Consider the following 69934-nt stretch of genomic DNA (forward strand, 5'->3'; position numbering starts at 1 on the left):
GTTCAGTCAGTGTCTCAACTCTTCAAACAACAGCTATGGACAAGTATGTCAAAGTATAGAATTTTAAAATAAAATAACAAAATAAATAATTAGTAAGTGTACTGTCATGTACTAAAAACTGAAAACTACTAAACAAAATAACAACTATCATACTATACACCAGGGGTTCTCAAACAGGGGTCCCTGGTGTAATTGCAAGGGGTCCATGAAATAAAAAAGTGTGATGAACATATTCAGTACCACAAGGTTTCCAGTAACTTTGCATATAATATAGAGGGGGTGGGGGTCCCTGAGGACCGCTTAAAACCTTGCCTGCCTTGCCTCAAAATATAAAGGGGTTCCAGTACCCAAAAAAGGTTGAGAACCACTGCTATACACACATACTGAACGAATGAACAAAAGAACCAAACATATGTTTGCAGGTTTCAATGGATCCAACAAATTGCTGGCAGATATTTTCCCTCTTGAGACTGTCCAGCCTGTCCTTATGTACATTACAGACAACTACGCTATTCAGTCTCTCTTGGCCCATGCTAGCCCGTAGCCAAGTGTTTAACCTGCAGAGTGCACTGAAACTCCTCTCAACCTCACATGAAGACACTGGCACCACAAAAAAAATTCTGATCAGCACCTCAACTTGGTCAACCAACCTCCGCACCTCCACTGGAAGCCTCCTGAGGACTCTGCTGCCTCTCCACTGCTGCTACAGGGGTATTTGTTATGAAAGAGAGGCAACTGCACTGAAAGAGAATCTATGTTCAGCTCAGGGTAGTGACCTAGAGACTCATCCTTGATGAGAAGCGCTCTTTCCAACTTTTGCAGGACGTTTTTATTTTTTATTTTTTTAATTTCACCTTTATTTAACCAGGTAGGCTAGTTGAGAACAAGTTCTCATTTGCAACTGCGACCTGGCCAAGATAAAGCGTAGCAATTCGACACATACAACAACACAGAGTTACACATGGAATAAACAAAACATACAGTCAATAATACAGTAGAACAAAAGAAAACAAAAAGTCTACATGCAGTGAGTGCAAATGAGGTAAGTTAAGGCAATAAATAAGTAATTACAATATAGCAATTAAACACTAGAATGGTAGATGTGCAGAAGATGAATGTGCAAGTAGAGATACTGGGGTGCAAAGGAGCAAGATAAATAAATAAATACAGTATGGGGATGAGGTAGGTAGATAGATGGGCTGTTCACAGATGGGCTATGTACAGGTGCAGTGATCTGTGAGCTGCTCTGACAGCTGGTGCTTAAAGCTAGTGAGGGAGAAATTAGTCTCCAGCTTCATAGATTTTTGCAGTTCGTTCCAGTCATTGGCAGCAGAGGACTGTAAGGAAAGGCGGCCAAAGGAGAAATTGACTTTGGGGGTGACCAGTGAGATATACCTGCTGGAGCGCATGCTACGAGTGGGTGCTGCTATGGTGACCAGTGAGCTGAGATAAGGCGGGGCTTTACCTAGCAGAGACTTGTAGATAACCTGTAGCCAGTGGGTTTGGCGATGAGTATGAAGCGAGGGCCAACCAACGAGAGCGTACAGGTCGCAATGGTGGGTAGTGTATGGGGCTTTGGTGACAAAACGGATGGCACTGTGATAGACTGCATCCAGTTTGTTGATTAGAGTGTTGGAGGCTATTTTATAGATGACATCACTGAAGTTGAGGATCGGTAGGATGGTCAGTTTTACGAGGGTGTGTTTGGCAGCATGAGTGAAGGATGCTTTGTTGCGATATAGGAAGCCGATTCAAGATTTAATTTTGGATTGGAGATGCTTAATGTGAGTCTGGAAGGAGAGTTTACAGTCTAACCAGACACCCAGGTATTTGTAGTTGTCCACGTATTCTAAGTCAGAGCCGTCCAGAGTAGTGATGCTGGACGGGCGTGCAGGTGCGGGCAGTGATCGATTGAATAGCATGCATTTCGTTTTACCTGCGTTTAAGAGCAGTTGGGGGCCACGGAAGGAGAGTTGCATGGCATTGAAGCTCGTCTGGACATTAGTTAACACAGTGTCCAAAGAGGGGCCAGAAGTATACAGAATGGTGTCGTCTGCGTAGAGGTGGATCAGAGAATCACCAGCAGCAAGAGCAACATCATTGATGTACACAGAGAAGAGAGTCGGCCCGAGAATTGAACCCTGTGGCACACCCAAAGAGATTGCCAGAGGTCCGGACAACAGGCCCTCCGATTTGACACACTGAACTCTATCAGAGAAGTAGTTGGTAAACCAGGCGAGGCAATCATTTGAGAAACCAAGGCTGTCGAGTCTGCCAATAAGAATGTGGTGATTGACAGAGTCGAAAGCCTTGGCCAGGTCGATGAATACGGCTGCACAGTAATGTCTCTTATCAATGGCAGTTATGATGTCGTTTAGGACCTTGAGCGTGGCTGAGGTGCACCCATGACCAGCTCTGAAACCAGATTGCATAGCGGAGAAGGTACGGTGGGATTCAAAATGGTCGGTAATCTATTTGTTAACTTGGCTTTCGAAGACCTTAGAAAGACAGGGTAGGACAGATATAGGTCTGTAGCAGTTTGGGTCTAGAGTGTCACCCCCTTTGAAGAGGGGGATGACCGCGGCAGCTTTCCAATCTTTGGGAATCTCAGACGATACGAAAGAGAGGTTGAACAGGCTAGTAATAGGGTTTGCAACAATTTCGGCAGATCATTTTAGAAAGAGAGGGTCTAGATTGGCTAGCCCGGCTGATTTGTATGGGTCCAGATTTTGCAGCTCTTTCAGAACATCAGCTATCTGGATGAAGGAGAAATGGTGGGGGCTTCGACGGGTTGCTGTGGAGGGTGCCGGGCAGTTGACCGGTGTAGGGGTAGCCAGGTGGAAAGCATGGCCAACTGTAGAAAAATGCTTATTGAAATTCTCAATTATAGTGAATTTATCGGTGGTAACAGTGTTTCCTAGCCTCAGAGCAGTGGGCAGCTGGGAGGAGGTGCTCTTATTCTCCATGGACTTTAGTGTCCTAGAACGTTTTTGAGTTAGTACTACAGTATGCAAATTTCTGTTTGAAAACTGCCTGTGTATATTTGTTCCTAACTTCCCTGAAAAGTTGCATATCACGGGAGCTATTCGATGCTAATGCATAACACCACAGGATGTTTTTGTGCTGGTCAAGGGCAGACGGGTCTGGAGTGAACCAAGGACTATCTATTCCTAGTTAAAAAATTGGAGTGGGGCATGCTTATTTAAGATGGTGAGGAAGGCACCTTTAAAGAATAGCCAGGCATCATCTACTGACAGGATGAGGTCAATGTCATTCCAGGATACCCCGGCCAGGTCGATTAGAAAGGCCTGCTCGCAGAAGTGTCTTAGAGAGCGTTTGACAGTGATGAGGGGTGGTCGTTTGGTCGCAGACCCATTACGGATGCAGGCAATGAGGCAGTGACCGCTGAGATCTTGATTGAAAACAGCAGAAGTGTATTTGGAGGGCGAGTTAGTAAGGATGACATCTATGAGGGTGCCCGTGTTTACGGATTTGGGGTTGTACCTGGTAGGTTCATTGATCATTTGTGTGAGATTGAGGGCATCAAGCTTAGATTGTAGGATAGCCGGGGTGTTAAGCATGTCCCAGTTTAGGTCACCTAGTAGCACGAGCTCAGAAGATAGATGGGGGCAATCAATTCCCATATGGTATTGAGGGCACAGCTGGGGGCAGAGGGAGGTCTATAGCAAGCGGCAACAGTGAGAGACTTGTTTCTGGAAAGGTGAATTTTTAGAAGTAGAAGCTCGAATTGTTTGGGTACAGACTTGGATAGCAATACAGAACTCTGCAGGCTATCTTTGCAGTAGATTGCAACACCGCCCCCTTTGGCAGTTCTATCTTGGCGGAAAATTTTATAGTTAGCAATGGAGATTTCAGGGTTTTTGGTGGTTTTCCTAAGCCAGGATTCAGACACGGCTAAGACATCCGGGTTGGCAGAGTGTGCTAAAGCAGTGAGTAAAACAAACTTAGGGAGTAGGCTTCTAATGTTAACATGCATGAAACAGTTTAGACTGTCCTGGTCCAAACGGTCACCAAACTGAACCTCCACACCATCCAACACTTTAAAATATTCTGCCCTATAGTGATCCACTGCTTTGCCAGCAAATCGTCTTGAGTGTGTCACAATGGATTCAATGGAGTCAATCAATGTTGTTGCTTTCTCATACAGTGCACGGTAGTTTCGTCATTTCTCTTGCCCCTAAGAGATGACCGCTCACACTCGACTGCAGCCTGCATACAAGAGACAGTCTGAGTTTTCTTCTGCAGTGAAATGTTTAGGCATTCAAGATCTCCAAGAACAGCAGAGGCAAGTGTGAAGCCCAACACAGTCTTGCCTTTGCTGAAGTGCTCAAATAAGCCACTGGCAGTTGAAGCTGTCTTGGATGCAGTTTTTGCCATTTCCTCTAGGCTGCTTAGTACCTGCTCATACTGCCCTAGCACAGCTCTAATAGCAGTATTCCGCACAGTCCACCTTGTTAGACATAGGGGTTTCAGGGTGGTCAGATGTGTATCTTTGGACATGGCAATTGATTCAAACACACTCTTAAACTTTCCTGACTGGCCATAGAGGACACCTAACTGATGGACCCAAGAAAGGGAATCCCGGATCAGTGGGGAGGCTGAGCAGCTAGCCTGTGTGCTCCACAATGCACATAGAGGGCTAATGGCTGCTGCCTCCTCACAATTGCCTGTGCATTTTCTTGCCATGTTTGAGGCACTATCGTAACTCTGCCCACGTAAGCCAGACATGGGAAAATTGAGCCTCAACAACACATCAGTTGCCACTTTCACAATGCCCTCGACTGTTATCTTTGACACCCTGTATAGCCCAATAAACTCCATGTGATGGACAAGGTAATGGTCAACATAACGCAGGCAGACACTCTCCTGTTCAGCACCAGAGAAATCTTGAGTACCATCAACAATTACTGAAAATTGTACAATCGGAAGAGACTAATCTCAGCTGCAATGTCTGGAATGACTATTGGCCATGATGTTCAGAATTTCATTATGTGCTTTGGGGCCTGTGTACATTGTGGTATGCTCTGTTAACCACTTCAGTAAAATGGGATCATCCTCTTCTGCCCTAAGTTTCAAAAGCTGGTAGAAATTCCAACTGTCATCCGTGTGGCCTCTAAAGGCTTGTCCCTGTCTTGCTACATGCTGCACTGAACTAACAATTTTCATCAAGCAATACCTTGCTTCCTCCTGCTGTTTACCCCACGTGCTGGATAACTGGACACTGATTGGATTTAGCTGGTGTGCGGTTACAGTTACAAAGTGGCAGTGGGTTTGGCAGTTTTGATGTGCTGTCAATTTTACAATGGCTTTTCTCCAGTTCCTAAATCCTGCACTAATGAAGGCAGCATCCTCTCTTTGGCCAAAAGATGGCTGGCTTGAAAACCCTTGGCTACAGTGAAAACACAACACTCCTTTTATTAATGGGTTATAATGTAGCCAGGGGAAATCGCGAAACTACTTCCCTTGAAACGTCCACACACTGTTGGTAAGAGTTTGCGGTTCTATAAATTGTGGGTGTGGCTGATATGGTTTTGTGCCATCCCTGGGGTAACTGGACAATGCTGTGCCACTGTCCCCTATACTGGTGCAGCTGGCAACAAGGTTGACACCTGGTCCTGCCGTGGCTGTGACACTGTCATCTGAAGTCTCTCTCCCTGGCTTGTTCACTTTCACCACCCTCACTGACTCACAGTCTGTCTCCTAGAAAATAAATAAGGTGTTTGCCATACTCCTAACTACCGGTACCCAAAACTACACAATTAATCACAACAGCAATACAATTGCCTTAAACAAATCTTGGTTCAGTCACCAGTTTAAGTTGAGAGTGGGGGTATCCATGGCATTTTCCAATTATGTCCCTATTTTACAAGTCTAAAAAAAGAGAGAACCTTTCATATTGTTGCAAACAAAGACTTAACAAACTTACCTGAGACTCCCTGTCTCTGCCAGTCTGTCCCTGTCTATCTGTCCCCAGCTTTGCTGTCTGTGTGCCATCTGTTGCCTGATCTACCAAATGACATCGTTATGAAACATTTCCATTAGCATTTCACTTCTTCTTATTAACATTTTATCAACTAGTCTTTGAGATATTAGGCTACTAGGGTTCTTACTTTGCGTTTTGGTGTTAAAAAAATGCTCTGATGTCCGTCTTTTTTCTTCCATTTTTCTACCTGGCTGGCTACACACACACACATTCATACAGTGTGCAGGTTATTTACAGTAGGAGATGGGCTTCTATTATCTATTATCTTCTATCATTCTATAATGGGCTTCGATCTGCAAGCTAGTCAGCTAGCAAATGTGAAACGGATTGCAGTGACAAGGGTTGACAGCTGTATGAGTTTATATCCTGCCTGTTTGGCCCTGTCTGGGGGTATCATCGGATGGGGCCACAGTGTCTTCTGATCCCTCCTGTCTCAGCCTCCAGTATTTATGCTGCAGTAGTTTATGTGCCGGGGGGCTAGGGCCAGTCTGTTACATCTGGAGTATTCTCTTGTCTTATCCGGTGTCCTGTGTGAATTTAAATATGCTCTCTCTAATTCTCTCTTTCTTTCTTTCTCTCGGAGGACCTGAGCCCTAGGACCATGCCTCGGGACTACCTGGCATGATGACTCCTTGCTGTCCCCAGTCCACCTGGCCATGCTGCTGCTCCAGTTTCAACTGTTCTGCCTGCGGCTACGGAACCCTGACCTGTTCACCGGACGTGCTTGTTGCACCCTCGACAACTACAATGATTATTATTATTTTACCATGCTGGTCATTTATGAACATTTTAACATCTTGACCATGTTCTGTTATAATATCCACCCGGCACAGCCAGAAGAGGACTGGCCACCCCTCATAGCCTGGTTCCTCTCTAGGTTTCTTCCTAGGTTTTTGGCCTTTCTAGGGAGTTTTTCCTAGGGAGTTTTTCCTAGCCACCGTCCTTCTTTCACATGCATTGCTTTCTGTTTGGGGTTTTAGGCTGGGTTTCTGTACAGCACTTTGAGATTTCAGCTGATATACGAAGGGCTATATAAATAAATTTGATTTGGATTTATGAGTTCACCATTTACACAACGTAAACTGCAACCTTTTGTAATTTTAATATAGTTTGTTTTCATTTTATATTGGCTGGCTTCCCACAATAGCTGAATTTGCAGAGCTAGCGAGCACCAATTCCGTTTCTGTGGTGTTTTTTATAATCTTTGTTATCGTCAGTTTCCTTCAAGATCGGCACACAGGTGCTTCAAAGTCCCCTAGCAACAATTTAGCTTTTGCAACGAGACCATTAAAGATATTTAAGACAATGGTAGACGAGAGTGTAGTTCTGTTCAGTTTGGAGTTCCGTTTATCATAGGGACCTAAAAGCAATACAGCTGCATGCTGATCTTGGAATAAACCGACGATAGAAAATATTCCATCTTTGACGACGTCACATAAATGAAATAGGTACTAACGTTAGCTAGCTTGCTAACTAATGTTTGCTCGCTAGCTCTGCACATTCAGCTATTGTGTGTGTAAACCCTTCCAACATAAAACGCAATCGCTATAGTGCGATTGACTGGATTAACCTCACGTTAGCTACGTGCATTAAATCATCGCTATAGTGCGATTGACTGGATTAACCTCACGTTAGCTACGTGCATTAAGTGCATTTCAGACGGTAGACACGAACACTCTGCCAGATAAGGAACATTACATCGCTAGCTTCTCTCATTGACTCGAATTCAAACTATGGAACGCCGTTTGGGTCTTAAAGCACGTGGTCAAAACGCAATCTTTTTAATGCTACGTGTGTAAAGTAAACATGTGCAGGCGCTAAATTAACGAGTGCACGCGTTAAATTATCGTCTTCACGCGCTAAATTAACGCCCACACGTGTCAAATAAGCGCGTCCAAATGTGCTTACAGCTGCTAAATATACACCTACACACGTTAACTTAACGCGTTCCTTTAATATGCTAATTTTACTAGCTCCTCCTTTCAACCAGATTTCACAGTTTGAAGGAAATTCCTTTTCCACTGTAAGCAGAGTTTGAACCTTTACAAGGTAACGGTTTTGTCTTTGAAATTTGTTGTTACTGAATCGTAAAGTTGATCAGCTAGTTTACAGTGGAAGGATCTGTTTCTCATCACTGGCAATAAAATTCAGCTAACATTAATATAGCACCAGGATCAGCAGTGCTTAGCATAAGCTAAATCAGATATTTTGCTAGCTAATATAGCAAACGTCGGTAGCCACGAACCCCAGCCATATTATATCATATAGTTAGCCTCAAACTTTGCCCAGTCATACTGCTAGCCGCAGTGAATGGCACCGCCTTGTGTTTTATTAAAAGCCCTGCTGAAAAAACATGTAAACTACAACAGCCACGGGACACATTGGACTGTGTTAATACTATCAAGGTAAATGAACTTAAATACTAGCAAGATTGTTGCGTGCATGCAGGGCCAGGCATACATAGATTAGACAACGGAGATGCTCAAAATCCTGGTAGTTCTCGGTTTTTGGACTATTGTCTTTATTTTGCTTTATCATTGACTTAAGGAAGACAAGCTACCTAAATGTGACTTATCGGCAGGGCATGTTTTTGAGTTACGTGTTTAGCCCAAAGCCTTGCATTTAAGCAAAACAACTTAAGGTAGGCAACTTCTTCAGCCTGACTGGCTTTCATTTAAATGCTAGCGTTAGCCGCGCTAGCTCGCGATTAGCATGAAGACACAGAAAAGCTCACGCAAAGCAAACTTGGCTAGTGACAACCTTGTAAAACCTTTGCTAACATCTAACATTACATGTCAGCTTTCGAACAGAGTAGACTTAATGTGCACGTTCACTTTTCGAATATATTCCATCGAAGCTTAGAGTAAAATAACTTCAGGCATATACCTAGTACTGCTTCAAAGGTATAGGGTTCCCATTCCTTCTGCATTATTTTCACAATTGTCTCTTGCAGAAGAGAACCATGAAGAGGAGCTTGAAGTGGGCAAGGGGGAGGCTGATAAAGCAGCAGAAAAGACCTGATTCATCAAGTATCAATTCATTTAGGTGATTCTCACCTGGTTGGCATGCATGCACAACACGACAAGGTATGCAACATTAAGCCCAATCAAATATCCAATGTTATTAAAACATGTATTCCAATTTACAGTCAAGCAACGTTTGTCAGTTGTGTTAATGTTATGAACTACAAACAATCTATGGTTCTTGGGAGTCAATGAATCAATTGAAAGTGACTATAATTAGACATTTTAAAACTGTGCCAGTAAAGATGAAAGTAATCTGCTCTAAGGTTCTGTTTACATTTTATCCAGACACTTCAATCTGACACTCTTAATGTTTGACATCAGGCAAAATGTCTTCAGCCACCATAGGACGGAGAACCGCTGGTTGGCATTTGACTGCAGTGTTTGTGGGTGTACCAGGAAAGGACGTTAGAAGTTAGGTCCTCATGATATTGAAGCTTCTTACGTCTCCACTGCAGCCCAGTCGATATCGATTGGAAAAAAATCAAATAATAATAATTGTGCTACACTCTGTACACCTCCAGTTTGCCTATTGTCCCAAAAAATGTCAATTATACATTTTTAAATGCGTCAGAGTGCATTTTCTTTTATAGCTCTGCTTTCAACACCATCCTTACCCACAAACTGGTTAGCAGGCTCTGGGTGTAAATCCTGTAATAACCAATTAGATTTTTTACATTATAAGAATGTGTATCCCTAGAATGGACCCGACACTACCATGGTACACATGAGTACATGAAGGAGCTGTGGGACCTGACAATGGGGATAGGACAAGTCTCAGCATAAACAAAGTAGATGGTGATACTTGACCATTCTCCCATCATCAACTGTACATGGAAATGATCAGCAGCTTCAAGTTCCCGGGCACCCTGATATCCTTTTCTTCCCTCAGTTACTTCACTCAAAGTCCCACTTGTGCTTCTCCACTACCCTCAAACTTGCTGCATCACGACCTGTGTACCAACTACAGTGTCTTATTGCCATAACATGTAAATGAAATGTCCATATTTACTGTAAGATTTATGTAACATTGCACATATTGTAACAGTCCCTTGACATACATGACTTAACTACTTTGCATAATGCTCAGTTTACCCACTAAGAAATCATACATTTATTTAAATATTAAAGCTGCATTATATATTACTGTACAATTGATTCTGGTTGGTTGTAATGTTTTTGAAAACTTTCACTGCACAACTTTTTTTTGCTAATGGACAATCCTGTCGGAAACATTCATAATATCAATTATTTTGGGACATATCAATTAACATTGGTGGTCATGCAATAAACGTTTTGGATAATTCCACTTAAATGAATTCTTTAAATCAAATTGTATTTGTCACATGCGCCAAATACAACAGCTGTAGACCTTACAGTGAAATGCTTACTTACAAGCCCCTACCCAACAATGCAGTTACAAGAAAAGTAAATAATTAAAGAGCATCAGTAAAATAACAATAGCGAGCCTATATACAGGGGATACCGGTACAGAGAATGTGCAGGGGCACTTGTTAGTTGAGTTAATATTTACATGTAGGTAGAGATATTAAAGAGACTATGCATAGATAGAGTAGCAGCAAATAGTATTGGTAGCCATTTGATTAGATGTTCAGTAGTCTTATGGCTTGGGGGTAGAATCTGTTTAGAAGCCTCTTGGACCTAGACTTGGCGCTCTGGTACCGCTTGCCGTGCGGTTGCAGAGAACTGTAGCTGTGGCTCCACTGGCAATCCCAGCCTAGGAATGCTGAAGCCCCTGAATTGAAAATGAAAACCTTCTCCATGGTTAAAGGGTATGTGTTCCCCCCTGAAAAAAGGAAAGGGGGGGGGACATTAAAGTCCATAAGTAACACTTGTTGGAGAACACAATACTCTTAAGTGAAAGTAGTTTGGGATTTAATTTATTACATTCTTAGGGGGCCCATGGAAGAATAAGGCTACAAAATGCTGTTCCACAGTTGTGAGAGTGATTTGGTGATGTTTTACTGATGTGGGCTGTGTTACTTCAATGATCATGGTTTTGCATCTAACCTTCCACCTCCAGAAGTCAGTCCCTCCAGAAACATATGACTCTTGCTCTTTGATTGGTACCAGGTGGGGAGCGCTCTGCTTTGAAGAGAGAAGCTATGTCTTTGGCCAAAAGAGGTTTCTCAGCGTAGATGAAAAGCATCTTCAGAGAGGTTGAGTGTCTATTCATGTAAGGCAGGAGACCTAGACACTCCAGACCCTCTTTGAAACTTTAAAGTAAAAATAAGTATGAATTTGCCCTGAAGAATATAACTAAACTTGAGATTCCTTAGATATATGGAAACACTACTCAAGAGCATCCCGTATCCTGCTTTCTAAGCAGAACTTTGTGGCTGACTCCACCAGGGTATTCCTCTCCAATGTACAAATGTATCGCACTGGACCCAACATGACCACTTCCTCTGCCTCGTCAACAGTTTGTGCTAACTGGATCTTAGATTGTTTATTGAACTGTGTTTTGGGACACATTAGCAAAACAATAAAACTGATTATCACTACCCTTAAAGATTGACTGCCAACAAAAATAAACTTAATCCATGTGGAAAAGTTGTCATGAACTACAACCCAATTTTTTTTCAAACTTAGTGCAAATTAACAGTAACATAACATCCATCACAGTATAAAGTACTTACCTTCTCCAACTTCTCTCTGAAGTCATATTCCGCAATTTCTTTCAGTTCTGGCACAGGAGGTTGTAGGCCACACACTTGCCTGTATAGCCTCTGAAAAAATGTGGCTCTACACCCCCATGTTGCTGTCACACAGAAGACAAACAGTAAATAAAAGGACACATTACATACAAAAATCAAATGTCTTACTCAAGTCATATATATTGCCATAAACAAATGTCTTTGTTGGTGTAAAAGTGTAACTCACCTTGAGAGTTGTAAGAAAGGCCTTTTTGTCAATCAGGTCCCTCAAATATTGCAGAGGAATGGATGGCACTCATTAGCAGCCGGAGAAATTCTCTTGAGGGACCACCCTCATCAGCTGCCCCTTTTCCGTCAGCATCCCTAAAAACCATGTCTATTTTTGCCTCCGGATTAAAGCGGGCTCTCTTAAAGCCTCTCATTGCACAATCATAAACGTTGTCCCTCATCACGGTAATTTGGTTGGCATCTCATTAACTTCAGCAGTGTTTGGAGGTCACCACGAAGAGACATTCAGAATAACAAAGCTCAGATACTTCCCACAATTCATCTGTATTAACAAGACATTTAATTATTTACAGGGATGACTTACTCATTGTCATCACCAACATCAACAGAAGAGTGTGGTGAAGGTGGGCGATAAGCCTCAAGGAATGGTGGAGGGGAGGCCACAGGAAGTGGTATAGGTGGAGGGGGGCCACAAGAAGTGGTGCCACAGGAATAGGTGCTGCCACAAGTGTAGCCTCGTTTGTAGAAGTAGTCGGTAAAAGGTCATTTAAAGGCTTATACATTTAAAAAACATGGAGAAAGCAATAAAGCTGTCAAACATAATGTGATTGCGTTCTGAAAATGATTTACAGGAAAAAAAATGTAGCCGCATGCATCACTCACTATAGAATGTAATCAATGTGTAGGTCAAGAAGACATTTTAAGGATGCGTGTAGCTCAATTTTTTTTAATAATATTTTCAATATGTATTACATTCAACAAGCAGACAGTGTTGTTTTCTCCTCCATGGCCTGTCCTAACTTTGGAGGGAACGCCATATCTGGAGACAGCATTCATGAAGCAATCCATTACAGTACTGCTGCGATTGTTACTGGAAGCACGAAGAAACACAACGAAGCGGCTGCACCCATCAATGCCACCATGTATGACTATCCTCCACCTAAATCAGAAAACAAAGCATTGGTTGATACAAAAGCTGAACACATGAAATATACAAACATCACCATCTTCCTTTACCACTTAGATGCTGCATCAGGTTCCTGCAGTATATAACAAAGCAGCAGTCCAGATATTAAATTAACATCCAAAATGTGGAACAATGTTAATGAGTCAAGAGGACAGACTCTCCTGTTATTCACACTTAGACACAAATACTTTGTTCCAACCGTTTTTGACTCAGTATGTCCTCAATATAAGCATGTTTGTTAATTTCATGATGCAGATATTCTATCGATCACAGAAGTAGCAGAAACACAAAACAATTATCCACATGATTGACATATTGGGCCATTGCTTGCTAAACTGAACTGTTAGTTGTTGATGAACAAGTTGATGAACAATTGAGATGTTACAATGTAACACTTCTCACCAGTGATATAGATAATTGTGTCTATCACAAAGATACATCTACCTTATCAGTTTGTGGTTTCCATCAAGATGCCATAACGAGTTTGGTCCAGCAACACGGTATGACCTATGTAGCCTCTGCGACATGGCTCTGAGGGCAGCCGCCCTCGGGTTAACACGAATCATGCTGTCCCTCACTCTGCGTCTCTCCACCCGGATTCCCAATTCCCTTAATTGTGCTCGAACAGCCTCTGGTCCAAGTTCGTCGTTCTCAGCCACCAAGTCCTTAATCTTTTCATCCAGAGCCAAGTCTGACATGTCAGAATATAACGGTGTATGTGACAGATTGAAGTGTCTGGGGAATAAATTGTAACAATGGACAGGGATGAGGTAATGTATATCATCATAGTCATTTTAAAGTCCTGTCTTGATTGTAGTCATTCTAAAATTGTTTGATTGGTAAGAAACTGGAAACCATGCATCTAAAGTCTGTAGTTTATAGCCTTACGCCCAAGAACAACTGACCTTAAACAACGTTTGAGTGTTGATCGGGACACATGTAGAATATCTGCCATCTGAGACGCACTGAAAGCACAGGACATCAGAAACCTCAGTTGCTCTTGAGTGATGGCATAAACAAGGTGCACCTCTAGCTCCTCTCCAAGTCCGAGGAGCCTGGTAACCGGAACTGGCTGTAACAATAACACTGCGTTTAGGCTACTTATTGTATTGTCACACCGCCCGACCCCTCATTCCAAAAACACTTTGAAATTATAGTAACTGTCACAAATTGTGGCCAAGTAATGTTTTTAGAATATTGGATTTTAAAGCCAAGACATAAATAGAAATGTTGACCAAGAACAAATATAATGGCAGCAGGAGAAGGAAGAGTGAAAAAAACAACAGTAAACCCAACCACACCCACTACAATGCTGCTTACCTTGTTGAGCATGCCAGCCAGAGGAACAAATCTCCTGAATGAACTGAGATACTTGATCAATTAGATCATCTGCTGAAGCAACATTTATCAGCCTCCCCCTAGCCCAGTCAAGGCTCCTTTACATGGTTTCCATTCTGCAAGACGACAGTTTTGGGAAAATAGAGACCATGCTAAAACAGTGCCATAGTACTAACGTTAACTCTTGCATCTAGACGTTCCGCTAGCGGAACGCCTCGCCAAATATCCAATGGAAGAACGTGGCGCGAAATACAAATTTTTATTTTTCAACCATACGACTATTTTACACCATTTGAAAGATAAGACTCTCGTTAATCCAACCACATTGTCCGATTTCAAAAAGGCTTTACAGCGAAAGCAAAACATTAGATTATGTTAGGAGAGTACACAGCCAAAAATAATCACACAGCCATTTTCAAAGCAAGCATATATGTCACAAAAACACATAACACAGCTAAATGCAGCACTAACCTTTGATGATCTTCATCAGATGACACTCCTAGGACATTATGTTATACAATACATGCATGTTTTGTTCAATCAAGTTCATATTTATATCAAAAAACAGCTTTTTACATTAGCATGTGATGTTCAGAACTAGCATTCCCACCCAAAACTTCCGGTGAATTTACTAAATTATTCATCATAAACGTTGACAAAATACATAATTATTTTAAGAATTATAGATACAGAACTCCTTTATGCAATCGCTATGTCAGATTTTAAAATAGCTTTTTGGCGAAAGCACATTTTGCAATATTCTGAGTACATAGCTCAGCCATCACGGCTAGCTAATTTAACAACCGCCAAGTTCGAGGCAACCTAAACTCAGAATTACTATTAGAAAAATTGCATTACCTTTGCTGTTCTTCGTCAGAATGCACTCCCAGGACTGCTACTTCCACAACAAATGTTGTTTTTGTTCCAAATAATCCATAGTTATGTGCAAATACCCCCGTTTTGTTTGTGCGTTCAGGTCACTAACCAAAGGGTAACGCGTGAGCGCATTGAGACAAAACATTTCAAAATGTTCCTTTACCGTACTTAGAAGCATGTCAAATGCTGTTTAAAATCAATTTTTATGGTATTTTTCTCGTAAAATAGCGATAATATTCCAACCGGACAATGCTGTATTCATTCAAAAAGGAAGAGAAAAAATGGCGAGGTCTTGTGAACGCGCATCTCCAGTCTCTCTGTCACCAGGCAGTCCACTGACAAACTGTGCTGCTGTTATCTGCCCAGAGACAGGAGACGCGTCAATCCGGTTTCTGAAGGCTTTAGAGAGCCAATGGAAGCCTTAGAAATTTTTACGTAACAGCTCAGATACTGTAGTTTCGATAGACAAGCAACAGAAGGACTACAAATACGCAGAAAGGCCACTTCCTGCTTGGAATCTTCTCAGGTTTTTGCCTGCCATATGAGTTCTGTTATACTCACAGACACCATTTAAACAGTTTTAGAAACGTTAGAGTGTTTTCTATCCAAATTGACTAATTATATGCATATTCTCGTTTCTGGACAAGAGTAGTAACCAGTTTAAATCAGGTATGTTTTTTTATCCGGCTGTGAAAATACTGCCCCCTATCCCAGACAGGTTAACGTTCCTGGTTCTGAAATTGTTAATTTCTGCATCATAGGCTTAGATGAAATATAAAAATTTCAAAGGGTATTCAAAAGTAATATCTGTGCTGTTGGAAAGCTGGTATGTTGTAGATATTAGCTAAGTTTTTACAGGGTTGTCTTAGGTCAAATGAGCTTTATGTGAGTTTTGTAAATGTTTTCATGGTAATGGCGAGCTAGCGCAGCTAAGGCTAGGTGGCATTGCAATTATAGTTAGCCAGCCTAAAAATACCTGAAAATACAAAAATTGCCTAAAAATACAAAAACATGTATCACGTCGGTACTCCTTGACAATAAATCACATTTATGTTGCTAGCAGGGCTGTAAAAATGTTACAAGACTGCACCGTTCACTGCGGCGATGGCCGGGGTGTGCGGATCAACTTTATGATTAATAATAGTATTTAAAAATAATCAACCTTGTTAACGTGGACTCAAGGGCATCAAGTCCAGGATTAACGAGTGCAGTCATTTAGGGTCTGTTTGCAGCGGATAAGGAAGTTTCTTCTCGCCATCTTTAATTGTGGTGTTGTTGCATCAAACTGACTGTACACTGATTATTCAAACCTGGTTGCGTTTTGACCATGTGCTTTAAGACCCAAACGGCGTTCCATATCAAACAGCAGCAAACATGGGTTGATGTTCAAATAAAATACAATTTTATTGGTCACATACACATGGTTAGCAGATGTTAATTCGAGTGTAGCGAAATGCTTGTGCTTCTAGTTCCGACAATGCAGTAATATCTAACAAGTAATCAAACAAATTCACAACAACTTCCTTAAATGTAAGGGATGAATAAGAATATGTACCTCTAAATATATGGATGAGTGATGGCCGTGCGGCATAGGCAAGATGCAGTAGATGGTATAGAGCAGTATATACATATGAGATGAGTGATGTAGGATATGTAAATATTATTAAAGTGGCGTTATTTAAAATGACTAATGATAGGCATAGGCAAGACGCAGTAGATGGTATAGAACAGTATATACATGAGATTAGTAATGTAGGATATGTAAACATTATTAAAGTATCGTTATTTAAGGTGACTAGTGATACCTTTATTAAGTCCATTTATTAAAGTGGCCAGAGATTTGAGTCTGTATGTTGACAGCAGTCTCTCTATGTTAGTGATGTCTGTTTAACAGTCTGGTGGCCTTACTGTAGCTAGCTAGCAAACGTCACCTAACCCACTAGCTAACATAACGAGTGACCTGTAATTTAATGCAGCGAAAATGAAGACTGGTGACGGTTATAAATGTGTTTTCTCCTGTTGAGTGGTAGAAGTAAAGAAATGTCTAACATATCCTTTGTTTGAACTACTTACTGGATGTCAGCCACCAACGACAGACCCAATGTCAGATTCCCACACATGCACCATACCTGCATCATGTGCCACTGCTGAGGGCTGGGGGGTGAGAGGCAGTGGATCAAACCATTGTGAAGCAAAGGGCTGGGGGTTGCAATCTTTTGAAACAAAAACGCGCTATTTGATTTGATTTGATTTGGATCTCTTTTAGTCCCCATTTGGACTAATCTTCCAAGAGTCCTTAAATATTAAAATACAATTTATATACGAACACATTTTCACATATAACACACTATTACAAACATACATAATATACTAACGTAATAAACCAATAAATAATCAATCTAAAAAATATGAATTCTTCATCTACTGTAATCCCACAACATTTCTGTGTATTATATTTAAATTGTTTTAAAATAATGTTTACATTTATATATTGAAAGGTTTCTGGTTTGCTCAGTTAATTTATTCCATTTCTTTATTGCTCTAAATCGAAATGTTCTTTTGCCTATTTCTCTTTTCTGTCTGGATAACGCATAGATGGTGGACAATCTATTCCTAGTATTTACGGAATGTCTGTCTCTTACTAACTGATTACCGTTGTGAATTGTACTTGGCCGTTTTAAATGATGTATATTGTGAAATAAAATAAGCATGTTTTTTTCAATTATCTTGTCGATTGATGACCAACCAAGAACATTGCGTATGACTGCAACAGAAAAACCATATCTCCACCGTAAAACAATCCTTGCTGCTTTGTTCTGTGCAATCTGCAGCCTCCTAACTTCACTTGATGATGCATTTCCCCAGACCACAGAACAGTAGTTCACTTGACTCTCAATTAAAGCTTGTGTTATTTGCTTAAGAATTTTTCCTGGTAAATATTTAGCTATCCTTCTGATTATGCATGCTGTTTTAATATTTTTTTTACATAGATTAGTTATTTGAGATTACCATGATAAGCAGTTGTCTAGCTGCACTCCTAATAGTTTGGTTTCTGCCACTTCTTCAATTTGTACTCCTCCCATACTTAATTGTATCCCATGCTGTTTTGGCCTTTTCCTAGTGGAACAGACCAACATAACTTTGGTTTTCTTGGTGTTTAAAACAAGTTTATTCTGGCAAACCCACTCCCTAATATTCTCCAAATCTCCTTGTAAAGCTTGCTGTACCTGTTGAACCGATTGTCCTGCTGCATAAATTGTAGTATCATCTGCAAATATAGTAGCTTGAGTTTCAGCTAGGGCATAGGAAAGGTCGTTGGTATATATTAAATAAAGAAGTGGCCCAAGGCAGCTGCCCTGCAGTATTCCACAGTTTAAAGCATGAGGGGAAGAAAATGAACCATTGATATAGGTGGACTGTTTCCTGTCAGTTAGATATGACTGTACCCAATTCAATGCTACCTCCTTAAAACCATAATGCATTAATTTTGTCAAAATTATCTCATGATCCACTAAATCAAATGCTGCACTGAAATCTAAAAATAGTACCCCCACAAACTTGCCATTATCCATAGCATTGAGCCACTGGTCAGTCATGTCAACCAATGCAGTGGTAGTGGAATGATTTTTGCGATAAGCATGCTGATTGGCTGTAATCAGATCATTATTTTCCATGTACTCCCATATTTGTCTACTCACAATACCCTCCAATATCTTACTGAGTGTAGGGAGTAGACTAATTGGTCGACTATTGGCAGGAGTAGCGGGTTCTTTGCAGTCTTTTGGAATAGGACAAAGTTTAGCATGCTTCCATACATTTGCAAACATCCCCTTTTCCAGTGACCAATTAAATATGTATCTCAGTGGAACTGCAATCTGGGGAGCAGCACAGCGAAGTAAAAAATTGTCCATAAGATCATAACCTGTAGATTTCCCATCAGGTAATGACTTCAAAATGTTTAACACCTCCTCCACTGACACCGTTTGCAGTCTAAAAGAGCAGATCTTGTTGCTCATAATATGATCATCAATCCATTGGACAATAGCTTGTTTGGAAGAATGTATGTTTACATTGTTGCTCAGTAAATTAATTTTCTTTGTGAAAAAATCTGCAAAATGATTGGCAATATCAACTGGTTTTGTTATTATTCTCCCGTCAACCTCCACACTAGATGGGCATGATGAGATAGATGTACCAAGTAAACCCTTAACTGTATTCCATACCTTTTTAGAATCATTTTTACAATCAATAAAAGCATTGTTGAAAAATAACTTTTTTTCCCTTCGATTCAATTTAACTGCATAATTACGCAATGTTCTATAATTCTGTTCATCAATTTCTGATTTTGATTTGGCTGCTAAGACTTTTAACATATTTCTTTGAGAAAAAGCCTCACCCAGTTCATCATCAATCCATGGAGATGGACGAGCACCAACTGTACTCTTTCTTATAGGGGCATGATGGTCCATAACCTCAGTGAGCAAATCAATAAAACATTCTGTAGCGTGATTTAAATCATCCTCTAGATAAATTAGCTCCCAGGGTACAGCAGCCAAATCATTTAGAAATAGCTCATAATTAAATGTTTTAAAATTTCTCTTGACCACAATCCTAGGGGGTTTCTTTGGAACCTTGGTGTTCATGGTTATGGTCACAATATTATGGTCTGTCCAGCCCACTGGCATTGATCTGGCTTTTAAGCATTGCGATGGCATATTACAGAAAATCAGATCAATGCATGTGTCTGAACGATGACCCAACTTAATTGATGATCTAGTAGTATCATTAACCATTTGTTTCAAACCACAGTTCTCCGCATATCTCATCAATTTTGTTCTATTCAAATTATTGTGATCCTTCCAATTTATATTCAAATCACCCAAGATAAATACATCTCTGTTGCTATCTGTGGCCTTGTCAAACCCAGTGCATAAGTCATCCAAATAGGACACCTTAGAGCTAGGAGGTCTATACACACATCCTACCAATATGGCTGCCTGGTGAGGCAGATGTACTTGAGCCCATAGTGCCTCTACTTGACATACATTAAGGTCATCCCTCCTCTTAAAAGGTATCTGATTCTGAATATACAGTGCTACACCCCCACCATTCCTATTCCTGTCCCTTCTAAGTAGACTATATCCATGAATGTTAATTTGCCCATCATTTACAGATGCATCTAAATGCGTTTCGGTCAAGGCCAAAATATGAATATTATTTATATTGACCAAGTTAAAAACCTCATGTATTTTGTTAGGAAGGCTACATACATTAACCTGAGCTATATGCAACCCTTTCCTTATCAAGTGAAGATCAATAGAGAATGTATTCGTTATAGTTGAAGTTGTCATGATACACTACAACATACAAACTCAAATTTGAACATTAAATTAAAATAGCCAGGGAGTTACTCTAGAGTCCCGATACAATTGCCCGTTGATATAAAGTTTATCCATCACTATGGAGACTCGTTGATTCAGGCAACGTTTTTCCTTCATGATGGGATATAGTTTTTTTCTCCTTTCATTGATCTCGGTGGGGAAGTGATCATTCATTCCAAAATCAGTGTTTCTGAGTTCTCTGCCCATGTTCTTTGTCATTTCCTTTTGCTTGATTTTGTCAAAACATGCAATAATAGCCCGTGGCCTATTTCCAGAGGCCTTACCTATTCTATGGACTCTGGAGAAAGTGACATCACGCACAACATCAGTGGGCAGTTTTAGTTGAGTTGACATAAAATCTCGGACTGTGTCCTCACAGCCTCTGCTGTTGTCATTCTCCGGTATCCCTGAAAATATGAGATTGTCCCGCATTGATCGACACTGTACATCAAGCAAGGTTTCTTTAAGTTGTTTGTTCTCCCTTTGTACCACCTCCACCTTGCTATGAATAGAGTCTACAGTACCTTTCATCCCTTTGTACCACCTCCACCTTGCTATGAATAGAGTCTACAGTACCTTTCAGCTCCGTGTTCTCTTTCCTTAGATCATCAATCTGACGTTGGCTGAATTCTAGACTGGCACATAATGCATTGATGTCCTCTCGTAATATATCCAAGATATCAAGTTTGGCAAGCCTTTCATTGATGTATTTTAACAAGTCAACATCCATATCTGTAAACCTCTCCCCACTCGCCACACGCACCCTCTTACTAGGGGATGGTTTGGTTCCATCGTTGATACCAATTGTCCAACCTGATTTTGGTTTGTTTTGTTGATTGGGTTGGTTGTCCTTAACAATGCGAGTTCGTAAGTATCTCTCGTCAATGAATCGTTCAAGCTCTTCAATGGATTCTGAATCATCCAGCGTGTTTACAGACAGAGTTTAACAAACAAACAAATTGTTCAGCTGCGTGAGTTACTGGAGTAGATCGCTATTAAGTGTCTATAATCAGGACAAGTGCTTTCATTGCGTACTATTAATATTATTTAAACTATTTATGTTTACAGTAATATATTGGGGGGACAAATCATATTTTTCTCAGGATGGGGGGTCGTGTCCCCCCTGGGATTTCCGCCTATGGTCTACGCATGAACTCGGAACTGGGAAATCTCTGACTTCCATCTTCAGTGCATCCAAGACCACTGTGAACTCTGAAAAAAACAACCTCCGACTGAGAAAATTCGTTTTGAATGCTTATCCAACTCGGAACCTCAAATTGGGAACTCTGGCCTTTTTCTAGAGCTCTGACTTTCCGAGTTCACGGTTGTCTTGAAAGCACCATTAGCTAGCCAACTTCACAATGACGTCCTATAATGCCGCGTTCAATGCTAGTCGGAACTAGGAAGCTCATTTCCAACTTGCTGATTCATTGAACGAGGCACATGTATAACTACAACCAGTTTTATCAAAGATTTTTACAACTAAGATAGACCACAGCCTGTTGTTTCCAACGGGAACAAATTAGTCATAGTGGGCAGAACAAGCAAGGAGGTGGGCAGAGCCAAGCACGAGCTAGCGAGATCCTATTGGCGCGTTCTTGCAACATTTGCATATTTCCGTCAGGGAACGCCTCTTTGAAGTGAGAGTGTGCAAATAACACAATTCGCTTTGGCACTCCTTCTAAACAGCTGTAATTGTTTTGAGTAAAAGTTTGCAAAACGTTGTCCACTCTGTTCAGCACGGATTCTAGTTTTGGTGACAGAAAACTGTATTGAGATCAAATGTTTCATTGATGAGAAAATTTGCAGAACGTCGGCCAAAATCCATCTCGTTCTATTTTCTCCCACTGCCGGCCAATGGGCTTCTTATTACTACTATATTTGGTAGTGAGTGGAAACGCCATGCGGGTGCTTCATATTTATACGTCCAGTGAAATATCTGTCTCATTGTTCTATCTGTGGTTGTAGAATTTTTGACATTTACGAGTTTCCTAGTTTCGACTAGTAGTTGAACGCGGCTCAAGTGGGGATCGGGGATTTCTATTGGAGAAGCAATTTCTGCCTATCTTCATACAGTACTGTCTTTGACGTAATTTGTCTCACCTTGGATATGCGGAAAGCTGGAACTTCGAGTTTCATTTGGTCAAGAGCGGTTGACTTGAAATTGACCCACAAAAGTAGCTAGCAAGACTGGATAAGAAGTAGACAAATTTGAAGAGCGGTCTGTGAGGACTGACAATCGTGGAAGCGAATGAAAACATGTAACGTTAGCTAGCTATATATGTCTTAAAGTGTTCTATCGAATCAATACAACTTTACAGCGATAGCTAGCTAACGTTAGCCTGCTGTTGCTAGCTTGAAGTTGAAAAAGTGGAGAGGAGACGAACGCTTAGCATTTTTTAAAGTTATATTTTAGAAAAGTTAATATTACTCCACTGGGAAGTTTTGCTTATGAGGACTCTGATTCGGCGTGGCGTTGAGCAGTGAGACCGAACCACCACAGGTAACGTTAATATTTAAGTGGCCGCATATTTTGAGGGAAAGTCGACTTTCGGTCCGGTGTTCAGCCATTCAAACATCAGTGGGTTTTAGTGGTGTGCCGATGACCAATGTAGAGTTGCACATTTCCATAAGTAAGTCAAGTGTAACCTTGTGAACATTCATGCCAATTTGTAAGTCGCTCTGGATAAGAGCGTCTGCTAAATGACTTAAATGTAATGTAAATGTATGCCACAAATAGCACCTGAACTGATACTTGCATGCCATGACTAAAGAAAGGACAGGGCGTGGTGACAGTTTCGACAGTCTGATAAGATGCTGGCACGAAGTTCTTGGACTAAGTAATATTCTTATTTACTACAGCCGTTAGCAGGGGCGCAACTTTGGTTTTAGAAGTGGGGGGCATGGGGTCCTGGCATGGGGTCCTCCCTCAGAATTTGTTTGTGCATCTAAAGCTAATTTCCTGCGTTTCTACTAAGGCTGTCCCCGACAAAAAAAACGGTCCACCAAGAGTTGTCTCATTTTCAAACGTGTATTTTTCCATTTATAGACACACCCTGTGTGTTTTAACAAAATCAACTGTATGTACTGACTCGAGGGAGCCAGAGGGAGCCGAACCAGAAGGAAAAAAACCTATTCCCGACCGTCCTTCACCCGCTGCTGCTGGCCTTCGCTCCTGAAGTTGCAGGTAATAGGCTATATCAGTGGTCGGAAACCTTTTCCATTTGAAGTGCCAATTTATCTTGCGTTTATACCAATCTGCGTGCCAGTTATGATTTTCATATGCACATTTTTGTGGAACAGTTTCATTTAATTTATAGTAGTCTTTGTATCCCAAAATCATTGTCTGTGGTTAGTCTACATTGCCAAATATGTAATAATAACCAACATAAAGCCAACACACACAAACATTGCAGCCTGCAGGTTGAAAATATCCTGATAAAAATAAATATCCTATAAATCACATTGGCTACGCATGGCCTGTCTGCAATTGTCTTGAAACATTGTATCAACTGGGTCTCCCCAAAAGTGCTAGCAAACTTGGAACATTGTATAAAATATTCTGGGCCCTCAGTTTCCCATGCCAGTGAGCTCAGGACCTAGACTATTTGTGTAAAGGAAAATAAGTAATCAGGTATTTTATGACGTTTCCACTGGATCAGAGCATTACATTTTTCCCTTTCATGCCGAGTGGTTATCGAAAGGGAGAGCGCTGGAAATGTTGTTCAAATACTTTGAGGAACTATAGTCTTTCTAAGTTGATTCTAAAAACAGACTTTGTTTACTTGCTGTTTGAGGTGAAGAGACATTACTCTGGATAAGAGCGTCTGCTAAATGACTTAAATGTAAATGTAAATGTGAGAAGCTCCACAGCTCATTAGTGGTGGTGAGTTAAGACAATCAGAAATACTATCAGACATCCCCAAATGGGCACATGTATTGGTCTACATTTGCACGCAGGTCATGTAGCCATGTCCTACGTCTATATGCATAATCAGATGCGCGTCCTTACTCAACATTGACAGGAGGGTTTCAAACAAAAGACAATAAATAATTTGACAACTCGTAAATGTAATGAAATAAACAAAAACTTGTCCACTCCGACAATGAGAACAAACAGTAAATTACTAATATATTTAATGCATTAACAGAAATAACCATAACCAAACACACATTGCAGATTAGAAATAATGGGAATTAACGGTCAATGTAGGCTACTATTGGTGATGTACAGTATGTAATGGGTAATTGATAGCAAACAATGCACACAATTAAGTTATGTCTATGAAACAATGAATACCCACAAAATTGCATGAGAGAGCGCATTCTGGAGAGACGTGCCTCTGAGCAACAATCCCCATATTCTTGGACCGTGGCATCTCCGCAGCCTCCTCAATGGATTAATCCACTGAGACAGGCGCAAATAAAACAGGTGTCTCGTGTGCCATGAAAGTTGCACAGTATACCCTTAATCTTGTAATAAATCAAATCTAGTGATACATAACGTGACATGCATTTTTTTGCCGCTATAAATGCTAGCTTAAACAGTTTCTTCTGATAAGTCTCCAGTATCAACATTTCCAAGCAAACAAAAACAGAGAAAATAGAGAATCTTTAGACATGCTGAGCTAAAATAACATACTCTTTGCCAGAATTCAGCCAGCCTGCTCAAGATCATAACATATGCAAATACAGTGCATTCGGAAAGTATTCAGACCCCTTCCCTTTTTCTACATTTTGTTACGTTACAGCCGTATTCTAAAATTGATTAAATGAAACATTTCTCATCAATCTACACACAATACCCCAAAATGACAAAGCGATAACAGGCTTTTAGAATAAAAAACAGGAATACCTTATTTACATAAGTATTCAGATCCTTTTCTATGAGACTTGAAATTGAGCTCAGGTGCATCCTTTTTCCATTGTTTCTACAACTTGATTGGAGTCCACCTGTGGTAAATTCCATTGATTGGACATGATTTGGAAAGGCACACACCTGTCTATTTAAGGTCCCACAGTTGACAGTGCATGTCAGAGCAAAAACCAAGCCATGAGGTTGAAGGACTTGTCCGTAGCTTCGAGACAGGATTGTCAGATCACAGATCTGGGGAAGGGTACCAAAACATTTCTGCAGCATTGAAGGTCCCCAAGAACACAGTGGCCTCCATCATTCTTATATGGAAGAAGTTTGGAACCACCCAGACTATTCCTAGAGCTCGCCGCCCGGCCAAACTGAGGAATCGGGGGAGAAGGGCCTTAGTCAGGGAGGTGACCAAGAACCTGATGGTCACTCTGGCAGAGTTCCTCTGTGGAGATGGGAGAATCTTCCAGAAGAAGAACCATCTCAGCAGCACTCCATCATGCCTTTATGGTAGAGTGGCCACTCCTCAGTAAAAGGCACATGACAGCCTGCTTGGAGTTTGCCAAAAGGCACCTAAAGGACTCTCAGAACATGAGAAACAAGTTTCCCTTGTCTAATGAAACCAAGATTGAACTCTTTGGCCTGAATGCTAAGTGTCACATCTGGAGGAAACCTGGCACCATCCCTACAGTGAAGCATGGTGGTGGCAGCATCATGCTGTGGGGATGTTTTTCAGCGGCAGGGACTGGGAGACTAATCAGGATCGAGGGAAAGGTAAACGGAGCAAAGTACAGAGATCCTTGTTGAAAACCTACTCCAGAAGGCTTAGGACCTCAGAATGGGGCGAAGGTTACCCTTCCAACAGGACAATGACCCTAAGCACACAGCCCAGACAACGCAGGAGTGGCTTCGGGACAAGTCTCAATGTCCTTGAGTGGCCCAGCCAGAGCCCGGACTTGAACCCGATTTGAACATCTCTGAAGAGAACTGAAAATAGCTGTGCAGCAACACTCCCCATCCAACCTGACAGCTTGAGAGGATCTGCAGAGAAGAATCAGAGAAACTCCCCAAATACACGTGTGCCAAGTTTGTAGCGTCATACCCAAGAAGACTAAAAGCCTGTAATCGCTGCCCAATGTGCTTCAACAAAGTACTGAGTACATGGTCTGAATACTTATGTACATTTGACTCGTTTCAGGAAACTAGGCGTATGTCGCGGGTCACTACATCACAGGAGAGCCATTTGAACGTAAACTTAAATTTTTTTATATCTAAATGCATTTTTTGGCAGAAATGCCTTCTGGAACATGTGAACTTTCATGTGCCTTATTAACATACTTGTATGTCATCTGTAATACAAATAAAATTGTTAAATTACGAGCCTAGTTCTTTTAACCACAGAAAAATAACCTAATGAGTGGGCTTGACATGCCGCGAGATGAGTTTGGATTGGTCTGCCATATAGCACGCTTCTGTCAATTTGAGCTGGTTAGTATGTGTAGGTAATCCTGTCCTTAAAATAATATATTATGTGTATTAAAACTGCATACGTGTTGCTCTCCACTTTCTGGAGGACCGAGTTTTGAAATCAGTGGAATTAGAGTATGATAGCTGAGGAGATGGAGAAAACACCTGTCTCCGGATTACATCTTCAAAGTAAGGGCAACCGTGGCCTCCATGACAGGGAGAGGCGTCCATCCATGATTTATACGGATAAGATAGTCTAGCTAGCTACTTTTTCAGATATTACAAGTTTGTAATTGTTAGTCATTTTCATTTCTAGTTAAAGTGTACTGTTAGCTCGCTAGCTAGCATTAGCTGGCTGGCTCACTAGCTAATGTTGTGAATGATCTTATTATTCATATCTCAGAGTCATTTGCTTTGCTAGTTATAGCCTAATGTTAGCTAGCTAACATGAACCTGGTTGGTTAGCTACCTGCAGATTCATGCAGGTTAGTAACATGAGTTGGGATTATGGTTCATTATTCAGCTAGCTAGCTTCACGTCTTAACAAAAGACTCCACTGTTCAAGTAACCATTTCAATAAAATGCCACTGCGACTGTTGATGGACAGATGGTAAATTTATCTACTCCGATTTACAGAGCAGAGTAACTGACGGATTTACAAACGCTTAACAACCGTTGAATATGGCCGGTGTCAGTAAACGCTGGCAAGAGAACTTAATTAAATTGTTGCCAGCAGTAGAATTAGAGCTGTTTATACCGTGTCAGTGTGAAAAGTAGGGAATTAGCTAGGATAATTGACAGATCAATAATGTTACCATTGCTATACTGACTCAAATAAAATATTGCTCATATTGCGCTGTCAAATGTCAGTATATCGGTTTTCAATCATTTGCCCGCAGGTTTCATTGTCTGCTTTCAGGTCTAGTGTGATTCATTTAAGCCAACTTTTTGCTAGCTCTAATGGTACTTCAACTGGCAAAAACTATCCAAGTTAATTTACTTCTGTTGAAACGGGACAAAAAGCCATCAAAACATTTCCATACACACAACAGCTGTTAGCAGTATCTATCTGACAGATAGCTAGAGCTGAACTGGCTGTGGTAGCTACTAGCTAGTTCATTCTCTTCAGACAGACCTTCAGTCGAGAGGGTTGAAACATTAGCTAACATTACATGTCAGTTACACTTTTAGATCATCACTGGGAATAAATCCTTTTTTTTCTGTTAAGTCAAACAGCAGTTGCCTTGCCAGCTACATCAGTCAAATAAAGAGTAGCCTGTTTCTGCTCTGCTCTGCTTTTACAACTCTGAGAAAACGCGCAACACACAGAGACAGCAGCCGCAGACAGCAGCACCATGCTGGTCAGAAGCTTTGCCTTCACACAGCCTGTCCGCAAGCTCTGTGGTGTCTGCGTGGTCCTAAATCCAGCCAGCTGAAACCGCCTACCTGACCACTCTGAGGCGCCCAGATGTTTCTAAAGCTCACCGATGGCATTTTTTTGTATCACAGTGTAATGATAACACTGAGGGGGGCACATGCAATTTTAGAATGTGGGGTGAAATATGGGGTGACAGTTGCGCCCCTGGCCATTAGATTAATCAAACAACCACACATACACACCGATAGTGCTGAGCGATTAGTCGTTTCAGTTCGATTATTAAAATAACTGGTTTCGGTAATAAAAAACAACATTATATACAATATAATGGGTGGTGGCCAGTGCTCTTCTGGCTGTGCTGGGTGGAGATAGTACATGGCCATTAACTTCTTAAGGATCAAATCCCGTTAATGGGATCGATTTGACAACATCCGGTGAAATGACAGAGCGCCAAATTAAATTATTAGAAATATTTAACTTTCATACAATCACAAGTGCAATACACCAAATTAAAGCTTTACTTCTTGTTCATCCAGCCACCGTGTCAGATTTCAAAAAGGCTTTACGGCAAAAGTAAACCATGCTATTATCTGAGGACAGCACCCCATCAAACAAACAGACAATCATATTTCATCCCGCCAGGCGTGACACAAAACTCAGAAATAACGATATAATTCATGCCTTACCTTTGACGAGCTTCTTCTGTTGGCACTCCAATATGTCCCATAAACATCACAAATGGTCCTTTTGTTCGATTAATTCCGTCGTTATATATCCAAAATGTCCATTTATTTGGCGCATTTGATCCAGAAAAACACTGGTTCCAACTCGAGCAACATGACTACAGAATATCTAATAAATTACCGGTAATCTTTGTCTAAACATTTCAAACAACTTTCCTAATACAACTTTAGGTATTTGTTAATGTAAATAATCAATACTATTTAAGGCGGGATAAACTGCGTTCAATAGCGGATAAAAACAAAGTGGAGCGAGCTTTCAGGTCGCGCGCCCCTAACAAACAGTACACTTCACTCGACCCTCGTTCTGAACAGCAATACTTCTTCATTACTCAAAGGAAAAACATCAACCAATTTCTAAAGACTGTTGACATCCAGTGGAAGCGATAGAAACCGCAAGCAAGTGCCTTAAATCTAGATCCCCATAGAAAACCCATTGAAAAGAGAGTGACCTCAAAAAAACATTCCTGGATGGTTTGTCCTCGGGGTTTCGCCTGCCAAAAAAGTTATGTTATACTCACAGACATCATTCAAACAGTTTTAGAAACTTCAGTGTTTTCTATCCAAATCTTCTGGGCCTGAGTAGCAGGCAGTTTACTTTGAGCACGCTTTTCATCTGGACGTGAAAATACCGCCCCCTAGCCTAGAGAGGTTTTAAGGCCAGATTGTTCTTCAACATGTTCATAGATGACCAGCAGGGTCAATCAGAGGTTGAGACAGCAGGTGCGGTGTAGAGAGAGAGAATCAAAAACAACAGGTAGCACGTCCGGTGAACAGGTCAGGGTTCCATAGCCGCAGGCAGAATAGTTGAAACTGCAGAAGCAGAACGACGAGATGACTCCTTCCTGTCCGCAGTCCATCAGGACAGCTAGTCCTGAGGCATGGTCCTAGGGCTCAGATCCTCCGGGAGGGGAGGGAGGGAGAGAGAGAATTAGATGGAGCATACCATAAATTCACACAGGACAACAGGTAAGACAGGAGAATTACACCAGATATAACAGACTGACCCTTGCCCCCGGCACATAAACTATTGCAGCGTAGATAATGGAGGCTGAGTCGGGGGACACTGTGGCCCTGTCCGACGATACACCCGGACAGGGCCAAACAGGCAGGATATAACCCCACCCACTTTGCCAAAGCACAGCCCCCACACCAATAGAGGGATATCAACAGACCACCAACTTACTACCCTGAGACAAGGCTGAGTATAGCCCACAAAGATCTCCTCCACCGCATGAGCTTGACGGGACGCAAATCCGGACCTTGAAATCAGCCCTAGCCTTAACAGGAAGCCAATGTAGAGAGGCTAGCACTAGAGTAATATGATCAAATGTTTTGGTTCTAGTCAAGATTCTAGCAGCAGTGTTTAGCACTAACTGAAGTTTGTTTAGTGCCCTTATCCATGTAGCCAGAGATTAGAGCACTACAGTAGACTAATCTAGAAGTGACAAAATCATGGATGAGCTTTTCTGCGTAATTTTTTGACAGAAAGTTAGATTTTTCCAATGTTACCAGATGGAAAAAAGCTGTTCTTGAAATATTCTTTATATGTTCGTCAAAAGAGAACTCAGGGTCTAGAGTAACGCAGAGGTTTTATTTGAGATGACTGTACAACCATCAATATTAATTGTCAGATCCAACAGCAATTCACTTTATTTCTTGGGACCTAGAACTATCATCTCTGTTTTGTCCGAGTTTAAAAGTAAAACATGTGCTTCCATCCACTTCCTTATGTCTGAAACACAGGCTTCCAGGGAGGGCAATTTTGGGGCTTCACCATGTTTCATCGAAATGTACAACTGTGTGGCGTCCGCATAGCAGTGAAAGTTGACATTGTGTTTCTGAATGACATCACCAAGAAGTAGAATTTATAGTGTAAACAATAGTGGTCCTAAAATGGAACCTTGAGGAACACTGAAACTTTTATAATTGATTTGTCAGAGGATAAACCATACACAGAGACAAACAGATATCTTTCCGACAGATAAGGGTTTCCAATCTCTCCAAAAGAATGTGGTGATCGATGGTGTCAAAAGCAGCGCTAAGGTCTAGGAGCACGAGGACAGATGCAGAGCCTTGGTCTGGCGCCATTAAAAGTAATTTACCACCTTCACGAGTGCAGTCTCGGTGCTATGATGGGCTGTAAAACCAGACTGAAGCGTTTTCGTATACAGTGAGTTGCTGGGCAACAGCTTTTTTTTTAAATGTTGAGAGCAATTGGAGATTTGAGAGAGGCCTATAAAAAATAAAATAAATTTTTTCGGTCAAGGTTTGGCTTTTTCAAGACAGGCTTTATTACTAGCACTTTTAGTGATGTGGTACACATCCGGTGGGTAGGGAGCCATTTATTATGTTCAACATAGGAGGGCCAAGCACAGGAAGTAGCTCTTTCAGAAGTTTAGTTGGAATAGTGTCCAGTATGCAGCTGGAAGGTTTAGAGGCCATGACTGTTGCCATGAATGTGTCAAGACATACAGGATTAAATAACTTGTCTCCATTTATTCTAGGTCCTGGCAGTTCTGTGCAGACTCAGGACAACTGAGTTATGGAAAAATATAAATTCAAAGAGTAGTCCGTAATTTGCTTTCTAACGATCATGAACTTTTCATTGAAGTTCATGAATTCATCACTGCTGATGTGAAAGCCATCTTCTCTTGGGGAATGCTGCTCTTTAGTTAGCTTTGTGACCGTATCAAAAATACATTTTGCATTGTTCTTATTCTCCTCAATTAAGTTGAAAAAAATAGGATAATTGAGCAGCGGTGAGGGCTCTTCAATATTGCATGGTTCTGTCTTTCCAAGCTAGTTGGAAGACTTCCAGTTTGGCGGAGCGCTATTTCCGTTCCTATTTTCTGGAAGCTTGCTTCAGGGCTCGGGTATTAAAGGTTCAATTTAGATTCCCAGTTAGGTGGTTAACCAATTTAATAAAAAGTTTTTTTTAATTTTTTTTTTTTACTCTGACGTCCTTGGGTAGGTAGAGGGAGTCTGGAATGTCATCTAGCAATCTTTGGGTTGTCCGAGAATTTATAGCATGTCTTTTGATGATCCTTGGTTTGGGTCTGAGGAGTTTATTTGTTGCAAATGTAATAAAATGGTGGTCCGATTTAGTCCAGGATTTTGAGGAAAAACATTTTAAATCCACAATATTTATCCACGGGACAAAACTAGATCCAGGGTATGACTGTGGCAATGTGTAGGTCTGGAGACATGTTGGACAAAACCCACTGAGTCGATGGCTCCGAAAGCCTTTTGGAGTTGGTCTGTGGACTTTTCCATGTGAATATTAAAGTCACCAAAAATGTGAATATTATCTGCCACCACTACAAGGTCTGATTAGGAATTCAGGAACTCGGACTAATTCAGGAACTCGGACTTCCCTGATTTGAGTAGGTTGCATAGATTTAATGACTAAAACATGTATGTATGTGTAAATGTTAGCGACACTGGTGTTCGAGGCGGAAGTGTTCAAACTCTTGTGTGTAGAATGATTAAAATGTGGATAGACTGGATTCTCCAGCCGTGTGTTTGTGTACGGCATTGCTTTCACTTCCCTATGAGTGCCATGGCATCAGCCATGGTGTTTGTCACTGACGTATTCAGGTAGAAACAAAGACTGTTCCATTATTAACACAACCGACACTTGCGCAACTATGGGGAAAAACAGACTGTAAACTATATTTCTTCTCCAACGTTTATTGAAAACATAAATACATTTGCACTTGTTGTCTCAAATACATTGTTACAGTTGTTGGTTAGTTAGCTAGCAAATGTTTTGCCATATTAGCATTGTCATGAAATCATTCAAAACAAGACATGGTATCAAGAACAAGATGAAGCTAGCTGAAATTTGTCACTTACGATTCCCCACAAAGCAGTTTCTTGTAATTTTTGGTAACTATTTGGCCATCCAGAATCACAACTCACTGACTTCTGCCCCATTAAAGCATGCACATTGTTTTCGTGACATTGTCAGCTAACCCATCTGTGGAAGCATGACAGATCTAGGCTGCATACAGTCAGTCTGTCTGTCAGTCAATAAAAGCGATAGAAGTTCAAATCAAATCCCTTGACTAATGAAAGGGTTGGTGTCTTTAGGTTGGGGCTGCCTTTGGAGTTGACTTTAAACATGCACTTGTAGGAGTTGCTGTACTGCATACTAAGACACAAAAAATGTCAGGTATAGGCCAATAACATTTTTCTCTCTCTCTCTCAGTGATGTCAACTGATGCGCTCAACCCTTCCTCTCCCAACCCCTCTGTCTCGTCCATCTCTCTGGTTGAGATCAAGGCAGACACTCGTCTGGTGCTGAAAGCTTTCCTCCGCAGCGCACTCTCTAATCCTTCGGCCGAGCGGCTTGGGACGGTGGGTGGAAGCTACAAAGACCACAACAAGTACAGGTAACAACTCTCTCATGTAGCCCCCCCCCAGGCTATTACCTGTCATCCCGTCACCTCACATCCCTGCCATTTACCCTCACCCCAGTTGTATGTTTTAAAAATGCCACCCAATATCCTTTAACCTTTTATTTTTAATTGTATCTTTTTTTTTTGCAATCAATCCAACCATCCTACCTCTTTATCCATCTCCCCTGTCTCTTCCTTCCAGTGCAAAGGAGTCTAGGAAGCGGCCGGACAATGGCTGGGACTCTCTGGATGAAGCAATCAGCTCAGTGGAGGAGAAGAAACACGGCTTGAAGGACCTCATTAAGAGACGACTGCAGCCACGGCCCTCCACCCTGCCTCTCCGTCGCTCAGCTAAAGACAGAGGTGCAGACCAGACACATAATGGTGGCTCCTTGGAGAAGGACAGAAGACCAAACCGAACCAACCCAGGCCTGCCAGGCTTCTTCAGAGACCAACTCGAGGTGAGATGGATTCACGTTGTTAATCACAATGCATTATTCAAAATGTACTAAGAAATTACATGTCACATACAGTACCAGTCAAAGGTTTAGACACACCTACTCATTCAAGGGTTTTTCATTATTTTGACTATTTTCTACATTGTAGAATACTAGTGAAAACATCAAAACTGGGAAATAACACATATGGAATCATGCAGTAACCAAAAAAGTGTTAGACAAATCAAAAGATATTTTATATTTGAGATTCTTCAAAGTAGCCACCCTTTGCCTTGATGACAGTTTTGCACACTCTTGGCATTCTCTCAACCAGCTTCATGAGGTAGTCACCTGGAATGCATTTCAATTAACAGGTGTGCCTTGTTAAAAGTTCATTTGTTTAATTTCTTTCCTTAATACGTTTGAGCCAATCAGTTGTGTTGTGACAAGGTAGGGGTGGTATACAGAAGATAGCCCTATTTGGTAAAAGACCAAATCCATATTATGGCAAGACCAGCTCAAATAAGCAAAGAGAAACGACAGTCCATCATTACTTTAAGACATGAAGGTCAGTCAATACGGAAAATTTCAAGAACTTTACTCTTTCTTCAAGTGCAGTCGCAAAAACCATAAAGCGCTATGTGAAACTGGCTCTCATGAGGACCGCCACAGGAAAGGAAGACCCAGAGTTACCTCTGCTGCTGAGGATAAGTTCATTAGAGTTACCAGCCTCAGAAATTGCATCGAAAATAAATGCTTCACAGAGTTCAAGTAAAAGACACATCTCAACATCAACTGTTCAGAGGAGACTGCGTGAATCAGGCATTCATGGTCGAATTGCTGTGAAGAAACCACTACACCAATAAAAAGAAGAGAAATGATTGGGCCAATTTTGGTTCCAACCTCTGTGTCTTTGTGAGACGCAAAGTAGGCGAACAGATGATCTCTGCATGTGTGGATCCCACCGTGAAGCATGGAGAAGGAGGTATGATGGGGTGCTTTGCTGATGACACTGTCAGTGATTTAACCAGCATTGCTACCACAGCATTCTTCAGCGAAACGCCATCCATGATGGAGTGCTGCATCAGATGACCTGGCCTCCACAATTACCTGACCTCAACCCAATTGAGATGGTTTGGGATGAGTTGGACCGCAGAGTGAAGGAAAAGCAGCCAACAAGTGTTCAGCGTATGTGGGAACTCCTTCAAGACGGTTGGAAAAGCATTCCAGGTGAAGCTGGTTGAGAGAATGCCAAGAGTGTGCAGAGCTGTCATTGAGGCAAAGGGTGGCTCCTTTGAAGAGTCTAAATATATATTTTGATTTAACACTTTTTTTGGTTACTACATGATTCCATGTGTGTTATTTCATAGTTTTGATGTCTTCACTATTATTCTACAATGTAGAAAATACTACAAATAAAGAAAAACCCTTGAATGAGTAGATGTCCAAACTTTTGACTGGTACTGTAATTGGCTGGTATCCCAATCCCACATTTTAAGAGTTTTGTTGGGTTTTAGGTCAGACAGAAGACCTGTGACCGATTTTTAGCTGCTATTTTAAATTCTAGACAAGACCACATCGGTCCTAGAGCAAAAGTGCTGCTCTGAAATATAGCAGAAAACTATGGAATGTAATAAGTTGTGGAATGTGGTTATGATATGTACAAGTGTGTGTGTGTGTGTGTGTGTGTGTGTATATACACATACATACATTATCCATCATTGTTACTATTACCTCAGGAAGACGTTAGGTTCCCCTCCACGTCAGATGAAGAAGGGAACGATCCGAAACAGCAGAAAAAGTCAAAGAAGTTGAAGAGCCAGATCTCCTCTTTCTTCAGCATAAAAAAGAAGCCAGAAAAGGATAAAGACAAGGATGAGACGCGTCTTCAGAGGCCATCCACACTGACCATCGACGTAGGGCCAGTACCCAGGGCGCCAGTCATCTCTCCCAGTAAGTATTTTGGAACCGAACAGTCGGCAGCAATCAATGTTTGCCTCAAAGTATGATATTTATTAGGGGTTCAGCAGCGAACACCATTGGCTCATAGTGGCCATATTGTTTGAGCTGGAGTCCTGGTTGAAGAAATGAGTACATTTACATTACATTTTAGTCATTTAGCAGACGCTCTTATCCAGAGCGACTTACAGTAGTGAATGCATACATTTCATACATTTCTTTCTCCGTACTGGTCCCCCAGTGGGAAACGAACCCACAACCCTGGCGTTGCAAACACCATGCTCTACCAACTGAGCCACAAGGGACCACATAGATGCTATATACCAAATTTAGTACCAATCGGTCTAGCGGTTCTGGTGAAGTAGACGTTTTAAAGTACATCATTAAAAATAGTCCAAAATACATCAAAGCACATTGCATGATCTGTTCGATGTTGAGTTTTGATATTGGACAAGCCTGAAAATTAGTACAGTGGTAGCTCATCCAAGGGGCACAGTGGGCCCGCAACTTGAGCCACGGCATTGCTATTTGCAGCTATACTTATTATTATTCATTTTAGGGGTTCAAGCAGCGAAGCTGGGTGAAACCCTGTTGTTTTTGCTGGCGTTCATTATTGTTATTATTATTATTATACATCTTCTGTCAAGGAAAATTTAACATGTACATTCCTGTATGATAATAAGGCCTAGGAGGATGAAAAATTGCATGATGGTAAAGGCCATTGGCCACACCCTCTTATGCAATGCCAATTGGCCGAATGGTGGCACTATAACAAACAATTGAAAATTCTACATTTGAAAGCTCATGCCCCTCACCCCGTTTGAGCTAGAGTCCTGAAATTCGGTACCCATGAGGTTCGCCATGATCAATTTTTTTTGCCATTTTGAATTTTGTTAACAATTAAAACGCTACTTCTCTGGCACCGAATGACCGATCTGCATGAAACTTGACATGTGGCATCTATTTACGTCTCTCAACGTAAAAATAGTTCAGACTACAACCTAAAACAACTAGTACCTATTGACCAATAAACATGTGTGCATGGTCTCACACATAAAGGTCTATAAATCGGTCACGGATATTCATATTGTAACAACTTGGTACATATTTTGCAAACTCTGTCAAGGCTCAACATATCCAAGCACCTTCATAGCAACCACACGGTGGCACTATAACAGGCACATTTCTATATCTCTTGATCTGTTTGACTCAGAGTGATGAAATTAGCATACATTCAAAAGGATATGAGACTAGCTAACCTTTTTTTAAAGTATGGTTGAGTTTGGTCACATTATTGCACTGTTGGATGGGAAGAAAACATTAATGCAAGCTCATTGGCTCATAGAGCCCATGTTGTTTGAGCTAGAGTCTTGGAAAATATGAGTTTGAAGATATGTATCCATACAGTGCATTTGGAAAGTATTCAGACCGCTTCCACATTTTCTTACGTTACAGCCTTATTCTAAAATGAATTAAATATTTTTTTCCCTCATCAATCTACACACCATAATAACAAAGCAAAAACAGGTTTTGAATTTTTTTCTAACGTATTAAAAATAAAAATAACATTACATGTACATAAGTATGAAGACCCTTTACTCAGTACTTTGTTGAAGCACCTTTTGGCAGAGATTACAACCTCGAGTCTTCTTGGGTATGACGCTACAAGCTTGGCACACCTGTATTTGGGGAGTTTCTCCAATTCCTCTGCAGATCCTCTCAAGCTCTGTCAGGTTGGATGGTGAGCATCACTACACAGCTACTTTCAGGTCTCTCCAGAGATGTTTGATCGGGTTCGGGCTCTGGCTGGGCCACTCAAGGACATTCAGAATCTTGTCCTGAAGCCACTCCTGTGTTGTCTTGGCTGTGTGCTTAGTTTCGTTGTCTTGTTGGAAGGTGAACCTTCGCCCTAGTCTGAGGTCCTAAGCAAGTTTTCATCAAGGATCTCTTTGTACTTTACTCCATTCATCTTTCCCTCGGTCCTGACTGGTCTCCCAGTCCCTGCCGCTGAAAAACATCCCCATAGCATGATGCTGCCACCACCATGTTTCACCGTAGGGATGGTTCCAGGTTTCCTCCAGATGTGATTCTTGGCATTCAGGCCAAAGAGTTCAATCTTGGTTTCATCAGACCAGGGAAACTTGTTTCTCATGTTCTGAGAGTCCTTTAGGTGTCTTTTGGCAAACTCAAAGCAGGCTGTCATGTGCCTTAAACTGAGGAGTAGCTTCTGTCTGGCTACTCTACCATAAAGGCCTGATAGGTGGAGTGCTGCAGAGATGGTTCTCCCATCTCCACAGAGGAACTCTGGAGCTCTCTGTGACCATCGTGTTCTTGGTCACCTCCCCGACTAAGGCTCTTGGACGGGCGGGCGGCCAGCTCTAGGAAGAGTCTTGGTGGTTCCAAACTTCTTCCATTTAAGAATGAAGGCCACTGTGTTCTTGGGGACCTTCAATGCTGCAGAAATGTTTTGGTACCCTTCCCCAGAACTATGCCTCCACACAATCATGTCTCGGAGCTCTACGGACAATTCCTTCAACCTAATCGATTGGTTTTTGCTCTCACATGCACTGTCAACTGTGGGACCTTAAATCATATTTACCTCTTATGTGCATCATGTGCACATTCAGATAGCCTTGTCCAACTAGGTCTATCAATCACCTCGTATACCTTAGCTGGCAACATTGTAACCAATGCCAGCCTTACATGTAATTAACCATAGGCAGCTATAGGATATAAAGCCCACAGGTTAAACAATTTAGCTCTGATTTTCTCCCCATCATAATTGTCGGAGGGGGGTAAATAAGTGACTTCCTTGAAAAGGGGAGAATATGAGCTTTACAACAATGCCAGAATTATTACTGTACTCATAATATTCAGCAGAAATCATGTGTTTTTCCAATCTGAAAAAGCAACCGCAACTCGCTATTGCCATAGATGAAAATAACGCTTATGGCAAAATAGAACTGGATGTGATCTGAGCAAAATGGTTAGTTTGTTACAATTGAAGTGTCCTGGCTGTGCATCAGTTCAAAAGAAAGGCAGAAGAGTGATTGAAGTGACCGGGAACCAGTGGTGTAAAATACTTTAAAGTACTACTTAAGTGGCTTTTGGGGGTATCTGTACTTTACTTTACTATTGATATGTTGGGCCACTTTTACTTCACTACATTCCTAAAGAAAATAACGTACTTTTTACACCCTATATTTTCCATGACACCCGAAAGTTACATTTTGAATGCTTAACAGGACAGGAAAATTGTCCAATTCAAGAACATCCCTGTCCATCCCTACTACCACTCATCTGGTGAACTTAATAAACACAAATGCATCTTTTGTAAATTATGTCTGAGTGTTGGAGTATGCCCCTGGCTATCCGTACATTTTAAAAACAAGAAAATGGTGCCGTCTGCTTTGCTTAATAAAGTAATTTGAAATTATTTTTTACTTTTGATACTTAAGTATATTTAGAACCAAATACTTTTAGACTTTTACTCAAGTAGTATTTTACTGGGCGACTTCCACTTTTACTTGAGTAACTTTCTATTAAGGTATCTATACTTTTACTCCAGTATGACAATTGGGTACTTTTTCCACCACTGCTGGGAGCTGTGTGTGGGAGAGCCAGATCAACTCAATCAGCTCGCGCAACAGAAACATGTTATCGATCAATGAGAGGATTGCATTATGTATTCTACACAGCTATGCATGCTTATGATTGGACAAAACGGATGAAAATGAGCTTCATGTCAAAGTGAATGTCTATTAGTCTCACGTGGACTTCTCGTCTTGTTACAAATTTTGTCAACTAAAATGAAAAGCAATTGGTAATAGTTTTTTTTTTCAGAGCGTCTCGTTATCGTAATTTAGTTTGTCAGGAGCAATAGGTTGTTGATGACTATTTTTCGTCATAGTTATTGTTGACGAAATTAACACTGCAACACACCTGATTCAAAGTTGAATATCCAGACTGAAGACAATGCATGTTTTTAGTTGATTATTTCAAACATGAGTGTTGGATCAAAAGCTGGAATTAAAGCCTGCAACATCCAGTAGCTCTCCAGGACCAGAGTTGGAGGCCCATTCTATTACATTCCTACTGTTCTCTCCTCCCATCCCTCTCTGTAGCTCACCCTCCTGAGTTCTATGAGGAGGTGGCTGAGACTCTGGACAGGATTGCTCAGCGGTCCCACAGTATGAAGAGACCCCAAAGGTCCAGCCCACGACCCAGCCCTGCTACCACCCCGGTCAAACCTCCCCCTGGTGAGTGGAAACACACATGCTATGCTGCTGTATGGCTATTCTTTATTTTTATCCATCTCTCCTGTCCTCAGAACCTGACAAAGAAGGAATGGTGCGCCAGCTGGTCCAGGTACTGTCTATGGAAGGGGACGCCATCAACTACAAGGTAAGGCTTCTGGTGTAGGACTAGATCTAGATCACCTGACACTGCAGTTTCTAACTACCTACACAGTTTAACTACCTATGTACACCTTTACTACCTGCCTACACCTTTACGAACTACCTACACCATTACAAACTAACTACACCTCTACTAAGTAAACGTGTACGTAGTAAAGGTGTACTAACTACCTACACCGTTACAAACAACCTACACCTCTACTACCTGCACCTCTACTACGTACACCTTTACTAACTACATACCCTTGTATTGTGTGTGCCCCCTCAGATCCAGTCGGACCCCTTCCTGCGCTCTACACTGAACCGTCTCTCATACCCGTCCTTCGCCAAGCTCCTGGACACCTTCGCCAGCCAGGAACAGGCCACGCCCTCACCTCTGCCGTCTCCTGCCAGCAGCCCCACGCTGAGACGAGTGGCCGTCACCATGGAGGTGTCGCGGCGTGTCGTCACGGCGACAGGGATGCAGCGCATGCAGGGCTACGCAGAGCGCTATATGGAGAACTTTGCCCCCTGGGTGAAGAGCCAAGGAGGATGGGTGAGTGTTTGCTCCAATTGCCCTGTCCCTATCAGAACTCTCTCTCTAAACTATTTTTGCAAAATGCAAGTTGGCCCTAACTTTTAATGCAGATTTAGCTTAGTGTTTGTTTTTCATTTCTCCTAAACAGCTAAATATATGAAGAATATATACATGTATTTGATAAGAGTAACTTGTTTGGTTGTGTAGACTGGTTGGTTGTTGAGCAACAAAACCGACATGTGCGCAACTATGGGAAATCAGACGGGGTTCACTTAGTTTGTTGACAACATATAAACTATATTTCATCTCCAATGTTTATTGAAAACATAAAGTTGCACAATGAGCACTATTTTTGTGTTGTTGGTTAGCTAGCTAGTGAATTCTGGACATATTAGCATTGAAGTGACATCAGTCAAAACACCTCAAAGCAAGACATGGTATCAAGAACAAGATAAAACTAGCTGAAACGAGCCACGTACGATTCCCACCTGGCGGCATCTTGTCATTGTTGCTAGCCTTTGGCCATCCAGAATCGCAACAACACATGGGCTTCTGCCCCATTGAAGCGTGTGAAACGTTTTCGTGACATTGTAAGCTAACCCATCTTTTAAAAAATGTAAAAATGTTCTAAAGATTAAAGGTTGTTTCCAAACACAACCACCAGGAGGCAGACAAAGTCACTGACCACAGCAGGCATCTGGTGCTGATTTTCCCTCAATTTCTAAATCCCACATCTCCCATTTTCCTTCTGCAGGAAAGTATTGTCCAGTTGGAAGAGATTTTGGAGTGCGACTGACAACCCTACACCATCAAGGCACCTCGGAAATCCTCACTACTTCCTTTTAACGGTGAACTCTAATCTCTGACTAAGGCCTGGAGTTGTTTCCTCTCAGGTCAGGTACAACTCAAGGGCCTTCCTGACATCAGTCTCTCATTTGGTGAGAGACTGAGAAGCCATTAGCTTTTTAGAACTCTACCACACGTGAATTATGTCACTTGTATTTATGTCTGAGAATCATGTGTACTTGTACAATTGTTTTTTTTATCAATGTTTTTCTATAAACATGTTTTACAAAAACTGATGTTTACAGTGTGGTCTTTGGTTTGGGTTTCATTACTTGGTGTTATCACTCGAGATCATAATTAAATGGTGTACTCTGATAGTCAATTTATAATGATTGACTGATTTTAGAATGACGAACCCTGTTGCAAGTCAAGGACCTCTTCAGTTGTCTATTGGACAGAAATAAGTATATGAAAGCATAGGCTCCTCTCAGAACTATAAGAGAAGTGAATTCATACGCACAATATGGAAACAAGTTGTTTGAACTATTACCACATTCATAATCAGAGATTCATACATTTGGTTAAGTGTATTTTACAAAATGTGCAAGTTCACAAAACAAATACCACTTCACAAGCATACAAATTACAATGGATTTACATTTTATTTGCTTTGGTAAGGCTCACTTTTAAACATATAGTTTAGACTTCTGGTTAAAAGATGCTGCAGTTGGAACAGAATACTGTAACTGTTTCTTTGGGGCAAATCTCACTGCTTGTCCATGGGCATCAGAGCAAGCACTTTACATTTTCACTACTAAACAATATCATTTGTATTGCCTAATAGTAAAAGTGACAAGTAGCATGTAGTCCCCAATAGTTACAAATAATGTCATTCCTTATACAGGATAAGTAAATGGCTGTATTGCGGTCGTGTTGTGCAGATGATCAGATCTCTAAAAGACAATTTAATTACACTTCTCCAGGCGTTGTGAGATCTGAGCAACATGACTGCAATGAAGATGTACATTTACGTCATTTAGCAGACGCTCTTATCCAGAGCTGGAATGTGCCCCATGGTTTTTAGTGCAGTGTTCTAAGAAACATCAATCCAGATGAAAATAACCTTTCAAATGTGTGTGCTCATTCAAATATATTTTATTCAAACTTAACAGAATTGAACACAAAAGGATGATCTGGATTTAATGTTCTGAAAAACCATCCCCAGCAGCTGTTATCACATTCAGAACCCAGCTAACACTTTTTAGTTCCCACATCGTTGTGGGGAAGTTATTTTTCAAATAACCGAAGGAAAACCTTAAGGGAACGTGACATGAACTCTCTGTGCCAGCTAGGGAGTCTCTCATTCAGCCTCTCTTGTCTGTGAAGGACCAGTCCCAGATCAGTCCAGGTACTTCTCAGCACGGAGGATCTGGCAGTACATCAGCAGGGAGAAAATCAGGGCCAGGATCTGAAACGACAAGAGAATGTATTTGAGTTATACACATGGTGAAATGTTTGCCAGATAAGTTTCCTAAATGATTAGATTTTTTCAAATTCAATGTGTTGCTCATATTTCTTAGTTCACTGAGAGCGCTCATATTTCTTAGTTTATCGATTTTAGATATGTTACAACACTCATTCTCAATAACCCAGATTCCAGTGGTGTACTTTTAAGTAAAAATATTTTTGTAGTTTTTTGGGGTATCTGTACTTCACTATACATTTTTGACAACTTTTACTTTTACTCCACCACATTCCAAAGTAAAAAATTGTACTCATACATTTTGACACATAAAAATACTCATTACATTTAGAATGCTCATGCAGGACAGAATTATGGCACCTATCAATATAACTCTTTGTCATCCCTACTGTCTGATCTGGCGGATTCCCAAAACACAACTACTGTGTAAATTATGTCTGAGTGTTGGAGTGTGCCTCTTTCTGTCCGTAATTAAAAATAATACGAGAATAGTGCTGTTTAGTTTGCTTAATATAAGGAATTTTATGTATAGCATTTACTTTTACTCAAGTGTGATAATTTAGTACTTTTTCTCCTATTGCACTTAAGTACATTTAAAACTAGATACCTTTACTCAAGTAGTATTTTACTGGGTAACTTTCACTTTTACCTGAGTTATTTTCTGTTAAGGTATCTTTACTTTTACTCAAGTATGACACTTGAGTACATTTTCCACCGCTGCAAGATTCAAGCTTTCTTTATAAACATGCAAGTTAATTTATATCTGGCTGTTGATCAAATTTAATTGACTAACAATGATCCTGCTTGGTGGTGATTAATTGATTGATCTATTAATATGTTGTAATTACCTGGACAATACCAATGCAGACACCAAACACCAGGACAGAGAGGATGTTGTCCAGGAGCCACTGTCTGGCCTTCTGATAACACGGCTGAGAGAGGGAAGAGAGAAGGACAAAGGGGAAGGAGGAGAGGGAAATGTGAGAGGAAATGGGGAAGAGAAAAGGGCAAAGGAGCAGTGGCGGAGGGTGGTGGACAGAGAGGGAGATGGGGGTTGGGTAGGGGGGGAAGAAGAGTGGAGGACAGATGTTGGAGAGAAGCAGAGCAATATGTTGATGAGAATTGGGTGTTGAAAGAATGCAGTCGAGAAAATAAATTGTATTGTCACAGGATCATTCTTTACACTCTTGTAAGTGTGAGCGCACATGCAGATCTGGGCTCTGTTAGCAAGACATGTAGGCAGCTGGGAAATGTCTTGTGCGCAGGCTGTTGAACCTTGACTCCCCTGACTCTCCCCCCCCGTCCCCCCCTACATTTGAGAAGTGGTCTGACCTCGATCCATCCTTCAACACATTGGTCCATCCCACCGGAGCAGCAGGAAAAGGGGAGCGTTCCATTGATCACGAGGTACCAATCTGTTTTGTTGGTGACGCCGCAGCACTTGAACTAAGAAACAAATTTTGCATATTTGTTATTATTTCTGTTGGTCTTTGACTCTGTCAGATCGTTAGTTAGTTTATCTGAAAATGTGCCTCTAAAAATGTGTCCCTGGATCAGCAACTGCACAGCCCCTCAGACTCACTGATGCTGTATGTACATGGATGTACATTTCTAGCCAATCAAGGAGATTTAAAGTGATAGTGCCAGATGTTGGCCCTTTTTCTACTTACGCAGAGTCAGATGAACTCATGGATGCTATTTTTATGTCTCTGTCCAGTATGAAGGAAGGTATCTTTGCGAGCCAATGCTAACTAATGTTCGCACAATGGCTGGAAGTCTACTGGAACAGCTACAGTAGCATGCTGACTCTGGTTAAGTAAGGGCCCTTTCAAGGGTCAATCTGCAATTGCTACATCCATATTTGGATATATATATAAATGAATGATATGTAGCCATTGATTCTTGAATAATATAACTTATAAATGCCTCATGAGCTTAGTTCAACTGTCATACCACACCAGAACCACCCAAAATATAAGCTTGTTTTACTCCAATGTTTCTAAGCAAAGTAAAACAATGGATGGTCAGTTCCCGAGGGGTATACTACGGAGCAGGTTGAAGGAGTTAGGAGGTAGCTTAGGTCAACTTTGAGTTCAACTAGGTATTACCGTCATACGAGCGTGGCTCATCTTTTAGCCAGGCAATTTTCTATGGCAACGAATCCTTCAGAACTCACGGCTAACTCCACTTACCCTGAATGAAATGACTTGAGCCGAGAGTTGAGGACCAGATCCCTCCCTCTGGCAAAGATTGCATCATCCCCTTCATTTGAGGATGTCGACTGGTTAAATATTTTATTAATCAAAAGTTTTTTGTGTGTAAAATCTTTTGGTTAAAATATCAAATTACACATTTAGTAATGACAGAATGCAACTTCACGCAATGTAACACTTTTGTATGACTTAATAACTATTGATAGAATATGACTTAATAACTATTGATAGAATATGACTTAATAACTATTGATAGGACACCAACGACTGAAATAACGATAAGTAATAAAATAACTGTACTTCTAAAAGCCTATTTCACACTGCTGAATTTGCAAGATAACTTTTCTTTCATTTTGGTTTCAGCACAATTGAAAATGTGGCACTGACTCGCCCATGGATTGACGTTTCAGCATTGTCTTAATGAAAAGTCTGGTGTTCGGCTAGCCATGTGCGACATGCACGCGTAGTTACAAGCCTGCTAGAGTTAGCTACAACCGGCCGAGCAATAGCCACTGTTGCAGTATGGATGAAGCCTGAGCTGGAATGTGAAGCTAACTGAAGCTGGTTAGCTTTAGAAAACTCTGAGTAGATCTAACGTGCTTTGTAGGATACACCTCTGGCATCCATGGCTCTATGAATTTGAGAGTGGTTATGTTTCTCCAGCCCATCATTCCGCATTTTTCCTGAAATGGGAGAGGGAACAGGGCCAGATTACAGAACGGGCATGCAGGGCACATGCCCCGGGCCCCTGACCTCCAGGGCCCCCCCCCCCCCCCCCCCCAAAAAAAAAAATGTTTTGGGGCCCACCTGGAGGTTGGGGTCCCCCAGATAGCATATTATAGCAAAATGTGTAGAATTGCAGGAAATTAAGCTGTACAACTGCACCATTTTTTCTGTCTCATGGTAAAATGTGAACAAAATCATGAGATGGCCCACTGGGCACGCACTGGTTGAATCAAGCTTGTTTCCACGTCATTTCAATGAAATTACGTTGAACCAACATGGAATAGATGTTTGAATTGAAGTCTGTGCTCAGTGGAGAGCTATAAAACAGCAAACGTGTAGAATTGCAGGAAGTTTGCTTTAAAACTGCAACATTTTATCTTAGCCTCAAGACAAAATGTGTAGAATAGCATTCTAAAACTGCAAATGTTTCTCTCTGCGCCATGCCAAAATGTGTTGAAATGCAGGAAGTTAGCTGATTTCCAAAAAACAAAAACTGCGGATTGGCCCATTAATGATCACTAAGGCCGTGATGGCCTACACCCGCATAGCTGGGCTGCATGCACTAGATTAAACATAATAGAATGTTAAATTGAACGTAAACTGTGCTATACTGGTTCTGACTTCAAAATGCACCTCTGCCTTTTAAATACGTCAGCCATTGCTTCAAGCCACACACCGGCACACCCACCGAACAACGCAAACGTACCTCAATGTCTGTTCAAGAACATGTTGGGGAAACGTGTCGTTCAGTACAAGCTGTTCCACAACGTAGCAAACATTCAAGTGAACTGAACGCGCCCCTGGTGTTTTGGCGATGTCGGATGTGTAACTGCATTAGTGCTATCAAATCAGTGAGCGTCTGCTCGTGTAGTTGTCACGGAGCCACACCCGTTCCACTCCCATTAGAAGTTCAAAACGAGAAATAATGAGACACATTGAAAATCATTTCACGAAATAAGGATTTCTATCAGTCTAAAGCGACTAAAGCGATGGCAGTGTACGCAATAGCCTACCGCACCAGGCTGCTTGTGGATTTGACAGCTGTAAATCAATTGAACACCTTCCTAATATTGAGTTACACCCCCCCCATTTCCCGGTGAAATGCTTTCAAGTGATTTAGGGATTTATCACTAAATCCACACTGAACTGACACAAGCATCATATAAGGTAACAGACTAGAGATTAGTGGGTTTCCCCTAACCCCCATCCCCCCTCTACCATTTTCTGCACATTGTCCCATGACTTCTTCAGTCCTTCGTCTGTCAAGTAATCCTTCATCCCCTCCTTTAACTCATCCTGCGCTTTCGTGTCCAGCTGTGTGAGAGAGAGAGAGATGAAGATGAAGTGTGGGCCTTGATATACTTGCAGCAGATGAGACAGATATAGGGGATAATGTAGATGTACAGAAGGCTTCTATAATGTAGACTGTACTTGTATATACTTTTTTTTAAACACTGGTTGTTAATTTAGTGGTAATATAGTGGTAAAACTTTACTAATGACCCTCATTTGGGGTTGTTAAACATCAGTGGGTGAAACTGGATCTTTATGAGTGGCCAGGAGGTTTGTAGATGGATGGTAGACTGGACTCACCTCTTTGTGAAAGATATGGAGGACCAGGGTTAGAGTCACCTCTGTCAAGACCAGGAGCAAAAGGATTACAAAGAACTGTGGGGAGGGAGGGAGGGAGAGAGAGAGAGGGATGGGAAAGAGAGAGAGATGGGAGAGAGGGATGGGTTAGATGTTTAATCCTTTGGACCTGTGCGTGTGTGTGGTTTTCTGTGTTGTGGTAAGTTGACTTGTAAAGGTATTTAACATGGTTGAGGTGGACCAAGTTTTGTGACGTCATGGGGACTCACCGTCATCAGCAGGCAGCGCTGCTCCTTCAGGGCACCAAGGCAACCCAGGAAGCCTGTCACCATGGTGACGCCTCCAGCGACCAGAAGTAGGTTTGCTGCGGAGAGTGAGGGAAAAGACAGCGGGAGGGAGGAGAACTCGGACTGGGTGAATGATAGCCACACTCCCACTCCAAACAGGCCACACCCTCCCAGCTACAGAGGAGACAGGAGACACAAAGTTGACTTACGGTGAATCTCAATACGTAAAGTGGTAGTTTATTCCTAAATCAAAGTTTGAACCACAAATAGATTACTTTTGAGGACTATAAAAAGTCCTCAAAAGTAATCTATTTGTCGGACAAACTTAGATTTCCGAGTGAACTGTCAGAGGTAGTTGCCTCCATAGTTAGAAGATAGGACATAGGACATGGGAAAGGAAGCAAGTTTTTGCATTGGGACTCACCCTGCCTTTTGTGACTGGTCCCAGATCTGTATGCGTTTACATGTGTAAAAGCACTTACAGATGGGACAAGGCTACCCTGTGTTTTAAGTTGTGCATTTTAAAAGCTAAAACAGAGCAAAATCATCAATGCTGCATGCTTGACCTACATAAGTCGAGATCTGGAGTCTTACTGTTGAGCGTGTTTCCATATGTTCCTACCAACTAACATATGTCCAGAGTTATTGGAGTGTCGTTTTATGTCTTGGTGCCGCCAACCAGAGGCTTTATCATGACCCTTTTTCTCTTTTTTTAACTCCATGGCCCGTTATGACTTTGCACTTTATGATATCTAGTTCAGGGTTTGTATTCACATCCTAGCGTTGTTAGCCAATACTGTACATTACGTGTGGTGCATGGTGAACTTGTTCCCCCAGCCTAAGGTCACGTTCACGTTAATCTGGGATCACAAATATATTCATTTGGGAGACAAATAAATAGACCAAACTTGAACATAATAGAAACAGGACCACAACAAAACTAGAACAAGGCCAGATTGGAATCAGACTAGTTTAAGACCAGAATGTACAATCTCTTATGGTATGTAGAATGGAACAGGCCAGAACAGATCAGAACTGAGCCAGAACAGGACAAGAAGAGAGCTAGAAGAACACCGCAATAGAACCACACAAACAGGACTAGACAAAGACCAGAAACAGATCAGAACTGGAATCGGAGCTTAAAAGCCCAATCTGTGATTTCAAACAGCCTGACCCTCCCGCTTTGTTTTAGTAATCTATATTATTCAAGATTCAAACAATGGGTATAGCGTACTGTATGTCATTTATTTCAATGACTATTGGGCAGCAGAAAATCATACAGATTGTGCCTTTAAAAAACTGAGGCATACCAAAGGACAGAGATGGGAAGGTACTGACCCAGAAGATGAGGTTGAAGACGAACATGAGGTATTTCACGCAGCACAGGCACCTCCGAGAGGCTGACATCCTGACAGAGAGAGAACAAAGTATTCTATACACTAATATCAAGTTCAATCTAATTGGGTTATAACAAGTTCAAGACAAGACTTGAGAAGTTTAATCTACTTAACTCCACTCAAGTATACCTTGGGAATATAGCACATTCGAGGTGTGATTGTGGTGGCAGATGGTTTTGTGCATTGTGGTTAGTTTTGTTGTTAAGGTATTTATATGGCGTGTCTGTGGTTAGTTGTGTGTGTGTGTGTGTGTGTGTGTGTGTGTGTGTGTGTGTGTGTGTGTGTGTGTGTGTGGGAGGGGGGTGGGGTCTGTGCCTGTGTTGTAGTGTTCTTAGCCAGCCAGTACAGTGTGTATGGTGGACTTGCTCCCTAGCCTGTGGGTCTGATAAGTCACACAGTCACTGTGGTGGAATCAAGTGACCTGTTCCACACACAGGAAGTCAGTTTGTCAGAGCACAGGAAGGAACCTCCCTTCTCCTGCTGGACTGCTAATTGTGTGTGTGCTTGCTAATTGAACTCATGTGGGGCGGTCGTGGAAGGTTACCATGACCAGCCACAGACAGGATAAACATGACTCATAACACAACTAGAAGTGGAGCTCATTCTAAAGGCATGCTGATGCTAGAGTGCAGAATAGTGTGGTAGAATATACTTAAAAATACTTAGAACAGAATGAAACAGAGGAGTGCTTCTTTTGTTAATAGATGTACAATAAGAGGCGGTCTTTGAAAATGGGGAAGAATTCTTGATCAAGCGAAACGACATTGATGTTGGCAGTGTGAACAATGCCAAAGTATTTTATGCGTTTTTACCTGTTCACCACTTAGAATGGACATAAATGGAGGCAGGCTTACAGAAGAAGGAGAAAACTACTTTGGCTTAAGTTCTGCTGTAAATTATTTAAAATATAAATTATTCAGTCTTAGACAACCAAATTGTCATAAATAAATATACGCCAGTACTAGGATTCATGCATACAAAGTCAAGGCATACCTGCCATGGCAGAGACCTTTAATGTGGGTATGTTTTAATTAAGACTACTGTACCTGTAAGACGGTTGGCTCCACAGGCTTGATATACAAACAAATGAGTAGAAGAATTCCAGGCTAGGGAATCCTCTTTTGTTCTCTTGGCTCTTCTTCTTTGTTGAGTTGATTTTATTTCAACTCAATAACATATGTTTGGATTCAGTCCCCTTTGTTCTGTTTTAAAATGGTCCTCCAGATTAGAAAGCTACATTTGAGTTTTCCCTCTTTGTCGTCCTCCCCTCTCGGTATGGATTGTTCTTAGGGTAGAATTCCAGTTTCTTGCGCTCTCTCTTTCTTGTCCTCAATTCCTTTCTCTCTGTCCACTGTAGAATTCTTGTCAACCTTTAGATAAACTGTCCTCCCTTAAATCTTTAACTCAGTTGATACATTTAATAAGTCTATCCCTACATCTAGAGTTTGTTTATCCTTTCTCCCTCTTTTCTATTACAATGCAGTTCTCGCTCTTTCTCTTCTCAATAACTTTCAGATGTGACTGTGTTGTTGCCGCTCTCTATTCTCTCGCTCGCTCGCTCTCTCGCTCGCTCCCCCTCCTCCCCTCATTATTTTAGCCGTCCCTCCTCCGTCGCCTCTTCCTCCTCACCCCATCCCCTTACTCACAACATATCTCTCTCGCCCTCCCTTCCTCTCTCACACTCATTCTCCCTCTCGAAACAAACATTCTCTGTCAGATTATCCTATTCAGCAGAGAGACATTTAAGGCATTCATTTGCCATAGAAACAGATTTTTTTCTCTTCCTTTTCCTCTGATTCTGTTGTATGCACCCCCCTCCCCCGAACACACACACACACTTCCTCCCCTTCCTGAACAAATGGTCGAGGGAGGTTGAGGGGTGTAGTGGAGTTATGACCAGGATAAAATATAACATTTTGGCTTACGTACGCAACATGTCCTACCAAGGACATTGCCTTTACAGTGATCAATCTTAGTAAAGGTGCTTGTTGTTATATCTAGGTTTCATGTGTGATCACATTCTCTGATTTAGCTGTTTGCCTGAAAAACTGTGTTTGATCTCTTCTTGAGGTACCTGTTGTTTTTCTGCTAGATGTTTGCAACAGATGCAACTGAGCAAAACAGACCAATAGAACGGAAGACCTGTGTCACCACCACACAGCTCTTTACTGCAGGTCACATAATTGAACTTTTCTCTGATCATAAAGATAGGGAAAGGGCACAACCTAGTGGCCTTAATCGGGAACACATAAAATCCGAGCCTAACTATGGGACAAATCCAAACTTCTACTGAAGTCGAATATTCACTTAGTCTCCCATTGACATCAATGCATGATTAAGTGAATATTCAACTTCAGTGGAAGTTAGATTCCTCCCTATGAATTGAGTGCTATTGAGTCAAGCAGTTCCAGAAGTAAAGTGCATTTGCGGACAGCAAATGATTAAGCAAAAAGTATTCATATTCTGTCACGTTCAACAACTTCATTCTAGCACATTCTCTCCACATCCTAAAACTTTATTAAACTGAAAACGGTTAAGAAAAAACACCATACAAAATACAACTGGTAAAACTTATGTCTATACACACAACCATTAGTTATGTTGATAGAGCACACAATCACAGATCAATACAATGTTAAAGGCCCTTTCAGTAATACAAAAATATTAGAAACCTTTACAATTATCACCTAGAAAAACTTTTTTTATTGAAAACTTTTTTTTTAAACTGCAGTGGTTAGACAGAATGATGCTCCTCCATTCTGCTCACCTCTTTCACTCTCATTTTCTTTCTTTCCATTCCCTTCTCCCCTCTCCATCTCTTTTTCACTTTCCCCCTCTCTGTTGCCCCCTCCTATCTTTTTCTCAGAGTTAGATTTTGAAAGGGAAGGAGGAGTCATTTTCTCCAGCCCCTCCTCCACTCCCTCATCAATGTACAACAGAGGCTCCTTCTCCTCCCATTTCTCCACCTCCTTGCTCCCAGCCACTCCAACTGCCCCATCAGGCCCACCCCTCTCTCCCTCAGTCTCGTTGGCTATGAATGTGCTTAGCACCACATCTGTTCCAGCCCCCTCTCCCTTGTTGTCCTCTGGGCTCCCTCCCTCCTCCCCGCCCTCACCCTCCTCCCTGTCCCCGCCCCCTAGCTTCACTGGCCCCGCCCAGGCATCGTCCTCTGCTCCTTTCTTCCGCTTGGAACTCTTCCCGTTCCGGACGCTGGACCCAAAGTACTCGGTGCGGCACTGCCTCTTTCGTCTGACGCCCAGATATATGCAGTAGACCATTCCCAGGCATATAACCCAGACCAGGAGACCGACGATGATGACCCAGAACAAGCTGAGCGGACTTCGCTCGACCCTGCCCGCCGTAGGGTCTGGATCTGTGGAGGTGTGGGTCGTAGCAGGGATGGTGAAATGGCTGGGAGTGCTGTTGACTGATGGGGAGGCGGGTGCAGGGGTAAGTCCCTCTGTGTGGCTGGCAGTACTCTCTGAGGCAGTGTGGATAGGTTCAAGTGTAGGAAAGGAGTCCTTGGTCAGACGAGGGGTGGTGTGGAGGGGCCAGACTGGGATAACAGAAGTCAAGTGGTCCTGGGATGTGGTTGGGAGATAAGAGGTGGTAGTCAGGACGTCTTGGGAGAGGATGGGTTTAGGACCAGGTGGAGTGGTTGTATCTACAGGCCCTTCAGTGATCACAGGGGATGGTGTCATCGTCTCAGCCTCTGAAGTAGTAGTTGGTGCATCAGAGGTGGGCTCCTGAACGGTTGTGATCTCAGGGTCTGTTATTACTATAGTGATGGCATCTATGGTAAATACTGGAACAGAAGTTACCGGGGCGATTTCAGTGACGGGCTGTGCTGTAGTGACGACCACAGGAGCAGTCGTTGTCTTGGTGGTGGCCTCAAGTGAAGAGGCTGCCATCGTGCCGTACTCAGTAGTAGGTGCTGCCATGCTGACATTTTCAGGTATGGGGACATTATCTTGGGCAGGGAGACTGCGCAGAGAGAGGGAGAGGAGCAGAGCCCCGAGCATCAGTCGTACCCACTCCATACTGGGCAAGAACTGAGAGGGGTCACGGAGGTCAACCGTCACTAAAGGGTTTTGCTGACCTCTCTCAGATTACGTTTGTCTTCCTCTCTCTGAGGTGCGTCAGCGACAGCCTTGTGGCTTGAAAGGTTTTGGAGGTTTGTTTTACAAGTCTAGAGCAGAAAAATGCACATTCTAGAAAAGAAAAGCAGTATCCGTCATCAGCTACCGGGGTTCTTGGTTTGACTAGGATTAAGTGTCAGGCTTTGATCTTCACTGCTCTCAGATTTTCCCTTTCTTTCAGGCCTTGCTCTTGTTAATAATCTAAGGTTTGACTGAGTGTTAAGCATTAGAAGTGCATTTACGTAGTCAAACTTGTGTTCTCTTGCTGTCTCTCCTGGTTGCTGGGCTTGTGGTTAACTAGGGTGTACTTGTGTGCAAATAGGCCGGAAAGACACAAGCCTTCTCTTCCTCTCTCGTTCTTCCGTTTTCTCCTCCCCTGCACTTCACATTACTTTTCTGTATATCAGCTGTCTATTTCAGGTGCAGCGTGAGAGATTGCAGCAATGGTGAACCAAAAAAAGTCACGAGACCTATAGAGAAAAGGAGAGATTGAAGGGTAAAGGAAGAAATGGAAGAAGGAAGGATGAGGTTATTTTATGCGTACATTCCCACATGTGCTGTATAATACATTTACCTCCTCACAGCATCCACTGTCTAGACCGCTGTAGATGTAAAATGTTTGCTTAGTACACGCCTACAAAATTAAGGAAGTTACCAACACTTCTTCTTGTTTATTCTTGTACGCAATGTCACTATCCATTTAAATTTGATTTATAAATTAGTGTCTAAAAGCAAGTAGGCCTGTCTTCAAAATTATAAATAAATAAAAACTATGATAAAATGAAGACTTAAAAAAAAACATAAATTGAAAAATGTATTTAAAAGGAATTATGAAGAGATACATTAGGAGGACCCTCTTACTACAAGAGCATGTCAGTAAATGTAACACAAGCCTACGAAAGTTCCTCTGATTGTATTTTTGAAACATCTCTTTCCCTCCTTTTTCTTGTCTCCTTACACAGTCACCGTTACAAAGTCATATTCTGTCTATTATTATCCAGATCAGTGTCTGTTAAGATCAGACATATATCAATGTGTGCCATGAGATTTTCAATCTTACTTACCCACATGTTGCTTGGAGAGAACGGTTGGGTTGAAGTTGTGAATCCACCATAAAGGCATAGGCTTTAACTCCTGTACTGTGTGGATGACGTCTCCTGCACTAGTGCATGTATAAAACACCTTTCTCTCGCTCTCTTCCTCCGTCCCTCCCTCCTGTTCACTCCCTTCTTTCTCTAACCCCTCCCTTATTCTCTCTAGTTGGTTCTCTCTATCTCTTCCCTTCAGAGTATCAAATTCTTCATAAAACAGTTTTGTTAACTACAAAAGAGAGATAGGTGGATAGGTGGGGTTGGAGAGATGCCAAGTACCTTAAGAGTAGCTTAATTTTGGTTGCTGTGTCATGTGCTTGTTTTCTTGAGGAAAAAGGAGAAGTTGGTCCTATGAAGAATCTGTGTGTGTGTTGAAATGTTTGAGCCAGGGTGCGTTTGCACGCCTACACACAGGCCTACTTGGATGTGTGTGTGTTTGACGGTGTGCATGTGTTTGTGTGTGCGTGTGTGTGCGGGGAGCTGGCAGTCAAAGGGCGTAGGTTGTCAAAGCGTGAGAATTCAAAGTAGAGAGAGTATGATGAAAATGCCATTTTATTATGTCAGTCCATGTTGTTTTCACGTCTTGGGACATTATATGTCAAACTTCAGCTGGTCAGGTATTACATTCTAGAGGGGTAGATTTTCTACTGTATTTACAGCTATACTTTATTGATCAAATGGCCCGATCCATTATCAATTGTGAGGTAGGCCTATAGTCGATTCCAGTTACCATGTTCACATGCACACCAATATTCCGTTATTATTTGGGATACTCAAGTATTCCTGTTTACAATAACCCGAATAAACTTGTATCCCAGTTATGAGAAACCCAGTTAAGATGCCTGGGATATGCTGATCGTAGACGGGATAATGTGGCATGTAAACATCTTATTCCGTTCACTGTTGTTTTACATGATTTGTACAGACTCAGTTTCGCATAGTATCATGGTTAAATTTAGGAATATTCTGTTTATACAGGGATAATCGTAAGCGGCGGATAGACGGATAGGGCTGTCGTGCTTCATGTTCTTAGGAAACTTTGCAGTATAATATATATTTTTTCTGTTATGTCTTAAATTATTAGCCCAAGAAATGTTTTGTGTTATTACATACAGCTGGTAAGAACTTTTGGATATCAGAGCGGCGGTAACTCACCAGCATTACCAGCATTATGACCAGGAATAAGACTTTCCCGAATCGGATCCTTTGTTTGTAGCCCTCAGGGCAATTGAACTGATCCAAGAGGCTGTTACAAAACTCCGCTGGCGGAAAAGAGATACTCGGAGCTGACTTTTAGTTCGACTCAGGAGGCGCACACACCACCCACCGATTCTGAGTATATTACTTGCTTATGTTCAGTCTCTGGATTATAAAGTTGATGAGCTCAGGTCAAGGATTTCCTTCCAGAGAGACATTAGGGATTGTAACATACTCATGGCTCTCTCGGGATATACTCTCTGAGGCCGTTCAGCCAGTTGGGTTCTCAGTTCATCGCGCAGACAAGAATAAAGATCTCTCCGGGAAGAAGAAGGGTATGTTTCATGATTAATTACTCATGGTGCGATTGTGATAACATACAGGAACTCAAGTCCTTTTGTTTACCCAACTTAGAATACCTCACAATCAAATGCCAACCGTATTACCTCCCAACAGAATTGTCTTTGGTTATAGTCACAGCCGTGTATATTCCTCCTCAAGCCGATACCACGACGGCCCTCAAATAACTTCACTGGACTTTATGCAAACTGGAAACCACATATGCTGAGGCCACATTTATTGTAGCTGGGGATTTTAAACAAAGTAAATTTGAGGAAAACGTTACCGAAGTTCTATCAACACGTTGCCTGTAGTAAAACACTCGACCACTGCTACTCCAACTTCCGGGATGCCTACAAGGCCCTCCCCCATACTCCCTTCGGCAAATCTGATCATGACTCCATTTTGCTCCTCCCTTCCTATAGGCAGAAACTGAAAGAGGAAGTACACGTGCTAAGGACTATTCAACGCTGGTCTGACCAATCAGAATCTGGGACATGTTCCAGGTAGCCTCCGAGAACAACATAGACGAATACACTGATAGGGTGACTGGGATTATCATGAAGTGTATAGGAGATGCCGGCCCAGACGGCATCCCTAGCCGCGTCATCAGAGCATGGGCAGACCAGCTGGCTGGAGTGTTTACGGACATAGTGAGTCTCTCCCTATCCCAGTCGGTTGTCCCCACATACTTCAAGATGTCCACTATTGTTCCTCACCCAAGAAAGCAAAGGTAACTGAACTAAATGACTATCGCCCCGTAGCAATCACTTCTGTCATCATGAAGTGATTTGAGAGACTAGTCAAGGATCATATCACCTCTACCTTACCTGACCCCCTAGACCCACTTCAATTTGCTTACCGCCCTAATAGGTCCACAGACGGTACAATCACCATCGCACTGCACACTGCCCTATCCCATCTGGACAAGAGGAATACCTATGTAAGAATGCTGTTCATTGACTATAGCTCAGCATTCAACACCATAGTACCCTCCAAGCTTATCATTAAGCTCGAGGCCCTGGGTCTGAACCCCGCCCTGTGCAAATGGGTTCTGGGCTTCCTGACGGGCTGCCCCCAGGCGGTGAAGGTAGGAAACAACACCTCCACTTCGCTGATCCTCAACACTGGGTCTCCACAAGGATGTGTGCTCAGCCCCCTCCTGTACTCCCTGTTCACCCATGACAACCTACAGGGAGGAAGTGAAGGCCCTGGGAGTGTGGTGCCAGGAAAATAACCTCTCACGTAACATCAACAGAACCAATAAGCTGATCGCGGACTTCAGGAAACAGCATAGAGAGCATGGGAGCCCCCCCCCCCCCGCACTAGCCACTTTAATAATGTTTACATATTTTGCATTACTCATCTCATATGTAAATACTATATTCTATCATATTCTATCAACACAAGCATTTCGCTATGCCTGCAATAACATCTGCTAAACACGTGAATGTGACATACAACTTTATTTGATTTGAAAGGTGTATTTAAACAGCTTATCTATAATAAGACCTTAACTAGGATATGAGCTATTATCTGGAATACAGTACGCATGTAAACGTGGTCAGTCAGATAAATTAAGCTAAATTGTTTACGCCCAGTGCAGTTCACCAATCCTTTCTATTTGACGAGCTCCTGATAACAGTGCATGTACAGTATTAGGAGTCAACAGTATTTGTCTCCGTGTGTTTGTAGAAATGGCACCTTTCTCCTCGTTGCTGTTTGACACATGACGAGGATGTGTCACTGACAAGGTCTGAATTGTCTTAAAATGGGAACTCTCTTATCAAGTGTTATTTCCAGTTAGACATGTTGTTCTAATCTCTGTCTCTATTCCTCTCTCTCTTTCTCTCTTATCAGACCCAGACTTAATCTGTCTTTCAGTAGACTTATGTAGATCTTAGACTTTTGTTACAGCCAATAAACATACAGATGATCAATTCATATTGGAAATGTTTCAACTCTGTCAGGATTATAGTTTTCAAATCTGCCATGGAATTGGTCAACTAAGTATGAACATTTCTCTCCAAAGTAATTCCAGGTGAATTGTAGTACTGTAGTACAAAAAAACTAAATCATACGCGGGTCTCCAACAATGTTTGGTCTGTAGTTTCTTCTGGTACCGCGCTACCATTTGCATACCAGAAATAAGTGATGTCCTCCAGTGTCACTTTGGGTTGAGTCCACAGGTTGTCACACTCTATCCCTTTCTGCCTCCGCTTCTCCCTCCTCACCCTCTCCTTCACCCTCTCCCTCCCTCTCTCCCTCCGTTTATGGTCAGGTCCCATGGTGGAGCCGTTGGCGTACCACAATTCCACCCTCTCCACCGATGATATCTGGTCAACCCACAGGTTCTCCAGATTCACCCGACACCTTCTCTCCTCGCTCTCTCTCTGGACTGACAAACGCACCGATAGTAAGACAGTGAGACCAAGGAAGACCGAAGCAGTTAATCCCAGAGCCCACAGAACAATGAAACAGACCAGTCTAGTAGAGCCAGGAGGCAATGATGGGGACCTTTCATCTGCCTCTCCGCACTCAGGACGATAATGCACATTGTTTTCAGTTGTGTTGTTCAGCCTGTTGTCATAGCCTGAGACTGTGTGGTTGTGTCTGAGTGAATGAGTATGAGTTTTCTTATTCAAATGTACTGTTGTGTTACGATTATTAGAGGTTGTGGTATTACTGTATGAAAGTGTGTTTGTGTAGTTGTCTGTGTTATCTGTAAATGTGTTTGCATTTATATATGGAGTTGTGCTATTGTCAGCATGGGGGGATTGAAACTGTGGCTGTGGTGTTGTCCTTAGACTGGCTTGTGTCGTCAGGTTGTGTTTTGTAGCTAGTAGCCCTGTAAGTCACGGTCATGTGCTCATACAAACCAGGATATGTGACTGTGTACGTAGGTGAAACCGTCGTTGTTGTTGCGACGCTGTAGGCCTTACTTTGTTTACCTCTGTTCAAACCTGTCACTCTACTAGTTGGGGTGATTGTGAAGAAGTCTCTCTTTGTTGTGTAGTAATCTCCTGAAGCAGTCTCTAGTCCTTGCGTAGCAGTGTGCTGGTCTGCTGCTTGTGACCTGTTTAAGTGTGGCTTCGCTAGCCTGGAGTCATTACTGGTGTCAGCAGCCCATGTCTCAATGAAATTTGGTGTGTTCAGTTCTCTGGCTATTTCAGTGTTGCTGCTGTCATGATACTCAGTCCCTTCCTCCTTGGGGAGAGTGGTGGTGCTGGGGTGGTCAGTTGTGGGTGAGGCTGTGTGTCTGCTGAAGGGAAGAGTCTCATGGTGATTGTGGCTCTCTGTTTCCTTCCTCAAGTCTCCTGCAGTTGTGTGCCTGTTGCTCTTCTGTACGGCTGTGGTGGTGTAAGTGGCAGTTCCTGTTCTGAGAATGCCTCTTCCTTGAGTCGTTCTGCCTGAGTTGTTGACAGCTGCTAAGCTAGTGCTTTTCTTCAATTGTGTTTTGAACGTGCCACTAGTCCTACCAGGGTGGTTTTCAGTTGTGGAGAGTGGAAGCATCAGGGGGTCTGATGTTGGAGTGCTGATACTAAGGTCTAGAACTGTTGTTGTGGTTTCTGTGGCGCTCGGTGAAGCCACAATGGTGGAATGGAGGACAAGAGTGGCAAAGAGGTGAGGAAGGCACAGGGCAAGGGAAATCAGAGTCCCTCTCATCATGTCTGTGTGCGAGACAGTGGGGGACAGAGAAAGATATAAATAGTGGGAAAGAGAGAGTAATAGAGAGAGGGAGAGAGAAAGAAAATGAGAAATAAAGAGACAAAGCGTGAGAGAGAGAGAGAGTGAAAACGAGAGAGAGAGACAGAGGCATCCAGCTAGTCAGATGACTTTGTTTTGCTTGTAAAACTCTCCCATTGCTTCCCATTGCCACTCAGTCTCATACCCAGTAAGTTGTCAGTTCTCAATGAAAAAGTTGTGCATCTAGCGATTTCATACAATTAGAGACCAATAACTCTGCTCAAAATGGATAATAAAATATCTATGCAAATAAACAGAAAAGTACACGTACCTAATTGTCCAGCTTTCTCATCTCACTGCCTCTTCCCCTTTATCCGCGATTTCCTCTTCTACGGCGCCACTCATCATCGCACCCTGCTCTAACCACAAGCCTCCCACTCGAAGTTGACATGAGGAAATGGTCTGTTTGATTACCGTGGCAACAGAGCTATAAGGTGCAAGTTGTGGTATGATGATGTGGTATGACATGGCCCATCCTCCATCCTCCAATGCTCAGTCCCCTTAGATGGCAGTTTGGAATAAAAACATGAGTTACACCCCGCTTCCTGTTGACTCAATTCATCTCACACGTTACAGATTCAAAGTGATGAGTGAACGTTTGGCGAGAAAAGTGATAGTCAGCATTCAAGTCTGTAATGATCGTTTTTTTGCCATTGAGGTCAACAGTGATGTCAAACACTTTACTCGTAATGTAAAGTGATTTAAACATACGGATTATTCATCATGCCTGCTTGACAAAAAAAGTATCCAGTGCAGATTAGGGGAATTTTTTTTAACACCATCATGGTCATCTGTTAAATGATTTTCCATGGATGATGAATTTATAAACATACGTATACAGGATGTGTAAATTACATTTGTGGTAAACCGTGGGGTGTTGGGTTGAGCGTGCAGAGATCGACACAGACAGGGAGGCTTTAGTCCGCAAAAACAACTTTACTAACACAGAAAATAAACATAACAAAGAAAATCACTTAGGTTTAGCTCGGTCGTTCTTCTCTACTGTGGCTTGGTGTCGGTCTCTCTCGCGATGTGCCACTGTGCTCCTTTTATTTGGCCTCCACGGCTGGTTGGCACTTTCCTCTAATTACCTCCACTTGGAGCTGTCCGCGTCGGGGTGCCCAGCTCCCGTATTCCCAGCAGAGGGAGCCAACGTCGCCTCACGTACCTCCCCTCTATTACCATCCCCCGGGATAGACCTCCTGGGATACCCCCCACCCCCCTTAGCCCTGACTGGGAGGGGGGCATGCTAAGGGCTAGGTTTGCATCCCTCCAGGATAGGGCGTCCGCATTGCCGTGCTGGGCCCCCGACCTGTGGATGACAGAGAAAGAGAATCGCTGTAAGGACAGGAACCAGCGGGTGACTCGGTCATTTGTGTCCTATATTTCACTGGTCATCCCCAAAGCCAACACTTCCTTTCCTTCCAGTACTCTGCTGCCAATGACTGGAACAAATTGCAAAAATCTCTGAAGCTGGAGTCTTATATCTCCCTCTCTGACTTTAAGAATCAGCTGTCTGAGCAGCTTACCGATGGCTGTGTACAGGTACAGTGAATCTGTAAATAGCACACCAGACTAAGTCATCCCCATAGTGTTACTTACCCTCTTGCTCTTTTGCACCCCAGTATCTCTACTTGCACATCATCATCTGCACATCTATCACTCCAGTATTAATGCTAAATTGTAATTATTTTTGCCTCTAGGGCCTATTTATTGCCTACCTCCCTGCTCTTCTACATTTGCACACACTGTACATATATTTTTCTTTTTCTCTTTTCTTTTGTGTTATTGACTGTATGTTTGTTTATGTGTTACTCTGTGTTGTTGTTTTTGTCGCACTGCTTTGCTTTATCTTGGCCAGGTTGCAGTTGTAAATGCGAACTTGTTCTCAACTGGCCTACCTGGTTAAATAAAATAAAAAATGTAACTCATTTTAGACTACGGTTGTAATGTAACAAAAAGTGAAGGGGTCTGAATACTTTCCTGAATGTGTAATATTCATATGTGAATACATACTGAATTATAATTGGATGCATTTTACCGCCGTATCCTACTGTGCAGTGATTGGTTAAGACCACCCAGACGGTTAGGGCATCGTCAGTTGATCGTGGTTGGAGATAGGCGAACATGCAGTTGTATCTAGTTAATAAAGAGTTTTGTTAAGAAACATCCTGTAGTTCTGCGTTTTATTATTTGTACAAAGCGTACAAAACAAGACATGGTGTCAGAAGTGGGATGGTCTTAAAATATGGATTTTTCTGGAGTTCCTTCACCTCGAATGGACTGGGAGTCTACAAACTTACCCGATGCATGGCGTAAGTACAAACAGCATGTGGAGCTAATGTTCACGGGTCCTCTGAAGGAAAGAGGAGAAGAGGAAAAATGTAGCTACCTGCTCCTCTGGATCGGTGAAAAAGGGAGAGATATTTACAACACATGGACACTTACCGAGGCTGAATCAAAGGTACTGAAAACATACTACGATCGTTTTGAAGCATATGTTGTGCCGAAGACTAATACAATTTTCGCTAGGTACAAATTCCATGAGAAAGTACAGGGAGCTAGCGAGTCTTTTGAACCGTTTGTGACTGAGCTGCGTCTGCTTGTGAAAGACTGTGATTATGCAAACAAGGATGAGATGGTCAGGGACCGTATTGTATTTGGAATACACTCACCGCGAGCGAGAGAGAAACTTTTGAATGTTGGGTCTGAGCTAACGCTGGACAAAGCTATCGACATAGCCAGATCTCACGAGCTAGCACAGGCTCAGATGAAAACCATTTCGCGCCGCAGCACGAGCGCATCACGTGAACAAGCAGTGCACGCAGTCAGGCAGACATCAAAGCACACCTCCGGTGCCCAGAGAGCGCGTTTCAGAACGGAGAGAGACATAACTCCAAAACAGAGCGACACAGACTCAAAACGCCCCAAAACATGTGGATATTGTGGATACAAAGTGCATGGCGAACAAGGAAATTGCCCAGCTAAAGGCAAACAGTGTACTAAATGTGGTAAATGGAATCACTTTGCAAAAGTGTGCAGAGCTTACCTTGGAAAAACAGTACACACAGTGAGTGAAGATGAAATGTCAATCAAAGAGTCAAATGATGATGAACTGTTTATTGATTCAGTGACACAAAAAAGTCACATATCAGAGACAGAGCAAGCCTTTGCTGACATTGAGATAGGAACACAAGGCACAAAGCTAAAGTTCAAACTAGACACTGGTGCACAAGTAAACATTATTCCTCTGAATAAGTACCGCAGCTTGACATCTGAGTGCGAGCTACAGCCCACCATGCGCAGACTGACTGGTTATGGTGGTGAACAGCTCCCAGTAAAAGGCACATGCACTTTCAAATGCAAATACAAGGAAAGTGACATGATGTTGGACTTGTACGTTGTTGACACTAGAGCACCTGCAGTGCTAGGTCTTAAGGCATGTTTAGACATGGACCTCATCAAGCTAGTTTTATCAGTAACAGCACCAGTAGAGACAGGAAATGTACTGGAGGAGTTTGCTGATGTCTTTACAGGAATAGGATTATTCCCAGGAGAATGTACCATTCACCTTGACCCAGACGCAACCCCTGTGGTCTACCCCCCGAGAAAGATTCCCCTTGCTCTCCATGCCCGTCTGAAGAAAGAGTTGGAGAGCATGGAACAATCTGACATTGTCACCAAGGTTACAGAACCGACCGACTGGGTAAACGCGTTAGTGGTGGTGGAGAAACCACGCACAGGCAAGCTCCGAGTATGCCTCGACCCAAGAGACTTGAACAAGGCTATCAAACGGCCCCATTACCCTTTACCGACGCTAGATGGCATCACACACAAGCTAGCGGGAGCACACTACTTCAGTGTCATGGACGCTAGATCAGGCTACTGGGCTATCAAGCTCACAGAAGAGTCATCTAAGCTCACAACATTCAACACACCGTTTGGACGCTACAGGTTCCGTCGCCTGCCTTTTGGGATTATCTCAGCCCAAGACGAGTTTCAGCGAAAGATCGACGAAGTGTACGAAGGCCTCGACGGAGTTGTGGCAATTGTGGATGACATCCTTGTCTATGGTCGAACCAAAGAGGAGCACGACCGAAACCTCCGCGCGATGCTGCAAAGATCCCGCGAGAGAGGAGTCCGGCTCAACCCAGAGAAGAGCACAGTCGGCGCTACAGAGGTCAGCTACTTCGGACATCTTCTCACAGCGAATGGAATCAAGCCAGATCCACAGAAGATCTCAGCCATAAAAGAAATGGAGCCACCAAAAAACCGTGCAGAGCTGGAAACAGTGCTTGGCATGGTCAACTACTTATCCAAGTTCGCACCCAGCCTCTCCAATGCTAATGCACCCCTGCGTCAACTGCTAAAGCAGTCCAGTGAGTTTCTTTGGGACAAGCAACACGACATTGCTTTCCAGAATGTGAAAGACTTGATCACGAGAGAACCAGGACCAATCCTTGCCTACTACGACCCCAACAAAGAGCTCAGACTCCAAGTGGACGCGTCGAAGTATGGACTAGGTGCAGTGCCACTGCAAGAAGGAAAGCCCATCGGCTACGCTTCCAAATCTCTCACAGACTGTGAAATCAACTACGCTCAAATTGAAAAGGAGCTCTATGCCATTCTGTTCGGATGTAAACGTTTCCATCAGTACGTATATGGACGACAAGTCATTGTGGAATCCGACCACAAGCCCCTTGAGTCAATCATGAGGAAACCACTAGCTGCAGCCCCGCCAAGGCTACAGAGAATGATCCTTCAACTACAAAAATACGACTTCACAATCACTCACCGTCCAGGCAAAGACATCCCTGTCGCAGACACACTCTCCAGGAAGTTTCTTACCTACAAGGACAGCAGCCTCAGTGAAGGCATGGACATGCAAGTACACACTGTGTACAGCAACTTACCAGTTAGTGACACAAAACTGAAGGAGATCCAAGCAGAAACAGGAAAGGACTCTCAACTCACACAGCTGAGGGAAGTCATACAGGATGGATGGAGAAAATGCCCTCAGAGCGTCTCAGAATTCTGGAACCATCGTGATGAACTATCACAGATCAACGGAATCATTTTCAAAGGAGAGAAAATCATTATTCCTACCAGTCTCAGAGAAGAGATTTTGACAAAGATCCATGCTGGACACATGGGCATGGAAAAGTGCAAACAGAGAGCACGGGACATTATGTTTTGGCCTGGAATGTGCAAACAAATAGAGGACATTGTTGGTAGATGCACCATCTGTCTTGAAAGACGCCCCTCAAACACCAAAGAGCCAATGTTACCTCACTGTATCCCAGACCGACCCTGGCAGGTCGTGGCAACCGATCTGTTCACCTGGAACAACGAGGACTACATCGTAACAGTGGACTACTACAGCAGATACTTCGAACTCGACAAGCTTCACAGCACCACATCTGCAGCTGTGATACACAAGCTAAAAGCAGCCTTTGCCAGGCATGGCATTGTAGAGACTTTAATATCTGACAATGGGCCCTGTTACAAATCAAATGAGTTTGAATCCTTCACAAAAGCATGGGAGTTCACACGTCACCACAAGCCCATATTACCCTCAAAGTAATGGCCTTGCTGAAAAATCTGTGCAGATTGCTAAATCACTCATGGACAAAGCAAAAGCAGACAAGAGAGACCCCTATCTCAGTCTCCTTGAATACCGCAACACTCCAGTTGACAACTTCAAATCACCAGCCCAGCTGTTGATGAGCCGCAGACTTCGCTCAACCCTTCCCAGCACCAACCAGCAGCTGCAACCTGAGGTCGTCAGCTACAATGAAATGCATGGAAAACGTGCACAGAGACAACAACAACAAAAGCGATACTACGACAGGTCAGCTAGACCACTGCCACCACTGATCGACGGAGAGTCAGTTAGAATCCAGGAGCATGGCCTCTGGAAACCAGCAGTCGTCATCCAGCCAGCTGACACTGAACGTTCATATCACGTCCGCACAGCAGAAGGAGCAGTGTACCGCCGCAATCGTCGTCACTTACTGAACACAAAAGAACAACACACTGATGAGATGAACTGTTCCCCTGAAAGAGAACGTGATGGACTAAACACACACACACACAGCACAACATACACCATACTTACCTGCAACACCACAAGAGCTGTTGACTGACACAGAAGCATGCTCAACATCATATCGCACAAGGTCAGGAAGAGAGGTCAAGCCCAGAGCTGTCCTCGACCTGTGAAATGTCAAAGGGTGTAGGCGGATCGCTGCCCTAAAAGAGTTCCAGACTGTAAACTTGTTATTGAAAGTTCACTTGAAATGCTTTGGTATTGTATTTGTTTGAAATGTTAAGATGTCATTTCTACAGTGAAAGCTGAGTTGCTGAGAATCCCTTGTTCTAAAAGTAACAGTATGTTGGATCATTGTTTCAGAGTCTATGTTGATTCAGTTGGTGTGTTATGCAATATAAATGGTTACTTACCTTGAGTTCAAACTACAGAGCATGTATTCAAAAGAAAAGCTTAGAATATGTAAACATTTGTATTTTGTTTTAAAAGAAGGGGGATGTAATATTCATATGTGAATACATACTGAATTATAATTGGATGCATTTTACCGCCGTATCCTACTGTGCAGTGATTGGTTAAGACCACCCAGACGGTTAGGGCATCGTCAGTTGATCGTGGTTGGAGATAGGCGAACATGCAGTTGTAGCTAGTTAATAAAGAGTTATGTTAAGAAACATCCTGTAGTTCTGCGTTTTATTATTTGTACAAAGCGTACAAAACAAGACAGAATGCACTGTATGTTTTCATTATTTTGGGTATAGGGGAGGGTCACTTGTTTTTTTCAAGTGTTCAGGGAGAGTTTAGTTAAAATATATTTTGCTGAAGGGAGGGCCAACCATTTTAATTTCAGAGATCTGATCTTTTCCAGGTAACCCTTATTATAAATAATGTACACTTCCTAAGCACATGCAAAATCCTAGAGGAAAACCTGGTTCAGTCTGCTCTGCACCAGATACTGGGAGATTAATTCACCTTTCATTAGGACAATAACCTAAAACACAAGGCTGGAGTTGCTTACCAAGAAGACAGTGAATGTTCCTGAGTGGCCGAGTCACAGTTTTGACTTAAATCTGCTTGAAAATCTATGGCAAGACCTGAAAATGATCAACAACCAATTTCAAAGAGCGTGAAGAATTTTGAAAAGAATAATGCGCAATTGTTGCACAATCAAGGTGTGAAAAGCTCTTAGAGACTTACCCAGAAAGACTCACAGCTGTAATCGCTGCCAAAAGTGATTCTAACATGTATTGACTGACTCAGTTGTTTAAATACTTATTTAATCAATATATATTACTGTTTGATTTTTCTTTTTTTTCTCTTTGACATTACAAAGTATTTTATGTAGATCATTGACAAGAAAAAGACAATTCAATGTATTTGAGTCCCACTGTAACACAACAAAATGTGGAAAAAGTCAAGGGGTGTGAATAATTTCTGAAGGTATTTGAAAACATGTGAACATGGTTTCACATGTGAACAACTGACCTCATGTGTCTACTTTGTTTTGATGTGAAAATTTCAGCTCAACATGTGAAAATAGTTATTTCACATATGGCTTTTTGTAAGTGAATTAATTAAATGGTATGGGGGCTTTAAGGTAAGTGGTGTGCAGTTCACCTAAAATTTGTAAAAACATGTTTTACTAATCTTTAATCAGTATGATTGCATTCTCAGAAGTCTCTGTGATGGAACTTTTTAAGTTTGTGCTTTTCTAATAACGAATGTATGTGTTCATGCAAGTGACTTATTGAACGAATCCTCACTATCAGTATCTGCAATTTGGCGGTTATGCCAAGAACCTTGCTTTGAGAAAAGTATACCTCAGGGTCTCAGCTTAGAGAGAAGAAGCCTCTCGAGGTATTTGTCTGTCACATGCAAGACCCAATATTGGTCAGTCACATGAAGGAAGCAAACATTTATTATGAATGATGAATAAGCTAAATCATGCAAATATAGCTTGTCTGTATAGAAGAGAACTAACGGGGCTGCCCCGGGTAGAGCTTCTGATCAACATATGTACTTGGTGCATCGAATTGGTTGGAACCTCTCCAGCGTGCTGATAAAAAAAAGGTTCATTTAAAATTGACTGTGTCCCTGTGTAAGAAATTATTAATTTAAGATTGACTTAGTGTCCCTGTGTAGAATTTCCACGATATCCCATACACATTCATTACCTATAACACATCTGCACTGCTATTTTAGTTATAAATTCATCAATATTTTCTCAGCAATTTGAGGGTTTTCTGTTTAAATGTTACTCCTGAATCACTATGATAAATATAAAAAAGATATATGTATATTGAGTGTATTATACAAAAGCTGAAATTTACTTTTAAGTCTAAAGTGTAGGAATACATGTGACATTAAAATTGACACAGACAGGGTGGCGCAGCAGGAAGATCGGCATGCCGTGAACCAAGAGGTTATGAGTTCAAATCTCAGGTAAGAACATGTTGAATAGTAATTACTGTATAAATAAACATGCACAATGCCAAACGGTGTAAAATATTTGAGGGGAGAACACAGTGGCTATTTTCTGATGTTCCGGAGACTTCCTAACAACTTTTTGTTTGCAGTGCATCATGTAAAAATGTGAATACACGTGAAAATCCACATGAAATATTATCAGATGTTCCAAAACCACATGGTTTCACGTGTGCATTTTTATGGGAAATAAAATGTTACATGTGCAAAACATGGAAATTTCACTTATGAAATCATGTGATTTTCCGTAAGTCTGTACTGTGCTGCAATACACACACGTACTGTAAGTAAGCATTGTTAGTCTACACTTGTTGTTTACAAATACAATTTGATTTGACACACACACACACACACACACACACACACACACACCAGCTTTGCTTGACACATTGGTTGATGTGTGATTTCATTGTTTTGATGTAATTGTACCATTTGTCAGAATACTTGTGTTCTCCAGAAGACAACATCTACAATATCAGCCTGTCCTGCTTCAAAATCAGAGATTTAGAAAGTGGAGCCCTTTTTAACAATTGGAAAAATAACTCCCTCAGACGGTATTTTTTACAGCAATTTACAAACACTGCACACCAACCTGTGGAACAGTGTTGCTTGATGTCCAAAATGAGGGAAGCAACTGTAATGTTCTGTAAATACCAGTAGGTGGCTGTAGAGGCACGACATTAGTGATGCGCGAGTCAGCAGTTTTTTTCAACACCCTTCTGCAATTGCTAATAACCCATCCGCAACACCCCGACTAGGCCTATATGTGATAAAGTGACATTCTGAGTTCCGTAGGCTACAGTCAAAGATGGTGGAATGATTTTTTGGACAGGGCGTGTAGGATTTTTTTGAACTGATTTAGATATGTTTCTGCTTATAATTTCTGAGATTTTGGTAGGCTATTTGTTACTCAACTTGTCTATAATTAGATACATAATATGTTGCGCCAGAAGACTAAATAAACCCTTGCTCACCAGAATAATGTCATACATAGATCGAATGAATGCTTCAATTTAGTTGAAATCGGTAGTTTCTATGCTTCTTTTTGCAGAGCAAAGACGTTTATTTAACAGGGAGAAAATGCAACTCAACAACAACAACAAAAAACGGGAAAGATTTTTTTCAGTGCAAAATGTCAAAATTACCAGTTGTAAGGAAATAGAAAGCTGCTTGGATACATATTTTATGTGGTTGAAAAACTATCAGCTTTTATCATGCTGATAAAGATAGCACCTCTACAGATGGTATCTACAGCACATTCGCATTCTCTCAAGATGCTGAAAGAATTAAATCATATTTCTCCATTCCTGTTCCTGAGTAAAAATGTTGCCTACATTTGGTGTATCCTTTTACTGCATGAAATGCTTAACTCTGCAAAAGTTAATATTAAAGGAAAACTCCACCTCAAAAATGTTTTGGTATTTGTTTCATTAGTCCATTGTTGACGTAGTCCCATTTTTTGGGAGCTTATCAACAATCAAGTTGTCAAGATATGTAACTTTCAAAATACAGAAATGATCCAGTATGATTCATTTTGCGTCATATGATGCTGCGTTTTGCATCATATGATGCAAATTGCTCATACGGAGATGATTTCTGTATTTTGAAAGAGGTTATAGACCTACAGTCAGTGTCTAGATTTCAGTTTCCATTTAACCCATCTGAACAGTAAGCTACAGTTCCCTTGACGTACCAGCACACCGGTGCTTCTACCGGTACCGGTGCTTCT

At 41.9% G+C, this 69934-nt stretch overlaps 3 protein-coding genes and 1 long non-coding RNA gene across 9 annotated transcripts; 2 read left to right on the forward strand and 2 right to left on the reverse strand.

The window, feature by feature from the left end:
* Nucleotides 1-8846: 8846 nt before the first annotated feature.
* LOC115170770 (uncharacterized) lies at nucleotides 8847-10336 on the forward strand. Its single transcript, XR_003871089.1, has 2 exons — nucleotides 8847-9090; nucleotides 9728-10336. It is a non-coding gene; the product is annotated as an uncharacterized LOC115170770 (long non-coding RNA).
* A 12128-nt stretch (nucleotides 10337-22464) lies between these two features.
* bcl2l12 (BCL2 like 12) lies at nucleotides 22465-41756 on the forward strand. Of its 2 annotated transcripts, XM_029727061.1 has the most exons (9): nucleotides 22465-22998; nucleotides 23545-23682; nucleotides 33158-33341; nucleotides 33550-33808; nucleotides 35524-35737; nucleotides 39868-40002; nucleotides 40074-40147; nucleotides 40430-40696; nucleotides 41433-41756. In XM_029727061.1, the coding sequence occupies exons 3-9, from the start codon at nucleotides 33160-33162 to the stop codon at nucleotides 41472-41474; spliced, it is 1173 nt and encodes a 390-aa protein (XP_029582921.1). In that variant the 5' UTR covers nucleotides 22465-22998; nucleotides 23545-23682; nucleotides 33158-33159; the 3' UTR covers nucleotides 41475-41756. The 2 variants fall into 2 exon arrangements, with proteins under 2 accessions (XP_029582921.1, XP_029582920.1); XM_029727060.1 differs by lacking the exon at nucleotides 23545-23682.
* Nucleotides 41757-42104: 348 nt separating this feature from the next.
* On the reverse strand, nucleotides 42105-50761 carry tspan4b (tetraspanin 4b). 3 transcript variants are annotated; one of them, XM_029727062.1, is made up of 8 exons: nucleotides 50206-50761; nucleotides 49101-49170; nucleotides 47745-47936; nucleotides 47479-47553; nucleotides 47105-47200; nucleotides 44261-44393; nucleotides 43796-43879; nucleotides 42105-42932 (listed from the first exon to the last, which is right to left on the reverse strand). In XM_029727062.1, exons 2-8 carry the CDS (start codon nucleotides 49167-49169, stop codon nucleotides 42880-42882), a joined length of 702 nt encoding a protein of 233 aa, XP_029582922.1. In that variant the 5' UTR covers nucleotide 49170; nucleotides 50206-50761; the 3' UTR covers nucleotides 42105-42879. The 3 variants fall into 3 exon arrangements, with proteins under 3 accessions (XP_029582922.1, XP_029582923.1, XP_029582924.1); XM_029727063.1 differs by having other exon boundaries at nucleotides 44280-44393; nucleotides 50206-50760; XM_029727064.1 differs by lacking the exon at nucleotides 44261-44393.
* An 897-nt stretch (nucleotides 50762-51658) lies between these two features.
* Nucleotides 51659-60059, reverse strand: si:ch73-248e21.7 (uncharacterized). Of its 3 annotated transcripts, none has more exons than XM_029727059.1 (2): nucleotides 59944-60059; nucleotides 51659-53768 (listed from the first exon to the last, which is right to left on the reverse strand). In XM_029727059.1, exon 2 carries the CDS (start codon nucleotides 53197-53199, stop codon nucleotides 51880-51882), a length of 1320 nt encoding a protein of 439 aa, XP_029582919.1. In that variant the 5' UTR covers nucleotides 53200-53768; nucleotides 59944-60059; the 3' UTR covers nucleotides 51659-51879. The 3 variants fall into 3 exon arrangements, with proteins under 3 accessions (XP_029582919.1, XP_029582917.1, XP_029582916.1); XM_029727057.1 differs by lacking the exon at nucleotides 59944-60059 and adding an exon at nucleotides 54367-55560; XM_029727056.1 differs by lacking the exon at nucleotides 59944-60059 and adding an exon at nucleotides 54363-55560.
* Between the last annotated feature and the right edge of the window lie 9875 nt (nucleotides 60060-69934).

Source organism: Salmo trutta, chromosome 32 (genome assembly GCF_901001165.1).
Source record: "Salmo trutta chromosome 32, fSalTru1.1, whole genome shotgun sequence".
Lineage (NCBI taxonomy): Eukaryota > Metazoa > Chordata > Actinopteri > Salmoniformes > Salmonidae > Salmo > Salmo trutta.

Excerpts from the sequence above, each read along its gene's own strand:
- bcl2l12 (XM_029727061.1), top strand. The coding sequence starts at position 33,160 with ATGTCAACTGATGCGCTCAACCCTTCCTCTCCCAACCCCTCTGTCTCG. Across the intron at positions 35,738-39,867 it reads GGCGCCAGTCATCTCTCCCA|CTCACCCTCCTGAGTTCTAT; the intron begins GTAAGTATTTTG and ends CCCTCTCTGTAG. Across the intron at positions 40,697-41,432 it reads TGAAGAGCCAAGGAGGATGG|GAAAGTATTGTCCAGTTGGA; the intron begins GTGAGTGTTTGC and ends TTCCTTCTGCAG.
- tspan4b (XM_029727062.1), bottom strand. The coding sequence starts at position 49,169 with ATGTCAGCCTCTCGGAGGTGCCTGTGCTGCGTGAAATACCTCATGTTC. Across the intron at positions 47,201-47,478 it reads TCCATATCTTTCACAAAGAG|CTGGACACGAAAGCGCAGGA; the intron begins GTGAGTCCAGTC and ends TCTCTCACACAG. Across the intron at positions 42,933-43,795 it reads TCTGCATTGGTATTGTCCAG|ATCCTGGCCCTGATTTTCTC; the intron begins GTAATTACAACA and ends TTGTCGTTTCAG.
- si:ch73-248e21.7 (XM_029727059.1), bottom strand. The coding sequence starts at position 53,199 with ATGGAGTGGGTACGACTGATGCTCGGGGCTCTGCTCCTCTCCCTCTCT.